At 39.5% G+C, this 72089-nt stretch overlaps 2 pseudogenes across 1 annotated transcript; one reads left to right on the top strand and one right to left on the bottom strand.

The window, feature by feature from the left end:
- Window positions 1–26493: 26493 nt before the first annotated feature.
- Window positions 26494–29118, top strand: LOC111523092 (annotated as a pseudogene). Its single transcript, XR_002725428.1, has 2 exons — window positions 26494–27125; window positions 28492–29118. The product of XR_002725428.1 is annotated as a nucleosome assembly protein 1-like 1 (transcript).
- A 10027-nt stretch (window positions 29119–39145) lies between these two features.
- Window positions 39146–42097, bottom strand: LOC111523042 (annotated as a pseudogene).
- Window positions 42098–72089: the final 29992 nt, after the last annotated feature.

Below are 72089 nucleotides of genomic sequence, written 5' to 3'. Positions count from 1 at the left end.
GAGTAGGTAAACAAAGTGGCCAAGAAGCTTGAATTGGGTGGAGCCCACTGCAGCTCAACAAGGCCTGCCTGCCTCTGTAGACTCCACATCTGGGGGCAGGGCATAGTTGAACAAAAGGCAGCAGAAACTTCTGCAGACTTAAACATCCCTGTCTGACAGCTCTGAAGAGAGCAGTAGTTCTCCCAGCATGGAGTTTGAGCTCTGACAACAGACAGACTGCCCCCCCATGTAGCCTAACTGGGAGACACCTGCCACTAGGCAGCGACTGACACCTCATACAGCCAGGTGCCCCTCTGAGACAAAGCTTCCAGAGGAAGGATCTGGTAGCAATATTTGCTGTTCTGTAGCCTCTGTTGGTGATACCCAGGCAATCAGGGTCTGAAGTGGACCTCCAGCATACACCAACAGACCTGCAGCTGAGGGTCCTGACTGTTAGAAGGAAAACTAACAAATAGAAAGGAATAGCATCAACATCCACAAGAAGGATATCCACACCAAAACCCCATCTATAGGTCACCATCATCAAAGACCAAACGTAGATAAAACTACAAAGATGGGGAGAAACCAGAGCAGAAAGGCTGAAAATTCTAAAAACCAGAGGACCTCTTCTCCTCCAAAGGATCACAGCTCCTCACCAGCAATGGAACAAAGCTGGATGGAGACTGACTTTGACGAGTAGACAGAAGTAGGCTTCAGAAGGTCGGTAATAACAAACTTCTCTGAGCTAAAGGAGGATGTTCGAACCCATCGCAAGGAAGCTGAAAACCTTGAAAAAAGATCAGATGAATGGCTAACTAGAACAAACAGTGTAAAGACCTTAAATGAACTGATAGATTTGAAAACCATGGTATGAGAGCTACGTGATGCATGCACAAGCTTCAGTAGCTGATTGGATCAAGTGGAACAGAGGGTATCAGCGATTGAAGATCAAATGAATGAAATCAAGCGAGAAGAGAAGTTTAGAGATAAAAGAGTAAAAAGAAATGAACAAAGCCTCAAAGAAATATGGGACTATGTGAAAAGACCAAATCTACATTTGATTGGTGTACCTGAAAGTGACGGGAGAATGGAACCAAGTTGGAAAACACTCTTCAGGATATTACCCAGGAGAACTTACCCAACCTAGCAAGGCAGATCAACATTCAAATTCAGGAAATACAGAGAACCCACAAAGACACTCCTTGAGAAGAGCAACCCCAAGACACATAATTATCGGATTCTCCAAGGTTGTAATGAAGGAAAAAACGTTAAGGGCAGCCAGAGAGAAAGGTCGGGTTACCCGCAAAGGGAAGCCCATTAGACTAACAGCAAATCTGTTGGAAGAAACCCTACAAGCCAGAAGAGAGTGGGGGCCAATATTCAACATTCTTAAAGAAAAAATGTTCAACACAGAATTTCGTATCCAGCCAAACTAAGCTTCATAAGTGAAGGAGAAATAAAATCCTTTACAGACAAGCAAATGCTGAGAGATTTTGTCACCACCAGGCCTGCCTTACAAGAGCTCCTGAAGGAAGCACTGAACATGGAAAGGAATAACCGATACCAGCCACTGCAAAAACATGCCAAATTGTAAACCATCAATGCTAGAAAGAAACTGCATCAACTAATGAGCAAAACAACTAGCTGACATCATAATGACAGGATCAAATTCACACATAACAATATTAACCTTAAATGTAAATGGGCTAAATGGACCAATTAAAAGACACAGACTGGCAAATTGGATAAAGAGCCAAGACCCATCAGTGTGCTGTATTCAGGAGACCCATCTCACATGCAGAGACACACATGGGTTCAAAATGAAGCAAATGGAAAGAAAAAAAGCAGGGGTGGCAATCCTAGTCTCTGATAAAACAGACTTTAAACCAAAAAAGATCAAAAGAGACAAAGAAGGCCATTACATAATGGTAAAGGGATCATTTCAACAAGAACAGCTAACTATCCAAAATATATATGCACCCAATATAGGAGCACCCAGATTCGTAAGGCAAGCCCTTAGAGACTTACAAAGAGAGTTACACTCCCACACAACAATAATAGGAGACTTCAAAACCCAACTGTCAATATTAGACAGATCAATGAGACAGAAGGTTAACAAGGATATCAAGGAATTGAACTCAGCTCTGCATCAGGCAGACCTAATAGACATCTACAGAACTCTCCACCCAAAATCAACAGAATACACACTCTTCTCAGCACCACATCACACTTATTCCAAAATTGACCACATAGTTGGAAGTAAAGCACTCTTCAGCAATTATAAAAGAACAGAAATCACAAAAAACTCTCAGACCACAGTGCAATCAAATTAGAACTCAAGATTAAGAAACTCACTCAAAACTGCATAACTACATGGAAACTAAACCTGCTCCTGAATGACTACTGAGTGCATAACGAAATGAAGGCAGAAATAAAGATGTTCTTTGAAACAAATGAGAACAAAGATGCAACATATCAGAATCTCTGGGACACATTTAAAGCAGTGTGTAGAGGGAAATTTATAGCACTAAATACCCACAAGAGAAAGCAGGAAAGATCTAAAATCAACACCCTAACATCACAATTAAAAGAGCTAGAGAAGCAAGAGTAAACACATTCAAAAGCTAGCAGAAGGCAAGAAATAACTAAGATCAGAGCAGAACTGAAGGAGATAGAGACACAAAAAATCCTCCAAAAAATCAATGAATCCAGGAGCTGGTTTTTTGAAAAGATCAACAAAATTGATAGACCACTAGCAAGACTAATAAAGAGGAAAAGAGAGAAGAATTAAATAGATGCAATAAAAAAATGATAAAGGAGATATCACCACCGATCCCACAGAAATGTAAACTACCATCAGAGAATACTATAAACACCTCTATGCAAATAAACTAGAAAATCAAGAAGAAATGGATAAATTCCAGGACACATACACCCTCCCAAGACTAAACCAGGAAGAAGTTGAATCCCTGAATAGACCAATAACAGGCTCTGAAATTGAGGCAATAATTAGTAGCCTACCAACCAAAAAAAGTCCAGGACCAGACAGATTCACAGCCGAATTCTACCGGAGGTACAAAGAGGAGCTGGTATCATTCCTTCTGAAACTATTCCAATCAATAGAAAAAGAGGGAATCCTCCCTAACTCATTTTATGAGGCCAACATTATCCTGATACCAAAGCCTGGCAGAGACACAACAAAAAAATAGAATTTTAGACCAATATCCCTGATGAATATCGATGCAAAAATCCTCAATAAAATACTGGCAAACCAAATCCAGCAGCACATCAAAAAGCTTATCCATCACAATCAAGTTGGCTTCATCCCTAGGATGCAAGGCTGGTTCAACATATGCAAATCAATAAATATAATCCAGCATATAAACAGAACCAAAGACAAAAACCACATGATTATCTCAATAGATGCAGAAAAGGCCTTCAACAAAATTCAACAGCCCTTCATTCTAAAAATGCTCAATAAATTTGGTATTAATGGAATATATCTCAAAATAATAAGAGCTATTTATGACAAGCCCATAGCCATTATCATACTGAATGGACAAAAACTGGAAGCATTCCCTTTGAAAACTGGCACAAAACAGGGACGCCCTCTCTCACCACTCCTATTCAACATAGTGTTGGAAGTTCTGGCCAGGGCAATCAGGCAAGAGAAAGAAATAAAGGGTACTCAATTATGAAAAGAGGAAGTGAAATTGTCCCTGTTTGCAGATGACATGATTGCATATTTAGAAAACCCCATTGTCTCAGCCCCAAATCTCCTTAAGCTGATAAGCAACTTCAGCAAAGTCTCAGGATACAAAATCAATGTACAAAAATCACAAGCATTCCTATACACCAACAACAGACAAACAGCAAACCAAATCATGAATAAACTCCCATTCACAATTGCTTCAAAGAGAATAAATTACCTAGGAATCCAACATACAAGGGATGTGAAGGACCTCTTCAAAGAGAACTGCAAACCACTGCTCAATGAAATAAAAGAGGACATAAACAAATGGAAGAATATTCCACCCTCATGGATAGGATGAATCAACATCGTGAAAATGGCCATACTGCCCAAGGTAATTTATATATTCAATGCCATCTCCATCAAGTTACCAATGACTTTCTTCACAGAATTGAAAACTACTTTAAAGTTCATATGGAACCAAAAAAGAGCCCTCATTGCCAAGACAATCCCAAGCAAAAAGAACAAAGCTGGAGGTTCTTTCTACCTGACCTCAAACTGTACAACAAGGCTACCGTAACTAAAACAGCATGGTACTGGTACCAAAACAGAGATATAGACCAGTGGAACAGAACGGAGGCCTCAGAAACAACATGAAACATCTACAACCATCTGATTTTTGACAAACCTGACAAAAACAAGAAATGGGAAAAGGATTCCCTATTTAATAAATGCTGCTGGGAAAACTGGCTAGCCATATATAGAAAGCTGAAACTGTATCCCTTCCTTACACCTTATACAAAAATTAATTCAAGATGGATAAAAGACTTAAATGTTAGACCTAAAACCATAAAAACCCTAGAAGAAAACCTAAGCAATACCATTCAGGACATAGGCATGGGCAAGGACTTCATAACTAGAACAATGGCAACAAAAGCCAAAATAGACAAATGGGATCTAATCAAACGAAAGAGTTTCTGTATAGCAAAAGAAACTACCATCACAGTGAACAGGCAACCTACAGAATGGGAGAAATTTTTTGCAATCTACCCATCTGACAAAGGGCTAATATCCAGAATCTGCAAAGAACTTAAACAAATTTACAGGAAAAAATCAAACAACCCCATCCAAAAGTGGGCAAAGGATATGAACAGATGCTTCTCAAAATAAGATATTTATGCAGCCAACAGACACATGAAAAAATGCTGATCACCACTCGTCATCAGAGAAATGCAAATCAAAACCACAGTGAGATACCATGCCAGTTAGAATGGTGATCACTAAAAAGTCAGGAAACAACAGGTGCTGGAGAGGATGTGGAGAAATAGGAACACCTTTACACTATTGGTGGCCGTGTAAATTAGTTCAACCATTGTGGAAGACACTGTGGCAATTCCTCAAGGATCTAGAACTAGAAATACCATTTGGCCCACGGATCCCATTACTGGGAATATACCCAAAGGATTATAAACCATGCTACTATAAAGACACATGCACACATATGTTTATTGCAGCACTACTCACAATAGCAAAGACTTGGAACCAACCCAAATATCCATCAATGATAGACTGGATTAAGAAAATGTCGTACATATACACCATGGAATACTATGCAGCCATAAAAAAGGATGAGTTCATGTCCTTTGCAGGAACATAGATGCAGCTGGAAACCATCATTCCGAGCAAACTATCACCAGGACAGAAAACCAAACACCGCATGTTCTCACTCATAGGTGGGAACTGAACAATGAGAACACTTGGACACAGGGCAGGGAACATCACACACTGGGGACTGTCATGGGGTAGGGGCAGCGGGGAGGGATAGCATTAAGAGAAATACCTAATGTAAATGATGAGTTAATGAGTGCAGCACACCAACATGGCACATGTATACATACGTAACAAACCTGCATGGTGTGCACATGTACCCTAGAACTTAAACTATAATAGAAAATAAAAAATAAAAACTGAAAGAGTTGATTTTTCACTCACACTGGATGCTAGTGCAGATTGGCAGGTCGCCTTTGCTCCATGTGAAGTTTGCTCCATTTGCACATTGTGTCTTGAGATGCCACCGTTTTTTCTGTGATTCCTCATGGGGCTCACCACTGCAAAGAAGGAGCAGAGCTGGAGGACTGCACAGCAGCAATGAATGATCTAGCCCAGACATGGCACAGCTCTTTTGTTCACAACCCAGGGGCAATAATTAATTACTCAACTGCAAGGAAGAAGGAAAGTGTAATCCTCCTATGTGCCTAGAAAGAGAGAACTAGATTTGGAAGAAATTAGAACTCTTTGTGAGAAACTAAATATTTTTCACAAGATATTAGAAACCCAAGATAAGTTCAGGAATATATACATCTGAAGCCAGGCACAGAAAGTCAAACATCACATGTTTTACTTTATTATTTAAAAAAAAAAAAACCTTATTTGTGGGATCTAAAACTCAAAACAATAAAACACATGGAGATAGAGAGTAGAAGGGTAGTTATCAGAGGCTGGGAAGGGTAGTGCAGGGTGGAGGGGAGGTGGTGATGGTTAATGGGTACAAAAACAGTTAGAAAGAATGAATAAGACCTAGCGTTTGATAGCACAACAGGGTGACTATAGTCAAAACAATTTAATTGTCTATCTTAAAATAACTAAAAGAATAGAATTGGATTGTTTGTAGCATGAAGGATAAATGATCGCAGGGATGGCTATCCTGTTTTACATGATGTGATTATTACACACTGCATGCCTATATCAAAATATCTCATGCACCCCATAAATATACATACCTACTATGTACCCAAAAAATTAAATATTTTAAAAAGCCTGAAAAAAAGAAACATATACATCTGTTTACCAGGCTTATTCTAAGTTCTTCGGTGGCTATGATAATGTGTTCCATTTTAATAAGAAATCATAAAAAGTATTCCTAAAATTATTACAGTAGTGCCTATGAAGAAATTCCAGGAGCTTATTATAATGCCTCAACCCCAATAAAAACAGAATAGAGGGCTTCTATAGGTTACCACCCACCTGGATATCTGGAACTAAGGCTCAGCAATTATAATACCCCTGCAATACTAAACACACCTCGTTAGCGAAAAGGAGAAAGAGTGACCTTAAAGTTAGAAATGCCTGAGGGAAGCAGCAAGCCAGCCAGCCGAAACAATTACCTAGCAATACCTTGCTAATTAGTACAAGCCCATGGTTCAAAAATGTTCCCAGAACTTACATAAGAGCCATCATTAAGGATTAAATATTATTGGCCTGGATAGAAGAAAAATTCTTTAAAGTATAAAGTCTTAATTTCTAAAATAATTTCGTTTTATTTTTAATTAGACAAAAACATTCAGCCATATGAAACACTCAGTTCTTACACCCCATGGTAATAAGGAATGACAAGCCCTTTTCCTTCTAACTTAGCCTTCTCCCTTTTGAAGTTGAAGCTTGTATTACTACTATCATAATTTAAATTAAGGTGCTTCTCTAGCAGCTCCTAGCAGCCTGTCTTGCACATCTCTCTTGCCTACCCAAACTCGTAGAAATTGTGCTCTCAAAAGTCCAGTGTCTTGACTGGATGTGGTGGCTCATGCCTTTAATCCCAGCACTTTGGGAGGCTGAAGTGGGCAGATTACTTGAGGTTAGGAGTTTGAGACTAGCCTGGCCAACATGGTGAAACTCCATCTCTATAAAAATACAAAAAATAGCTGGGCATCATGGTGGCATGCACCTGTAATCCCAGCTACATGGGAGGCCAAGGCAGGAGAATCGCTTGAACCCAGGACGCAGGGGTTACAGTGGACTAAGACTGCGCCACTGCACTCCAGCCTGGGTGACAAAGTGAGACTCTGACTCAAAAAAAAAAAAAAGTCCAATGTCTCTTTTGGAGCAAAGCAAAGCACAACATTACTATATCTCTGTATGTTACAACAGAGATTTAAACTATTTGACATCCCCCAATTTTTCTAACCATCTCTCGAATCTCCTTCCCATGAGGTCAGGTTTGTGAGGTCCCTTGGAACAGGCTGCTAAGGACCATCAAAATAGAGTTTGGCCCTGCTGCAGAGGGACTCCTGACCAACAATCAAAGCCTGTTTCTCTGTCTTATTTTCTTAAAGGAAAGTTGCCTTATTTTCATGCTAACCTGGACATATCATCAGGTTATTTCTCACTGGTATTCCTAAAATAGAAGACAAGGCAGAAGGCAGGAGGTGTGGTGTGGCTGTTCTGGGGCCCTCACAGGAGAAGGCTCAGGTGTGCAGAGTGGTGAGAGGAGGGCCTGCAGGACACCGCCCATGCTGTAGCTGTTCTTTTAACTCCGGATTTGCAATTCCAAATCTCTTACTTCATTCTCTCCTTGCCTTTTTTCCCTCTCCCATGAGCACTGACTCCTCTCTCTTGCGTCTGTCCTTATATTGAATTAAACCAGGAATAACTGTCCATGTGACCTTCCTCTAAAGGCCCTATAATCAAAAGGAGGAGTTACATCATGTAATGTAGCATCAAGTTTCCTTTGTAATGAAGAGCTGGGGAAAGTACTTTTTATCTCTGACACCCACATATGTAAGGGAGGCTCGTATTCCCAGCCCAAGTAGCAAATTGAGAGCCACCTAAACTGGAGGATGGAAAAAAAGAAAATGCATCTTTGCTCTACCTCAAGCTGCATGGAATGCAACTGTTGTATGAAGACCCCATGTTTGGCTTGTTCTGTAGAAATAAATCATAGGTTTCAAAATCCTGTTGCTGGCTCCCTGGGAGGAATCACTTTAAATCGTGACTACTACAGTTCTCCAGGGCATATAACCAACAAACCAGCCATTAGTCACCTTGTCTGTCCCTGGTTTAAAAGTTGGATAATGTATTGTTCTGGAAATGTCATCTGGGCTTTTTAACATTGGAGTTCTTTGCTGAACTGTACTCTGAACTGGCATGCTTAGAGGAATGAAAGGATAAAGATTTTTTATTTCCTGCATAGAAGGAAGAATGCAATTATCACAGCAGGCTTACTTCTTCCTTCTCTTTCTTCCCTTTCCTCTGTCATCCAATACGGGTAACAATAAAGAGAATCAATTTGCAAAGTGAAGCTAATGGCTGAGTTGACAGTAGCATTTTCAATGCAATGCTTACATATTCAGTGCTCTTGCCTTGACTCACAAACGTCTGTTCCCATGGAATGCTGGCTACATCACACAAATGTAAGCATCGCCACACTTATATATATCAAGGATGTTCAGACAAGAGGGAAGTAATTACTTGGAGGAAGAATAATTGACTGTACCAGGGGTCAGCTGGAGAGGGCCTAGGAGTGGTGGATCCACTGGGTCAGAATGGCTCTGTGGCCATTCCAGTTTGTGATGGTTCTGCCTCACATCAGTGACGTTTGGAAGGTTAAGGTGGACATCACGGCATGAGTGATGACTCATCAGGTTGGGTCTTCCTTCTGCATTGGAGTGCTTTAGAAAGAAGGAAACCAGTGCAAGGAAAGCCCTGAGCTGATTCCCTACTTGGGTCGAGCCCTCTTGAAGAGGATGGGCATTTCCCCGTCCTCTTGTGGAGATGGTCAGCAAAGGTGACAGAGCAGATCTTGCAGACATGAGAGCACTTAGTGACCATCAGTAGGTGAAGAAATATGTCTCACTAACATATTAAGGTCATTTCTTGCTTATAGAAGAAAAACCAAAATAGAATTCTAACTCTGAAGGTCCAGCTTTGTACAGAAGGACAAAAGCCCAAGAAACATACATACATTTCTATTCAAATTTATTTATGCTTCTTTTTATTTCCTTTAATGATAGAATGGTTTTTATCTGATTGGGAACTTATCATAATTGTCTTTCTTAGAAGACTTAATAGAAGACAGTTTTTTTCACTTCTAATATCATTTGTTTAATATGTTCTAAATATATTTTAAAAATTGATTGAATCCAAATCACTTCTAACTTCAAAAGGCATCATTTATAAGACAATATTTAAGTGGCAGTTAACCATTATAAATTATTTTGATGAATTATGATATTATCTACATTTAAGGTAAAAGATCCATTTGACTATTTAACTAGGAAAAATACGTAAATAAGGATCTGTGCAATTGCCTTTTGGGAACTTTGTTGATTTCTCTCATTCAAATGGGCACTATTATGGGTATTATCTGCAGCTAGATGTTTAATGACATGATGGTGATGATGATGATGATGATGATGATAGCAATAACATATGGCTTTATTGGGGAAATAATTCCTTTTATCTTATGCTAACTGCTAGGTGTCAGATATTCTATTTCAAAGTTGGTGTGGAATCCACAAGCTTGCTTTTAAATATCCATGGCAGTGCTGTATTCATAAACACTTCCTTGGAAAAGCTATAGTCCTGGTAGGCAGACTCCCTTAAGAAATAATAATAGTGACTACCTAAATGAGGACAATGAATCTTTTTAAAACATTGATCCCTCCTCATGGTTTCCAAAAGTCAAGATGTATTGGTCATCCATTGCAACATAACAAATGGCATGCAAAACTAATCATTTCCACAAAATGTAGTGATTTTTAAACAATAAAATGTATTATTTCCACTTCAGGAATTTAAAAGCAGTTTCAAGGGTGGTTCTGGTTTAGGGCCTTTCATGAGTTGTGGTCAAAATGAAGGCTGGAGCTGATGTCATCCACACACTTCGCTGGAACTGGAGGATCTGCTTCCAGGTTGGCTCGCTCACATGCCTGGCAACTTGCTGCTGCAAACCTCGGTTTCCCCCTACGTGAGCCTCTCCTCATGGGGCTTGGATGTCCTCAAACACAGTGATGAGTAACCCCCTGTAGAGAGCAATCCAAGAGGGCAAGGCAGAAATAGCACCTGTTGTCATCCAGCCTCAGAAGTAACATACCATGACGTCCAGCGCATGCTATGAGTTAGAAGCAAGTAACTAAGTCCACGCACATGCCAGGGGAGGGAAATTAAGAAGGGGAGACATGAGGTACGATCTTTCAAAGGAGCAATTTTGAAAGATTCGTGGACATATTTTAAAAGCACCACATAAGGTTATGTAATCCCCAGATGGAACCTCTTGTGTTCAGTAAAATATTCTCACTTAAAAAAAATATTTATTAAGCATTTTATAAGCATGACTTGAAAGTGACAAAATACCTTGATCACAGTCATTCTTTACGTGTGGCTTGCTGACTGCATTGAAACTACAGAACTTGAATAACAATCCTTTATAAATACAAGCATTTGTACAGTGATAGCTCAATGTGCCAGATAATAGGCCACTGCCTCTCAGTGCCAAACCCACCCTCTGTACTCTCCCCTGTGATTCCCCTGCCAGCTTCTCCTTGTCAGGTGCTGCCGATAGGGGAACTAAACGGAGATTGCAAGGCTAGAGGAGGTAGAAGGGATTTGCTCCTTCCTGCTTGCTTCCTGTGTCACCCTGCTTTCCTTCTCTACACCCGCAGGTGCAGCTCCGTCCCAGAGCACCAACGGAACCAGTGCGTTTTCCCAGTACTTGTGCATCTAGCCCCATTGTACACCATCAGAGATACCAGCACCAGCCAGCCAGTGTCCCTGCCTTAGAAGTCAGGACGTCTCCTCTCAGCTCAGAGAAACAAGTACCTGCTAAGCAATGGCTCCTTCTCAGAATTCTTACTTGCAGCTCCTTGAGATCTCTTCCATGTTTCTGAGGTTTTCCAATTCCCACCTTTTCTCCTTGTTCTCCCAGCCCTAACAGTGGTAGCTGCCTCCTGCATTTGCTCCCTCCACAACAGCTTCAGTCATTTTGCCTTTCATTTCTTAGCTAACCATTCTTTACATTAAATTCCCTGTTTTAAAATAAAACAAGTGGTAGTCTCTGTCTCCTGACTGGGTCCTGACTGCTACGTCCATAATGTAATTGTCCAAAAGAACAAAGAGGTATGTATAATGGAGGCTGTTGCTCAGAGTGTGGAAATTAGGTAAAGTCACAGGAAAATATTAGGATGCCCTGACCAATGCTTGGAGTCATTTAAGGTTGTGCAACAGAATTACCAGTCATGAAATGGGGAACTATTATAAGCGGAATGCTTTGGATGTGAAAAGATAAATCTATTACTGCTATGGGTCTTTAAAGATCAAATCAGATGCACAGGGAAACACTGACTACATTCAGAGCACCCCAGAGATGGATAAAGGGAGGTGAGGGGAGGGTATGCAGAAAATATTGGAGGACAGGCTATCCTTTAACCAGATACAAACACTGCTAAGGTGTCACTCTGACTTTAAATTAGGGATCTTCTATCTTGTGATGAAAAGGGAAACGTTTGTGTTCATTCACCCCGGGCATGAGAGATATATGAAAAGTAACCCTGTGTCACCTCACTGCCTATGACAGACATACTAGCTACATCCTCAATTAATAGCAAAGATTTTCATCAAGTGAAGGCAATACTGTCCCAAACTGGCAGGTATAGATTAAAGGAAAAAATAAGTCTGGAAGTCTGTTTTAGAAGGAAATTGTTAGATGATTTTTTAAATGCCATCTGAACAGAGAAAAGCGCATTAAAAGTGGGGTGCAGAGGGTCACATATAAAGCAAACTAGTTGATCCCAAACCATCTAGTGTATTTCTTATAGAAATACTAATAAAGGACTTTCTGGTTCTCTCTCTCTCTGTCTCTGTCTCTCTCTGCCTCTCTCTGTCTCTCTGTCTCTCTCCTGCCCCCCCACCTTCCCTCCCTGCCTGTCGCACCACGGCTCTGCCTAAGCACAGACACATCCATCTATCTGATTCACAGGGTAATGGAAGAGATAGTCTACCTTTTCTGTTTCAACCCCAACTACTTTGTTCTTTTTATTGTTTTTATTTCTTAGATATGACTATGATTTACATGCATATTTCTTAAATATATTCTGGGGGGTTAAAAAGACATCACTGCCAGAGCTACAAATTAGACTATTTGCCATCTCCCCTTTACCCATTATATAAAGAAAGGAACAAGAAACATGGACACAGAGTCACTGACGTGAATCCAGAAGTCAAATTTAAAAAAAAGGGGTGGGGAGGGAGTTTGATATGAGTTGGAAATAACAGAATATTAAATCAACCATAAGAGCATGGATTACAAAATTATAAGTATATACACAGTAAGTTCTAGAGAAGAACTACTATAATTTAAATTTTATTATACAAGTACTTATTTCAAAATTGCTGGGCTGAAACTAAATTAGCTCTTCAATATGGTTAAGTGGTTGTTTTTAGTTTGGGGTGAAATTTTGTTACAAGGTTAAGTATGAAATCTGTTACGATAAATTTGCTTTAATTGCCTGCATCTTCTAACCAAGAAGGAGTATAAAGAATTGGGGCTATAAATTGATAGTTTACCACCACCAAGACTTTAAGAAAATGTTACCAAACATTACAAGTTTAGTAAAAGTCTTAAATATTGGAAATGTGAGGTGTTCTCGGAAAACTCAGTTCTTCATTTGGGCTAAAACCCAGGATCAGACCACTAGCCCTCCACCACCCACAACACATAAAGGGCATAAAATCAGGAAAAAGGCAGCAAGACTCTACCCGGTGCTCATTCTCAGAGGGAGGAAACATGTATTGAAATTAAGAGCATGGTGACTCACGCCTGTAATCCCAGTACTTTGGGGGGCCAAGGCGGGTGGATCACGAGGTCAAGAGATCAAGACCATCCCAGCCAATATGATGAAACCCCATCTCTACTGAAAAGAAAAAAGAAATTCAGAGCATGGTCTTTGAGGCAGGCAGACTGAGTTGTGAGTTTGAACTCAAACTACGTAGTTCACCTGTCTCACCCCAATTTATTCGTCTGCAAATGGGACCACCAGCAAAACTACTCTCAAGGGTACCAGAGATGCCCTCGTTGTCAAACTGAATGAGCCCTTTTCCACCTGGATAGTGGAAATACCCCCTGAGATGCTTAATTCTATGTGTCAACTTGGCTAGGCTGTGATGTCAAGCTATCTGGTCAAACACCAGTCTAGAAGTAGCCGTCAAGATGTTTTTCAAATGGGATTACCATTTAAGTCAGACCTAGACCTCTTGACTTCATTTGGCATAGCAGAGACTGTCCCCCTTTTGAAACAATTTTCCCTATGCTTTCTACAAAGGAAGCCTTCTCACCCCACATCTGCTCTGGTTCACAGTGGAATGAGCCAGTCCTTCCCGACATCCTTTGGGCCATGTTTAGTGGAGTTGAGGCCACTATTGTATAAGATCACTGATGGAGAATACCATGTCCCCTGCTCATTCTGCCATGGCATTTCCCAGGTAAAACACCAGCTTCTCAACATCTGAGCTAAGCTCCCCCACCTTTCCCGCCTTCTCTGTACCTAAGGATGCTCACACTGTTTCTTTCTTTCCCTTCCTTCTTCCCTCCCTCTCTCTCCACGCTCCCTGGTAGTATCTCCCCCACTCACTCAAGTTGCCTGGATGGATGAGGTAGGGCTGTGCTCTTTGCTTACTCCAGAAATCCAGGGGATGGTCTTGATTGCTCCTGCTTTTTATCCCCTTTTGCAATCAACACCAAGTGTGCTCATTCTATTTTCAAACTAAAGCTTGACTCCAGCCACTTATTTCAATCCCCTCAGTCATCACCCTAATCCACCATCTTCTCCCGCTTTGAAGGTGGAAATACCCCCTGAGATGGTTAATTCTGTGTGGCAACTTGGCTAGGCTGTGATGTCAAGCCGTCTTGTCAAACACCAGTCTAGAAGTGGCTGTGAAGGTGTTTTTTGGATGTGATTAACATTTAAATCAGTAGATTTTCAGGAAAGCAGATTATCCTCCATAGCTGGGCTTCACGCAATTATTTGAAAGTCTGAAGAGAAAAGACCTAGGTCCCCTGAAGAGGAAGGAATTCTGCCTCCAGATTGCCACTGGACTCAAGACTGCATCATCAACCCCTGCTGGAATTTCCAGCCCACTTGCCCTGTAGACTTGCCAGCCCCCACAATTATGTGAGCCATCTCTTTAACATTCTCTCTCTCTCTCTCTCTTTCTGTGCCCCCAACCCCCAGTCATGCTCTCTGGAGAACCCTAACACAGCCCCCCACAGTGGTTTCCCTACCACGGCTCTCCTGTCTGGTCTCCACAAGGTAGCCAGAGTGTTTGTTTTTAAAGCATAAATTATATCACGTCATTTTCCGGTGTAAAACATGTCTGTCACTTTCCACCACATTTAGAATAAAATTCAAAATCCTTAAAATGCTTTTCAAATCTTGACATGATCTGATCTCTGTCCCCACTCCAGAGTCTACTCTCCATCCTATGGCTACTTGGTGCACCCCAATGGACTTCTTCTCTGTTTCTCCAGTGTGCCAAGCTGCTTCTCCTCTCAGAAGCTCTTCCCTTGGCCTGGGGCACACTTCCTAACCCTCTCACGGGGCCTTCTCCTAATCATCCCTGTCATTTCCTCAATAAGGCTCTCTCCCTGACCCCCAGTAATAATACTAGCTAAAGGTTAACACTGTGCTGGGGTCTGTTTTAACCATTTTGCATATGTTAATTCATTTAGTCCTCACAACAACTCTATAAAGTAAGTGTTATTATCACCATTTTACAGATGAGGAAAGGGAGGCACAGGAAGCTTAAGTAATGCACCTAAGATGACACAGCTAAGAAGTGGCAGAGTTGGAATTTGATCCAGGTCTCCTGGATCCAGAGTCTGTGAATTTAACCACTGACTTAATCTGCCCCTAGGAGGCAAAATTGAATGGCTGCCTCTCATTCACAGTATTTAGTAAAATTCACATTTTACATATAAATATACACACAAATACACACACATGCACATACATATACACATATAACATGCACACACACATATACATGTTCGTATGGTTATTTGCTAGCTCCCACCACTATCCTAGCAAGTACCATTAGGACAAGGACACTACCTTGTTTTACTCACCTGTGTATCTAGTTCAGTGATTGGTACATTAATAGTATTCAATACTTATTCATATTTATAGTCATATGCCCTTGTCCTTCTTTTCTCTAGTTCCTCATTTTAAAGCCTGCAAATTCTCAAAACTCAACTTCATTGTCCCAAAATCAGATAGGAATAAAAATGGCAGTCTGTAATAAAGAGGAAAAGAGAGAAGAACCAAGTAGACACAATAAAAAATGATAAAGGGATATCACTACTGATTCCACAGAAATACAAACTACCATCAGAGAATACTATAAACACCTCTACACAAACAAACTAGAAAATCTATAAGAAATGGATAAATTCCTGGACACATACACACTCCCAAGACTAAACCAAGAGGAAGTCGAATCCTTGAATAGACCAATGACAAGTTCTGAAATGGAGGCAGTAATCAATAGCCTACCAATTTAAAAAGCCCAGGACCAGATGGCTTCACAGCCTAATTCAACAGAGGTATAAGGAGGAGCTGGTTTCATTCCTTCTGAAACTATTTCAAACAATAGAAAAAGAAAGACACCTCCCTAACTCATTTTATGAGGCCAGCATCATTCTGATACCAAAACCTGGCAAAGACACAACAAAAAACAAAACTTCAGGCCAATATCCCTGATGAACATTGATGCGAAAATCCTCAATAAAATACTGGCAAACTGAATCCAGCAGCACATCAAAAAGCTTATCCACCACGATCAAGTTGGCTTCATCCCTGCGTTGCAAGGCTGGTTCAACATATACAAATCAATAAACGTAATCCATCATATAAACGGAACCAATGGCAAAAACCACATGATTATCTCAATAGATGCAGAAAAAGCCTTCGATAAAATTCAACATCCCTTCATGCTAAAAACACTCAACAAACTAGGTATGGATGGAACATATCTCAAAATAATAAGAGCTATTTATGACAAACCCACAGCCAATATCATACTGAATGGGCAAGAGCTGGAAGCCTTCCCTTTGAGAACTGGCACAAGACAGGGATGCCCTCTCTCACCACTCCTATTCAACATAGTATTGGAAGTTCTGGCCAGGACAATCAGGCAAGAGAAAGAAATAAAGCCTTTTCAAATAGGAAGAGAGGAAGTCAAATTGTCTCTGTTTGCAGGTGACATGATTGTATATTTAGAAAACCCCATCAGCTCAGCCCAGAAAATCCTTAAGCCGATAAGCAACTTCAGCAAAGTCTCAGGATGCAAAATCAATGAGCAAAACTCACAGGCATTCCTATACACCAATAATAGAGAGCCAAATCATGAGGGAACTTCCATTTACAATTGCTACAAAGAGAATAAAATACCTAGAAATACAATTTACAAGGGCTGTGTAGGACCTCTTCAAGGAGAACTACAAACCACTGCTAAAGTAAATAAGAGAGGACACAAACAAATGGGAAAACATTCCATGCTCATAGATAGGAAGAATCAATATCATGAAAATGGTCATACTGCCCAAAGTAATTTATAGATCCAATACTATTCTCATCAAGCTACCATGGACTTTCTTCACAGAATTAGAAAAAAACTACTTTAAATTTCATATGGAACCAAAAAAGAGCCTGTATAGCAAAGACAATCCTAAGCAAAAAGAACAAAGCTGAAGACATCACAATACCTGACTTCAAACTATACTACAAGGCTACAGTAACCAAAACAGCAGGGTACTGGTACCAAAACAGATACATAGACCAATGGAACAGAACAGAGGCCTCAGAAATAACATGAAACATCTACAACCTTCTGATCTTTGATAAACCTAACAAAAACAAGCAGTGGGGAAAGGATTCAGGAAAACTGGCTAGCCATATGCAGAAAACTGAAACTGGACCCCTACCTTACACCTTATACAAAAATTAACTCAAGATGGATTAAAGGCTTAAACATAAGACCTAAAACCATGAAAACCCTAGAAGGAAACCTAGGCAATACCACTCAGGACATAGGCATGGGCAAAGACTTCATGACTAAAACACCAAAAGTAATTGCAACAAAAACCAAAATTGACAAATGGGATCTAGTTAAAGAGCTTCTGAACAGCAAAAGAAACTATCATCAGAGTGAAGAGGAAACCTACAGAATGGGAGAAAATTTTCACAATCTATACATCTGACAAAGGGCTAATGTCCAGAATCTACAAGGAACTTAAACAAATGTACAAGAAGAAAACAAACAACACCATCAAAAGGTGGGCAAAAAATATGAACAGACACTTCTCAAAAGAAAACATTCATGTAGTCAACAAACATATGAAAAAAAGTTCATCATCACTGGTCATTAGAAAAATGCAAATCAAAACCACAATGAAATACCATCAGTTAGAATGGTGATCATTAAAAAGTCAGGAAACAACAGATGCTGGAGAGGATGTGGAGAAATAGGAACGTTTTTACACTGTTGGTGGGAGTGTAAATTAGTTCAACCATTGTGGATGACAATGCGACGATTCCTCAAGGATCTAGAACCAGAAACGCGATTTGACCAGCAATCCCATTACTGGGTATATACCCAAATCATTCTACTATAAAGACACATGCACACATATGTTTATTGCAGCACTTCTCAATAGCAAAGACTTGGAACCAACCCAAATGCCCATCAACGATAGACTGGATAAAGAAAATGTGGCACATACACACCATGGAATGTGTGTCACACATTATGTCCTTTGCAGGGGCATGGATGAAGCTGAAAACCACCATTCTCAGCAAACTAACACAGGAACAGAAAATCAAACACCACATGTTCTCACTCATAAGTGGGAGTTGAACAATAAGAACATGCGGGCACAAGGAGGGGAACATCACACACCAGGGCCTGTCGGGAGGTGGGGGGCAAGGGGAGGGATAGGATTAGAAGAAATACCTAATGTAGATGATGGGTGCAACAAACCACCATGGCACATGTATACCTATGTAACAAACCTGCACATCCTGCACGTGTATCCCAGAACTTAAAGTATAATTTTAAAAAATGGCAGTCTAGATGAAGAATTGGACTAATGCCCTCAATGTCTCCTCTTGTCTATGTATCGTCCAGGTTCATTACATGGACTAGCCCATAGCAGCATAGGCAAACTGCTATCTATGAGGTAAGATCTGAGAATTTCCTAACCTCCAAAACTTCATCCATTATCTACTTGAAATAAAATCACTAGAATTGCGGTTCCTTCCAATCACTCATTTGAATTCAAATATTCCCTGGAAGGTAACAGCCTGAAGTCACCATTAGTTACCTCCCAGCTAGGATTACAAGACAGATAGCTCTGTGAGATAACAACACTGAGTGGGGTGTTTCCATACCCCATGTTCTCGTACCTGGAGCTGGGTTACCAGAACTAGAGTGGGAGGGAGCTTTAAGCAGAGCAGGGAAGATCCAAAGCTAATTTTGCCTTTGCCACTATGTTCAGGAGCTCCCAACTTGGCCCTGCTAGAGCTGCTTTGACAGGTATCATAAATGCCTCCTATGGTTTACAGAAGATCTCTATTTTTTTTTTTTTTTTTTTAGCTAATGCTGTATCCACGCAACAAGAAAGTCACCAATTTAAAAAGTGAGAAATTTAGTTAATCAAGAAGTTGTTTGGGCTTCAACACCAAACTAGTTGGCTGATTTGTCACTGATTTAATGAAAAGTGCTGGGGTCATGTAGTTGCGATCCAATTAAACATTGTTTCTTTCCACCTCTCCCCTACTGGGGACAGTGCCAGACAACTTAGTAGTTAGGTTTAAATTGGGAAAATGATGATAGGCATCAAAAAATTTCAAAAATAGGTTTGTCTTCCAACTTCTCAAATGTATACCTTTTCCTTTTAATTGTGCTAGGCCAGCATTTACAGACAAACTCTTTTAAACTAACTTTGCATTCAAACTGACTATTTCAGAAAGGACTTATTGAGCTTGCATTTGCTAGGTTGATCACTTTGAAGCAAAAAACAAGAAGTTCCAGTTTGTTTTCAGAGTAGCGTTAAAGAGTCCTAACTCCAATCCACTAATTCTGAAAACAAAAGTAGTTAAAATTATTTGAGATTTCACTTACATAAAAAGTTACATACAATTATATTGTGCTTACTAATAGATAAAATAGTAAAGGATGATTAACAGGCATAATTATTTGACTGCCATTATAAATCAGAACAAACAAAGTGTTCCTATTTCTAGAGCAGTGGGAAAAATTTCCAGAATAAAGTGCAAAACATTGAGATGACACTCAGATTACCAGTAAAAGGTCTAAGAAATCATCAGAGAAAAAGAATCACAAACGCAACTGATCCTCAGAATCCTGCTGCTCACATACCCTTTCTGACTGAACTTGCTGACTAAGTCAACTCTCTTACACTAACACACCCATTGCTCTACATAGTGAAAAAGAAAATAACTTCTTGAAATAAGGTTTAAAGGAGGTATATTGTACAACATGGTGACTAGAGCCAACGATATACTGTATTCTTGAGAGTAGATTTTTAAGTGTTCTCACCAAAAAAAATAATAACTATGTGAGATAATGCATATATTAATTAGCTCGATTTAGCCATTCCACAATGTAACATATTTCAAAACATCACAATGTACCTGACATATACAATTCTATTTGCCAATGTAAAAAATAATACAGACACCCTAAACTCCTTTAAAAAATAAAAATTAAGTTTTTTCCCTCTGGCCATCAGTTGCCTAACCATTCTCCCCCATCCCATCAAACTGTTGGGAATGTGTTTACTGTTTTTATTAGCAAACATTTATTGAGTGTTTATTGTATATCTGGCAAAAATGTTAAGTATTTTGCATGTAGTATTCCAAAGGGAAAGGTCTTTTATAATCAACATATAATGCATCACATTACATTATAGTGGCTATGAGTTAAGTTTATTGGGAGTAAAAGAGAATAAACGGATAATGGCTCATAAATGTTTTTCCTAAACTCTCTTTAAACTACAATGTATCAATCCTTTTACTACTCCAGATTGAAATTTAAGGGAAAAAAATGTTTAAATATGTTAAACACATAATAATTCTGGGAACTTACATATGAAATTTTCATGTTTCAAAAACTCCCAATACAGTTGTAGGAGGTGAGATTCCACATTAAAATATATCAAGTGACAGAACAGCTTTGAATATTGGAAGCATTTATGTCACAGACTGGCAGTAAGAGTTGGCTGACTGACTGACTGATCCTTCAAGTTCTCATCTTACAGTTCCAGAAGGTTTCTACGAAGTTTCTTATACTGGGAAACTTTTAAGATTTCAAAACAGGGTTTGTTTTCTCTTCATTTTCCCTGACAAACTTTTAACGTTCTGTTTCCAAATAGATGAACAAACCATTTCACAAATGGCAAGTGGTGAAGCTGTACTTATTGGAAAGATAAAGATGAAACAAACCTGCCAATACAAAACATCAAATTTCATAAAGGTTCAGATAAAAAAAATTGCTATTGGTTGGACTTGATGCACATATATGTCAGCAGCCTTAAAGTTCTGTTCCATGAAGCATTTAAATGACTGCAACTAAAATTATTTCAAATGAGTCAGAAAACAGGTTGTTTCAAATAAGCAAAAGCCTATCTTCTTAATAACTTACTAAATTGTGTCCTTGTACCCCTGTTTTTATATTGAGGACCCTCTTGATTTTTCTCTTTTATGCAACTTCATTTTTACTATGCATTTCCATATGTTACCCCATTATAAATGTCTGTAATTCTGTAGATCATTGTGGTAGATTTTATTTTTATTCCCAACTATTTGCTGATCCTTCCAGTGGGGTGATTTTGCTTTCTGCTCCATTGATGTCAGGCCTGGCCATGTGAGTTGCTTTGGTCCAGAAAATGGGATGAAAATCGTGGCACCATTTCCAAACTTAAACTTTGAAAGTGACCACACATGACTTCTATGTCTTTCACCTCTGCCAAGAACACAGTCATGCTCCAGGTAGGCACCTCTTTGGCCTGAGGCGTGGAGGAGAAGCACAACTAACATGAATGAGAAACAAATCCACATTGTTGTAAGCCTCTGAGGTCTGGAATTCACCCAGTATTCCTTAGACTATTGTTGACTAAGGCAATCAATGGCCTTCACATTTTTTAACTGTATATATCCTAAAATAATTTTGAGAAACTACAGGTCTCCTCTAAATTGTTAAAGTTAACAGCTAAAACTTTCCATTTTATGCCTTAAAATGTTCAAAAGTTGTCATTTGCAGCACATTGTAAAAATCAACCATTTAAATAAAACTATTCCATCATTCTTTCAAACATGCCAAATTGGGTAAAATGTCTAGTCGTAAGACAAGCTATCATGTGCTTTAAAATGACATAAATAAGTTTTCTTTGATAGTTAGAAAATTTACATCATTCCTTTTTGCTCCAGAACTCATATTTTTCAATCTACTTTCCCCACAAAGTCAAATTCTGGTATTATTAGTCACCTATTCAAACTCATTCAAAATTAAATCCATTACTCTTTTTTCATTTTTATAGATGTAAGCAATTAAAAAATTCTTCACATAGGTAAGTAAATTAGAATGAAAAAATTTTGCTTCTTTCTTAAATGCCCAACATTATATTGCAATCTGTCAAAAATTATTTTAATGTTTTATTGGCTGACAACTCAATTAGATTCTCCTTTAATTTTGTCAAAACCTAAGAATTGTAAATAACTGAGTTTTAAAATTATTCATTATCTAGTCACTATACTCATTCACTTAATTTCTGAGAATTATTTTTTAAATGGCTTTACTGAGGCTTATCAACAAATATATAATTATACCTGTTACTCTGCGTGAAAACATTTTGTGTAATCTAATATGGAATGAATTTGGAAAATCAAAATATTGTTAATTATAGTACTCCTTACTCAAAATATTTTTGACAACTTTTTTTTTTTTTTTTGAGACAGAGTTTCACTTTTGTTGCCCAAGCTGGAGTCCAAAGGCACGATCTCAGCTCACTGCAACCTCCATCTCCCGGATTCAGGATTCAAGCGATTCTCCTACTTTAGCCTCCCAAGAAGCTCAGATTACAGGCACGAGCCACTACACCTGGCTCATTTTTTGCAATTTTAGTAGAAACAGGGTTTCACAATGTTAGCCAGGCTGGTCTCAAACTCCTGACCTCAGGTGATCTGCCCTCCTCAGCCTCCCAAAGTGCTAGGATTACAGGCATGAGCCACCGTGCCTGGTTGATAACATATTTTTATCTGATCGTTCAATATATGCATCCAAACTTCGTAACTGCAGACTCAGCTCTGTCAATGTATGGAGGTATCCACCACGCAAAGCCAGTTGTCATTACAAAAACCAATCAACCACATTAGATTTGCTTTCTATTAGAAAAAGTCTGTCCTGGTTTTTCAATCTAAGTAACCGTTAACACATGTTCTTGTAACAAGTATCTCCCTTCTGAATTCTAACATAGATACATAATATTGGAACAGACCTTTCCCATGAGGTTGCTACCTGGACAAAATAAGGCTTCTCTAACCTTCAATATTTTCAAGCATCTTTAGGAGCAACCATGTTTTACTGCTATGTCTCTTCCTTCAGTCGTGAGCACTGTCACACACCAGGTAGGAGCTGCTCTGTGACTGCATCCTGAAGTGAAGAGAGAATGGAGTATATTCTCTTCAGTCTCCTCTCATGTGTCTCTCCCCAGGAAGTATTGCACCCACTGACAAGTAGGGCATATAAGAAAATGCCATCGCTTCTGCTACCCTACTTTACAATATATTTGGGTTTGCAGAATTGCCACAGAAGCTGAAATACCATGTCTAATGCCACAGTTTTCACCCCACCAAAATATGAAAAGACAGAGAAAGTTACAAAATCCTTTAATCAGTGAAATCATCATCATAACTGATATTTTTCATTGGATTAGAGGTTTTTATACCTCTGAACTATTCACTGTGGGAAGATGTCAGAGGTGTGAATTTATGCCTTTCTTTTGGAAAGTGAAAACAAAGGCAGAAAAGAAGGATGCACGTGGCTTCCTGAATTGCAGGCTCCTTTCCAAGACAATAAATCACAGAAAAGCATGGATATTGAACATATGTCAACTGATGCCCTTAAAACAATTTGTCCCCATGTAGCTTTTGGAAAGATGTCCTATTCTCCAACAGTTGCCAGAACCCCAATGTTGCCATAGATGTCAAAGCAACTGGGAAGATTATATGTAATTCACAATTCTTGAAAAGCAAGACATTTTATTCTCTACTATGTGCATGAATTTTCTATTACCATATAACAAACATCAGCAGAAGAAAATACACATTTATTACTTCATAGTTTCCATGGGTCTAAGTACACACAATCCCAGCATATCTTCACTGGGTCTTCAGCTCAGGGTCTCCCATGGCTGCCTCAAGATGTCAGCTGGTGCTGCAATCTGAGGCTGAGCTCCTCTTCCAAGCTCACTGGTTACTGACAGGATCCAAGTCGTAGGATTGTAGGACTGAGGCTCTCTCTCCCAGAGGCTGCACATGTTCCCTGCTATATGACCCTCTCCACCATGTGGCAGTTTGTTTCCTCAAAGCCAGCAGGACAATGTCTCTGCTGCTTCTTTTCTCTCTACCTCTAGACCCTCCCCTAAAAGGCTCAACTGACTAGGTCAGGCCTACCAAAGTAATCTCCCTTTTGGTTAATCTAAAGTGAACTAATTAGGGAGCTTAATTACATCTGTAAAATTCCTTCACCTTTGCAATATAATGTAACATAATCCAAAAAGTAATATTCCATCATTTTTGCTATGGTCTACTGGTTAGACACAAGCTACAGGCTCCACCCATAGTCAAGAAAAAAGAGTTTTACAAGGGGTGAGTCATTGGGCATCATCTTAGAATTCTGTCTACCACACTATTTAAGCCAAAAATAAAATTAAAATTATGAGTATAACAAATATGGAGTGTTTTCTTCAAGTTTTAGAATACAAAATTTAAAGGACGGCCCCTAGAGCACTCATCATTTAGTGATTCTTAGAAGGATTACCAGGGAAATTAGCTTACAATATAGATTTTCCTAGCCCCACTCCTAGAGATTCTAATTCAGCTGGCAAAGAGTCGACCAGGAATCAGCATTTTAGATAAGTTCTCCCTGATGATTCTGATATAAGCTCCGACCACACATTGAAAATCCCTAAATAGTGCTTCCATAATTAAAGAAGGACTTACATTTTCCTCAGGCTCTGCAGTTTGGGCCAAAGAATTCCTCCAAATGGGCTTCTTAGCCCCCTTTGTTTTATATAAGCTATATTTCACAGGCTCCACCTCTCTGCTTAGCACCTAACATATTGAGAAACCTTTATATAGGTTCAGGAAGTACCCTTCTGTGTAGAGTCTTTCTTGTAAGAGTAAGCAGACAGCCTTCTCTCTGCTGTAAACCAAATATAAATTTTTAAAATAGCATGGAGTGGATAGAAGCCTGGTTTCTTCTCCAACCAGAGTTTCTACCATTCTTGAGAAAAGAATGGGAAAGGACAAAAGTCTAACTCTAAAGCAGGCCAAGAAACTCCCTTAAGCAGTGACCACCTCATTAGTATGTTCCCTACTAAGACTCTTGCTGGTTTCTGAAGATAGGACCTCCTTGGACACTCTTTGATCAAAATAGGGTGGGAAAGCAGTGGTGGCCCCAATGATGTGCCTCTGTATTTTCCAGATAGACTCTACCTAACTTATGAAACACAGCAAATGTTCAAGGTGGTACGTAACTTGGGCTAGACTGAATTGTAAGACCTTCAAGTGCCTTCTTTTCAGAGAAGAAAAACACCGGGAAAAGTTCTAGAAGTTACTGAGGGACATCAGGACATCAGTAGACATCATCAGCATCGGTTACAGATACCCAAAGAGTAATAAGGTGCCATAAAGACAAGAGGGAAGAAACCCACAGCACTTGATTCACTCAACTAATAGCTATTGAGTGCTTATAATGTATTGCTAATGCTCTAAGCATTATCATGGCCCCTCTACATTTTGCACTAGAGAGAAGAGGTTTGCTCTCTCACTGCCTGGTTTTGCCCCTTCTTGAAAAGCTTATAAAACCATACTCCTCTCAGCATAGGATCACCTGTGATCAAAAGAAAGAAGGGTGCTTTGACAATTGTTCCTTCCTCCCTCTTAACCCAAGGATACCAAACCAGGCCAATTACAGTTCCCCCTTGCAACTTGACCTTGACTTCTAAGGAAAATTCTCAAAGATAGAAAAAGAGGCAGATCAGTGTGGCTCTTAGGAAGCAGGGAATAATGCATATGGCTCAGTCCCCATATGGGTAACCCAGAGAGAATAGGTAAAATAAAGGAACCAAGATTTGCAGCCTCATAAGATGGCTGAGGTTGAAACATGCACTGTTCTACTTTCCCTGCATGTTAAACTGGCAGTTCACACTGGCTGACCCAAGTAAAATATCTGAGTAGGAAAAATGTGACTGCGTCAACCCAATCTTCCAGGTCATATCTACATTCTCTCCCCGCCATAACCTTTCCTGTGTGTCCATGTTATCCTTCCTGGATTCCACATACTATATCTTTGAGTTCTCTTCCTGTTAAAAAACAGCTCTCAGGAAAGAATCAGAAAGCCATTTATACGACCTTAAAACACAGGTTGATTTTTTTAATCTTTATTTTTATTGTAGTTTAACAAATTATAGTTGTATATATTTATGGAGTACAATGTGATGCTATGATTTATGAATATAGTGTGAAATAAATCAACATAATTAACATATTCATGACCTCAAATACTTACGTTTTGTGGCTGAGAACACTTGAAACTTTCAGTGGTTTAGAAATGTGCAATGGATTATTATTTACTATATTTGAAAATGTTAGTGATGAAAGTTACCTAATCAGTTGTCACTACCGTATCTAGAAACTAATCTTGAAAATGTGTGATGGCTTTTTTAGTGCCATCTGCTCGTGGAGCCACCGCTGCCACCCTGAGTTACCGCCTGTGCAGCTCTGGCCACCTGGCTCCCCATACTAGCTGCTGATATTTGGAGTTCTTACAACATGGCAGACATTGACAACAAAGAACCGTCTGAACTTGATCAAGATTTGGATGACGTTAAAAAAGTAGAAGAAGAAGAAACTGGTGAAGAAACAAAAATCAAAGCACGTCAGCTAACCTTTCAGATAATGCAAAATCCTCAGATTCTTCAGCTCTTCAAGAAAGACTTGATGGTATAATAGAAACACCAACAATGTATCCAACAGGATACACTGAAAGCCTGCCTAGGGTAGTTAAAAGACAAGTGAATGCTCTCAAAAACCTGTAAGTTAAATGTGCACATATAGAAGCCCAATTCTATGAGGAAGTTCACAATCTTGAAAGGAAGTATGCCCTTCTCTGTCAGCCTCTATTTGATGAGTGATTTGAGATTATTAATGCAATTTATGAACCTACAGAAGAAGTGAATGGAAACCAGATGAATAACATGAGATCTCAGAGGAGTTGAAAGAAAAGGCCAAGACTGAAGATGAGAAAAAAGATGAAGAAAAAGAAGATGCCAAAGGAATGCCTGAATTTTGGTTAATTGTTTTTAAGAATGTTGACTTGCTCAGTGATATTGAGAGGTGACAATGTGCTAGCAGCCCTCACTCTCAGCGCCTCCTCAGCCTCGTCGTCCACTCTGGTAGTGCTTGAGGAGCCCTTCAACTGGCAATGGCACTGTGGGAGCCCCTCTCTGGGGTGGCTGAGGCCGGAGTCTCCTCCCTCTGCTTGCCGGAAGGTGTGGAGGGAGAGGTGCCTGTGGGAACCCGGGCTGCCTATGGCGCTCAGGGGCCAGTGTGAGTTCCAGTGGGCAAGGGTGCAGTCTCTGAGGGCCCCGCATAGGGAGCAGCAGGCCAGCGCTGCAGGCCCAGGGCAGTGAGGGACTTAGCACCCTGGCCAACAGCTGGGAAGGTTGGGCAGGGTCTCCCAGCAGTGCCGGCCGCTGGTGCTGCACTCAAATTCTCACTGGGTGTAGCTGCCTCCCCGCGGGGCAGGGCTCTGGACCTGCAGCCTGCCATGTCTGAGCTCCCCCCACTGCGGTGGGTCCCTCAGGGCCTGAGCCTCCTGGACAGGTGCTGCCCCTGCTCCCATGGCGCCCAGTCCCATGGACAGCCCAACGGCTGAGGAGTGCAGGCTCGGCTGGGGACTGGCGGGCAGCTCCGCCTGCAGCCCCTGTGCAGGATCCACTGAGTGAATGGGTATCCGTTCAGGATCCCCTGAAGGGATGGGGACTTGGAGAACTTTTATATCTAGCCAGAGGATTGTATGTGCACCAGTCAGCACTCTGTATCTAGCTAACCTAGTGGGGACTTGGAGAACTTTTCCCTCTAGCACTCTGTGTCTAGCTCAAGGATTGTAAACGCACCGATCAGCACTCTGTGTCCAGCTCAGGGTTTGTAAATACACCAATCAGTACTCTGTGTCCAGCTCAAGGTTCGTAAATACACCAATTGGTACACTGTATCTAGCTAACTCTGTGTCTAGCTAACCTAGTGGGGACTTGGAGAACTTTTCTGTCTAGCACTGTGTCTAGCTCAAGGATTGTAAAGGCACCAATCAGCACTCTGGAATTCCACATTGTGGAAGCTTTGTTATTTCCCTCTTTGCAGTAAATCTTGCTGCTGCTTACTTTTTGAGTCCACGCTGTCTTTATGAACTGTAACACTCACTGCGAAAGTCTGCAGCTTCACTCCTGAAGCCAGCAAGACCACGAACCCAGCAGGAAGAACGAACAACTCAAGACCGCTGCCTTTAAGAGCTGTATCACTCACTGCCAAGGTCTGCAGCTTCACTCCTGAAGCCAGCCAGACCATGAACCCACCAGGAAGAAGGAACAAACTCCGGACACACCATCTTTAAGAACTGTAACACTCACCTAGAGGGTTGGCGGCTTCATTCTTGAAGTCAGCAAGACCAAGAACCCACCAATTCTGGACACAATATGCTTCAGGAACGTGATGAACCCATTCTGAAGCACTTGGAAGATATTAAAGTGAAGTTCCCAGATGCTGGCCAGCCCATGAGTTTTGTCTTAGAATTTCACTTTGAAACCAATGAATATTTTAAAAATGAAGTGCTGACAAAGACATATAGGATGAGGTCAGAACCAAGTGATTCTGATCCCTTTTATTTTGATGGACCAGAAATTATGGGTTTTACAGGGTGCCAAATAGATTGGAAAAAGGAAAGAATGTCACTTTGAAAACCATTAAGAAGAAGCAGAGAGACAAGGGACGTGGGACAGTTCGTACTCTGACTAAAACAGTTTCCAATGACTCTTTCTTTAATTTTTTTTTTGCCCCCCTGAAGTTTCTGAGAGCGGAGATCTGGATGATGCTGCTGAAGCAATCCTTGCTGCAGACTTCGAAATTGGTCACTTTTTACCTGAGTGTATAATCCGAGGATCAGGGTTATACTTTACTGGGGAAGCTACTGAAGATGATGATGATGATTATGATGAAGAAGGTGAAGAAGCGGATGAGGAAGGAGAAGTAGAAGGAGATGAGGAAAACGATCCAGACTACGACCCAAAGAAGGATTAAAATCCAGCAGAGCACAAGCAGTAATGAAGCAGGATGTATGTGGCCTTGAGGATAACCTGCACTATAGTACCCTAAACACAACTCTTATTTACTTACAGCCTTATGTTTTCGTATTTTCTTGGTAGACTAGGTTAATTTTTTTAAAGGACAGGAAACTGATGTTTTAAAGACCAATTTGTTCTACCTGGCATTTTAACTAGTTTTTCTGCCCGAGATGTTGAATGCACAAATTCTGTCACACATGTTCATTCATTGCTACATAATTTGGTTCTTCTGGAATATTTTTATGTGGCTCTTGGAGTACAGCTATGAAAATTAACAACTGTTAAAGGAAACACTTTTTTGTGATTTTTTTCTTGAAGAACCAAAGTATTTTTTCAGCTGCTTGTTGAATAGGGTTAAGTCCACTCAGATTAGCTGTGCCTTTCATTACTTTGTTATAGAAATGCAGTGACTTATACTAAGACAATTCATCATTTTAAAAAAATTGGCAACACAACTATATGGTTAAGAATTTCCAGTATAAGCACACCCAGTAACTGTATTAGATTGTTAATGGCTTATTGCGTTATAGGTGACATAGTTAATCATAAAGTAACCTGACTTAGTATAGTTACTGGTACCACAGTGAGGTGAATAGAACAGGATTTTCAGAATTTAGACTGAATTTAGCTGTACTTTTAAATTTGACCTCCATTAACTAAGCATCTTTTCTCTGTGGTAGGGGTCTACCTTCTGCTTCCCTGGAAAGGATGAATTTCCATCATTTGACAAGCCTATTTTCAAGTTATTTGTTGTTTGTTTGCTTGTTTTTGTTTTTGCAGCCTAAAATTAAAATTTCAAATACAAAAATGAAATGTGTAATGATGCTCTTTTAAATAGCTGTGAAGAAATTATTGTGTGCTTGTTCTTACTTTGTCCCTATTTTGTTGTATAATATTTAAGTAAAAGGAGATTATTTATCCTTATTGAATTTCCAAAACTTGTATTTGCATTTACCATTTTTTAATGATAGAGAGAAAAGTTTAGTTGTCTTACTTTGATAAGCTTGGCACAGGACCTATCACTTTTTGATGCTTTGGATCAAAATTCTGTCACCAGAATGCTACTAATTAGTTATATGCAAGGAACAACCTAATCACTTTAATACAATGATTTGAAGTGCTACAGGCAGTAACTACTGAACACCAAATCACAGTGTTTTAATTTGTGACATGTTAGAATAATGGGACTTTCTTTAGTATAAATATTCTATTAACTAATCCTTGTGCTGCTAAGTTATAGGGTTTTGACTCATGGGTCTGAAAAAGGCACTGACCCCTGCTAAATCTTGAACACTGATACAGTTGAAGCCCTGTCTTCAGACCCAGGAGAAGCTGACAACCAAAATGAACTTCTTTCAAGAGACACAGGAGTTGATTGTATGGACTGAACTAATAGGGGACTGAAATAATTTTTATGGCTTTTTTGTTTGAAACATTGCTGATTCTTGAGAGCCTGGAGAACTTTTTTTTCATTTTGAGTTATCTATAGCATTTAACAATTGAATACAGTATTGTGTTATAAACAGAATTTGAGGCATATTTCTTACTCTGCCTAATTTCTCCAGAATTTGTAAATTATATGTAAATATTCTTAATTTACAGCAATGTGCTTGTTTGCACAAGTTCAACAAGAACCTGTTTGTTTTTAGAACTGAACACAATTAGAGGAACTGGTCATTTTTCCAGGACTTTGACTGAAATGGCCCTGTGAAAGGTTCCAGCAAGGCCAATTTAGGAGAGCCTATCTGGACAATGATTCTTGCTGCACTTTGTCTGGATAATCAGGCCAAGTGTATGGGACTGAAGTTTATTTTGCAGTCACACTGGTCCTGCTGAGATTTGTCTTTGGTGGAAGCACTGGACTGGGGAGAGAGATCGTGTTTCAGAAGAAAATGATAGCATTAGGTTAACCTTTGAATCCATGTCCCTCCTTAGCATGAGGCAGCCAGAAAGATTAACAACCAGATTCCCCATGACTGAGGCACTGATACATAGAAAAGGGGGACTAAAGCCAACCCAATAGTCCCATAGACAGTTTTTTGTTTGTTTGTTTATTTGTTTGTTTGGGATAAACATAGAAATTGACCCCTCTGGGCTTAAAGCCTGAAACCTACATTTGTTTTATCTGAGTTCTTTCCTCAGGGGAAGACCCACCAGGCCTCTCAAAAAGTATCAAAGAACTGAAACTCTTCAGATTATCACAACCAGACAATGAGACACCAGGCTCCTCATTCATCATGATTGCTTTCTTACCCCTCTCCAGTTCCTGTTTTCCTATACATAGTTACATTTCTTCTCTGCTATATAAGCCCCTAATTTTAGCAGGTCAGGGAGATGGATTTGAGACTATCTCCCATATCCTCAGCGATAGAGCCTGATTAAAGCCTTCTTTCTTGACATTACTCATCATCTCAGTCATTGACTTTCTGTGCAGTGAGCAGCAGGACCTAGATTGAACCCCTGGTGTATCAGTAACATATTCACCCTGCTGACTAATATATTTCAAAGAAATAAAATACTTATTCCTTCTGTATAATTGAAAATTTGTACCCTTTGACCATCATCTCCTCATTTCCTCCAATTCCCAGCCTGTAGTCACCACCTGCGATGGTTTCAATGTCCTCCACAAAGCTCATGTTGAAACTTAATCCCCAACGTGGCAGTATTGAGAGGTAGGTCCTTTAACAGGTGATTGGATCATGAAGGCTCTGCCCCTATTAATGGGTTAATCTTTTCAAGGATTAATGAGTTAATGGATAAATGAGTTATCATGGGGAGGAGGGACTGGCGGCTTTGTAAGAAGAAGAAGACAGACCTGAGTTACACATTAGCACACTCAGGCCCCTCACCTGTAATTCCCTGCACTGCTTTAGTATCTTTTGGAGAGTCCACACCAGCAAACAATCTCTCACCAGAGGCAGTCCCTCAACCTAGGACTTTCCAACCTCCAGAACTAAAAGAAATAAATTTCATTTCTTATAAATTACCCAATTTTAGGCATTCTCTTATAAGCAACAGAAAATGGACTAACACATTACCATTGTACCCTGTTTCTTTGAGTTCATTTGTTCTAGATTCCACATATAAGTAAGAACATGCAGACCGGGCGCGGTGGCTCACGCCTGTAATCCCAGCACTTTGGGAGGCCAAGGTGGCGGATCACGAGGTCAGGAGATCCAGACCATCCTGGCTAACACGGTGAAACTCTGTCTCTACTAAAAATGCAAAAATTAGCCAGGCGTGGTGGCAGGCACCTGTAGTCCCAGCTACTCGGGAGACTGAGGCAGGAGAATTATGTGAACCCAGGAGACGGAGCTTGCAGTGAGTCAAGATCGTGCCACTGCACTCCAGCCTGGGTGACAGAGCAAAACTCTGTCTCAAAAAAAAAAAAAAAAACCAGAAAAAAAACAGAACATGCAGTATTTACCTTTCTGTGTCTGGCTTATTTAACTTAACATGTTTTCCAATGTCATCCATGTTGTCACAAATGACAAAACTTATTTTTTTAAGGCTTAATGGTATTCCATTGTATGTGTGAGTGTACAGTATGTGTGTGTGTGTGTATATACACACATATATACACATATATGTGTGTGTATACATGTATGTATGTGTATGTATGTGTGCATACACTGTGTGTGTGTGGTGGTGTGTGTGCATATACACATATATGTACATGTATATACACACATGTGTGTGGATATACACACACACCACACACACACTGTAGACTCACACACATGGAATACTATTAAGCCTTAAAAAATACACCTGCACATACACACATGTATGTATACACACACACACACCACACGCACACACTGTACACTCACACATACATGGAATACTATTAAGCCTTAAAAAAATAAGTTTTGTCATTTGTGACAACATGGATGAAATTGGAAAACACGCTAAGTTAAATAAGCCAGACACAGAAAGGCAAATAGACACACACACACACACACAAAACGCCCCACATTTTCTTTATCCATTCGTCTCTTGAACAACACTTACGTTGATCCATAACTTGGCTACTGTGAATAGTACTGCAATGAACATAGGAGTGCAGACATCTCTTTGACATACTAATTTCAATTTTTTGAGTAAATACCCAGATTGCTGGATCATATGGGGATTCTATTTTATGTTTTTTGAGGAACAGCCATGCAATTTTTCATAATTGCATACTAAGTTACATTCCCAACAACAGTGTAAAAGAGTTCTTAGCCATTATGACAGGTGTGAGGTAATATCTTATTGTGGTTTTATTTGCTTTTCCCTAATAATTAGTTATATGGAGCATTTTTTGAAATATCTGTTGGCACTTGTATGTCTTATTTTGAAAAATATCTGCTAAAGTCCCTTGCCCATTTTCCCCTTTTTATATGCCAAGTCACATTGTCCATTTTTTAATCAGATTGTTTTATTTCTGTAGAGTTAAGTTGCTTATGTATTTGGATATTAATGCCTTATCAGATGCATGATTCACAAATATGTATATGATTCACAAACATTTTCTCCCATTCAGTAAATTGTCTCTTCACTGCATTGACTGTTTCCTTTGCTATACAGAAGCTTTTTAATTTGTTGCAGTCCTATTGCTTATGTTTGCTTTTCTTGCCTGTGCTTTTAAAGTCATATCCAAAAAAATCATTGCCCAGACCAAAGTCATGGAGCTTTTTCCCTGTGAGATCTATTCTATAATGTTACAGTTTCAGGTCTTATATTTAAGTTTTTAAATTATTTTGAGTTGATTTTTGTATATGGAGTGAGATAAGGGTCTAATTTCATTCCTCTGCATATGGATATACAGATTTTTTTCAACACCATTTATTGAAGAGTTATTTTCCCAATATATATACTTGGCACCTTTGTCAAAAATCAATTGACTGTACATGCCTGGGTTCATTTCTGGGCTCTCTGTTCTGTTCCATGAGTCTACTTTTATGTCAGTGTTACTCTGTTTTAATTACTATTGTTTTATAATATAGTTTGAAATCAAGTAATGTGATGCCTCTGGCTTTGTTCTTTGTGCTCATGATTGCTTTGGCTATTTGAAGTTTTGGGGGATTCGATATACATTTTAGAAATTTTTTATTTTATTAAATTTTCATTTTATAAATGAATAGCCAAGTTATGGATCAACCATAAAATGAAAATTTACATTGGAATTTGGACAGGAATTATATTGAATCTGTAGATTGCTTTGGTTAGTATGGACAATTTAACAATATTCTTTTCATTCATGAACACAGGATATCTTTCCATTTATTTGTGTCTTCCCCAGTTTCTTTCATTAATGTTTCACAGGTTTTCAGTGTACAGATCGTTCACCTCCTTAAATTTATTCTTCCTTGGTTAATTTTATTCATTATAGCTACTTTAAATGCAATTGTTCTTTATCTTTTTTGAAATGTTTGTTCTTAGTGTATAGAAACACTACTAATTTTTGTGTATTGATTTTGTATCCTGCAACTTTACTTTTCTCATTTATTAGTTCTAACAGTTTTTTGATGAAATCATTAGGATTTCCTATATACAACATCATATCATCAGCAAACAGCAGCAACTTAACTTCTTCCTTTCCTATTTGGATCCCATTTATTTCTTCCTCTTGCCTAAATGCTCTGGCAAAAACTTTCAGTACCATGTTGAATACAGGTGGTAAGAGTGGGCACATTTGTCTTGTTCTGGATCTTAGAGCAAAGGGTTTCAATTTTTCACTATGTATAATGTTAGGTGTGGGCTTGTCATATATAGCTTTTATTGTGTTGATTCTATACCTGATTTGTTGAGTGTTTTCATCATGGATGGATGTTTTCTTTTGTGAAATAATTTTCTGCATCTAGTGAGATGACATGAGATAATCACATGGTTTTTGTCCTTCATTCTTGCTAATGTGATGTATAACATTTATTCATATGCATATGTTGAACCATCTTTGCTTCCCAGGGAGAAATTCCACTTGATTACGGTGAATGATTCTTTTAATGTGTTGTTGAATTTTGTTTGCTAGGATTTCATTGAGGATTTCTGCATCTACGTTCATCAAGGATATTGTCGTGGCTGAGGTCTGAGACTGGTCCTAGAGGCTCGCTATCTAGGAATTCAAGCCAGATAAAACATCCCACTGTTTCTGGTAGTGACCACAGCATGGCTTTGTGGGTGGGCTATACTGTTAGGTAGTACCTCTGATTTGATGCCACCACTGACAGGTACATAGAGCTACCACCAAGATCCACATGCTCACTGCTGTGGGCTCTGCCTCCTTGCTTTATTTCTTCCTGACCCCTGGTGGTCTAGCTGTGCTGTGCTATTTTCCACTGTGTTGTCTTTGAGGTGAGATGGGAGTGGACTTCCTGGGAAGCATCTCAGAATGTTAGGAGAGCTGGATGTCCACCTCCAGTTCTCTTTCCTTCCGTAGAAACTGCGGTCCCTGGAGATTCCTCCCTGTGTGGCATTGTGCCAACCTGGGGAGTGGGAGGGCAGCACAGTCAAAGTGAGATCCTTTCTCTTACCCTTTCCATGCAGCTCCTTTTCATTCCATGGACCACACGGTTGACTTGGGCCCTTTTGCTATCTGGAAGGTGTTCACCAAGGTGTTCTTATCTGTGGATAGCTGCTAGTTTAACTCTCTGTGGGCAGTAGTGAAGCCTGGGACCTCTTATTCTACCATCTTGTTGTCATCACCAAGCAAAGTATTATTGTCTTTGTTTTAACAAAGATGTAAGTTTATAAAGGATTCCCTTATGGTGAAATTTAAAGTATTAGTCCGTGGAAAAGACAGATTTGTTTTTGTTAAATGTTTTTAAAGAAAGACAACAAAATTTCTACAATCATTCCATATAGGCAGTCCTTTGGACTTAAAGTTTTACAAATATTTGAAAGAAAAAGTGGGGAAAAATCATGTTCATTCCAGTCTCTACAGTTCTTTGAAACATTACGTTCAGAGTTTCTGTATCGGCTTTAAAAAGAGCTTGAAAGTTGTCACTTTCATCTTTTCAATAAGAAAAACTTGAATAAACTGAAAATTAATGACTTTTCTAGGCTTTGTCAAAGGACCAAGGTTGTAGGGAAACCTATAATTCCAAAATGAAGAGAAACAGGTACATGCAGAGAGTCGCACCTGAAGCAGAAGTCACTGGAGTGACACAATGTTAGAAACATTTAAATGGTAATTTTGATAAACTGCTAGAGACTGGGTTTGAACTAGCATAAAGTGAAAAATCTCCTTAGCGTTTGCCAAATCTCTGTGTGCTTTAGAAGATCCATTCATTGCTTTAACATGGGGAAGGGAAGAGTACCAATTGTGAATACACCCAGATCCTTCTTCATAACAAAAACCTACTTTCTAGAAGAAAAGACTTTGTGAGCCTTTCTTAGCTGGGGAAAGGGATCACTCCCACCTCAGACCCCCCTAGCCTTCCTGCCTCACCTTCCTGTCACTGGGGAGAGAAGAGACAGAAGAAAGTCAATAGGGATAAGAGGCTCAAGGAATAGATTGGAAATATCATGGCCAGGGAAAGGAGGAGGGAAATAAAAAGCTGTAGCACTAGGAAAAAACAAACTTCTGAAAGTCACATATGAGAGATATAGTCCCACTGAGACTAAGAATTAATCTTAAGATTAAAGAATACTCGTCCTTCATACCTTACTGCTGTACCAACAGGACTCCTCTATAATAACAGTGGATTATGGCTGAAAGAGACGCAAGGGATACACTCTCTCCAAGGAGGAGTACTTAGCTTAACTCCTCATTCTTTAAGTGTGGGCTATGCTTAGGGGTTTTCTTTAAAAACAGTAGAGCATGGAAAGGGGGAACAAAGAGTAATTTTACAGTAATTCAACCTGAAGTCCACTACTTTAGCAAAATTAACATCAGCAGTGATAAGTCCTATTGGTAGTATGTACGCTTGATATAATGTGAAGAAAATGGCACTTCATCTCTGTGGTCTTCCTCCCAAAAATTCATACCCTGGCCTAATCACAAAGAAAACAGACAATGTCCAATTAAGGAATATTATACAAAATGTGTAATCAATACTCAAGGTTTTCAACATCATTAATGACAAGGAAAGTCAGAAACTGTCCACCAAACAAAGCATAAGAAGATGCAGCATCTAAATGTGATGTAATATCCTGGGTGGGATGCTAGAACAAAAGAAGAACATTAGGTAAAAATTAAGGATATCTGAATGAAGTATGGATTTTAGTTAATAATACAGGCATATTTCTTTTTATTGCACTTTGCTTTATTGCAGTTTGCAGACATTAAAGTTTTTATGAAATGAAGGTCTGTGGCAACCCTACATCAAGCAAATTTATTGGTACCATTTTTCCAACAGCATGTACTCACTTCATATCTCTGTGTCAGGATTTTATACTCATGAAGTATTTTTGTATTTTTTAACCAAGGTATGTACATTGTTTTTTTAGACATAATGCTATTGCACACTTAATAGACTATACAGTATAGTGAAAGCATAACTTTTATATTCACTGGGAACCAAAAAAATATGTAACTCACTTTATTGTGATATTCACTTTATTGTGGCAGTCTGAAACCAGACTTGTAATATCTCTGTGGTATGCCTATAATATATTAATGTTGGCTCATTAATTATAACAAACATACCATACTAATGTAAGATATTTATAAGAGGAGAAACTGGACGCGGGATATGAGAAACACATTTACCCATCCAAACTGGGTCTCTGGACTCAGAGACACGAAGAACAGTGGAAGCAAGACTTAATAGTGGTCTTACAAGATCAGGTGTGTGGTAGGCAGGCACATCTGAGGCAGTTACAGCAGCTAACTTATCTCCTAGCATGCAAGTCCCTCCCCCAGTTCCTCATTGGTCTAGTACTATAGGGTTACAATCTTCCTGCATGTCACCTAAGTTTCATTATCCACCTTATAAGATTATACCCTAGTCCCTTTCCCCACTTAAGTTTTGATTTCCCAATAATGAAACTTTCTTCCCTTTTATCGGCTAACCCCCCTCTACATTCTGTCCACTTATTGTGACTTTCTAGGTGCAGGAGCCGTGCAGTTTGTCACATCCGCAGGCTGGCTGCCAGTACTTAAGATTTACCATGGCTGAAAATGGACCATTTAAATGTTTTCTTACAAGGGTATGTGGAAACTCTCCATACAATTTCATAATTTTTCTGCAAATCTAAATCTATTCTAAAATTTAAAAGTTTATTAAATGCAGTATCCAGCATACCATGAAAAAGTATGAGATGTGAAAAAAGTAACATATGACTGTTAATCAGAAAGTTAAAAAATAGTCAATGAAAGGAGACCAACAGATTAAAAAGTTATTGCAATTAGAATAAAATGACTTTAAATTGACTCTTATAGACTAAATTAACCTATAAGTAGGTTAAATAAATGGGAGTAAAAGATGAACAAAATGAACAAAAATGTGGAGAACATCAAAAGATAAATGAAATTCCTAAAAACCAATTCAAGTATATTCTAAGATTGAAAAACAGAGTATCTGAAATTAAGAATAAATTGGAAAGGCTTAATAGCAGATTGAACATCAGCGGAAAAGACGCATGAATTTGAACACTGTCAATTAAATTATTCATACTAGAGAATGGAGAGAGAAGAATGTTGGGGAAAAAACACAATGTGAGAGGCACATGGGCCAATATCAAGTTTTCTAACATACATGTAAATTGGAGCACATTTATTGACTTGCATATGTTGAACCAACCTTTTTAGACATAATGGTCAAGAACTTTCCAAAACTAATTTTTAAAAACCAAACCACAAAGGGTGGAACAAGATGGAGGAATAGAAGCCACACCATTCATCTCCCCACTGCTGGAACACCAAATTTTGACAACTATCTGTACACAGGAAAGCACCATCACAAGAACCAAAAATCAGGTGAACAATCACAGTACCTGGATTTAACTTTATATATATTATATATATATATATATTTGTAGCAGTTGGTAGCATTTAACAAATCTCCCTCCATGTGGTTTCATACCACCAGGACTCAAGCCCCACCTCCAATACCCTTAATCCTCTCCTCAGCTCTTCTGCTGAAGAATTTGGCCTTCATAATGACAGGTTGCTATGGTAGATTTCCCTTTCCCAGAACTTTGTAGTAGCCTGATCACACCACATCAATGGTGGGGACAGCTCCAGTTTTATCTTTAGCAGCATTCACCTGTGTCTGTACACTGACCAAAGTCCACAATTTATTGGGGTTGGCATTTGAGCAGGAGCTCTGGTTCCTCTTTAAGTGGTAATCCTTATACCAACTTTCCCAAAGGAACCTAGGTGAGGTTTGTCGAAGTTGATCCTGTGGTGACGCTTGCCACCAGCCTTACTCCTGCCTCCTGAGTGCTTTTGGTGCTTGCTGATGAGGCTGTGGCCGTGGTTCACGTGGCCCAGAAGTTTCTGGGTCTTCCTCAGCCTGAATGATGTGTCAGAAACTCTTGGGTTATAACCCAGGTTCTTGATTTTTTCCAACAAACAGCATAGCCTGGAGGACACTGGGCTGTCATGATGAGTTGTCATGGATGGCACCTTATATTCTAGTTGGGGACAGGCTGCAATGTGAAAGAGTTGCATGGTCTTACCATTTCTCACTATTCTGATGTTTTGTCACTGCTCACACACATTCATTTCTGAAGAATTCTTGGTTTTAACAGAACTCTGTCTCATTACATCTTCACATTGATATGAAAATAAATCAAGGACAAATATAGTCTTATATGACATTAAGTCATAGTTCTTAATTGTGGATATGTGTTCATCAGACTTAGCAGACGAGTTTTAAATATGCATAACCAGACTTGAAATAAAATTCTCAGTATGGCCCAGGCACATGCATTTTAAGCAAGCTCCATAAATGATTCTTTTTTTTTTTTTTTTCTTCTTCAACTTTTATTTTAAGTTCTGGGGTATATGTGTAGGATGTGCAGGTTTTTCACATAGGTAAACATGTATCATGGCAGTTTGCTGCACAGATCAACCCATCACCTAGGTATTAAGCCCAGCATTCCTTAGCTATTCTTCCTGATGCTCTCACTCCCCCAACCCCACCCCAAACAGGCCCCAGTGTGTGTTGTCCCCAATCATGTGTCCATGTGTTCTCATCGTTCAGCTCCCACTTACAAAAGTGAGACCATGCAGTGTTTGGTTTTCTGTTCGTGTGTTAGTTTGCTAAGGATAACAGCTTCCAACTCCATCCATGTCCCTGCACATGATCTCATTCCTTGTTATGGCTGCATAGGATTCCATGGTGTATATGTATATTTTCTTTATCCAGTCTATCATTGATGGGCATTTGGGTTGATTCCATGTCTTTGCTATTGTGAATAGTGCTGCAGTGAACGCACGTGTGCATGTATCTTTATAACAGAATGATTTATATTCCTTTGGGTACATATCCAGTAATGGAATTGCTGGGACAAATTGTATTTCTGCCTCTAGATCTTTGAGGAATTACCACACTGTCTTCCACAATGGTTGAGCTACTTTACACTCCCACTAACAGCATAAAATCATTCCTTTCTCTCTGCATCCTCACCAGCATCTGTTGTTTCTGGACTTTTTAATAATCACCATTCTGACAGGCATGAGATGGTATTTCATTGTGATTTTGATTTGCATTTGTTTTAAATATGTTTATTGGCTGCATAAATGTCTTCTTTTGAGACATGTCTATTCATGTCCTTTGCTCACTTTTTAATGTTTTTTTTTTCTTGTAAATTTGTTTAAGTTCCTTATAGACTCTGGATATTAGGCCTCCGTCAGATAAATAGATCACAAAAATTGTCTCCCATTCTGTAGGTTGTATGTTCGCTCTGATTATGGTTTCTTTTGCTGTGCAGAAATTCTTTAGTTTAATTAGATCCCATTTATCAATTTTTGCTTTTGTTTGAAGTTGCTTTTGGTGTTTTTGTCATGAAATCTTTACCCATGCCTATGCCCTGAATGGTTTTGCCTAGGTTTTCTTCTAGGGATTTTATAGTTTGGGGTTTACATCTAAATCTTTAATCCTTCTTGGGTTAATTTTTGTATAAGTTGTAAGGAAGGGGTCCAGTTTCAATTTTCTGCATATGGCTAGCCAGTTCTCCCAGCACCATTTATCAAACAGGAAATCCTTTCCCCAGTGCTTGTTTTTGTCAGGTTTGTTAAAGATCAGAGAATTTTAAGTGTGTGGTCTTATCTTTGAGTTCTCTCTTCTGTTCCATTGGTCTATCTGTCTGTTTTTGTACCAGTATCTTGCTATTTTGGTTACTCTAGCCTTGTAGTATAGTTTGATGTTGAGTAGCGTGATGCCTCCAGTTTTGTTCTTTTTGCTTAGGATTGTCTTGACTATTTGGGATCTTTTTGGTTTCACATGGGTTTTAAAATAGTTTCTTCTAATTCTGTGAAGAATGTCAATGGTAGTTTAATGGGAATTGCACTGGATCTACAAATTACTTCGGGCAGTATGGCCATTTTCATGATATTGATTCTTCCTATCAATGATCATGGAATGTTTTTCCATTTGTTTGTGTCCTCTCTTATTTCCTTGAGCAGTGGTTTGTAGTCACCCTTGAAGAGGTCCTTCATTCCCCCTTGTTAGCTGTATTCCCCTTGTTAGCTGTATTCTTAGGTATTTTATTCTTTTTGTAGCAATTATGAATGGGAGTTCATTCATGATTTGGCTCTCTACTTGCCTGTTGTTGGTTTATATGAATGCTAGCAATTTTCGCACATTGATTTTGTATCCTGAGACTGCTGAAGTTGCTTATCAGCTTAAGAGGCTTTGGGGTTGCAACAATTGGACTTTCTAGACATGGGATCATGGCATCTGGAAACAAAGATAATTTAACATCCTCTCTCCCTATTTGAATACCCTTTATTTCTTTCTCTTGCCTGATTGCTTTGGCCAGAACTTCTAACACTATGTTGAATAGGAGTACTGAGAGGGCATCCTTGTCTTGTGCTGGTTTTTAAGGGAAATGCTTCCAGTTTTTACCCATTCCCTATAATATTGGCTGTGGGTTTGTCATATAATGGCTCTCATTATTTTGAGGTATGTTACTTCAGAACCTAGTTTACTGAGAATGTTTAGCATGAAGTGGTGTTGAATTTTATCAAAGGCCTTTTTGCGTCTATGGAGATCATCAAGTGGCTTTTGTCTTTAGTTCTGTTTATGTGATGAATTACATTTATTGACTTGCATATGTTGAACCAACCTTGCATCCTGGGGATGAACCCAACTTGATCATGGTGGATAAGCATTTTGATGTGCTGCTGGATTCAGTTTGCCAATATTTTATTGAGGATTTTTGATCAATGTTCATCACGGATATTGGCCTGAAGTTTTCTCTTTTTTTGTTGTATCTTTGCCAGGTTTTATTCAGGATGATCCTGGCCTCATAAAATGAGTTAGAGAGGAGTCCTTCCTTTTCAATTTTTTAGAATAGTTTCAGTAGAAATGGTACCAGCTCTTCTTTGTACCTCTGGTAGAAGTCAGCTATAAATCTTTCTGGTCCTGGGCTTTTGTTGTTGTTGTTGGTAGGCTATTTATTATTGCCTCAATTTCAGTACTCATTATTGGTCTATTCGGGGATTCAATTTCTTCCTGGTTCAGCCTTAGGAGGGCGTATGTATCCAGGAATGTTTTCATTTCTTCTAGATTTTCTACTTTATGTGCATAGACGTGTATATAGTATTATCTGATGGTTATTTGTATTTCTGTGGGGTCAGTGGTAATATCCCCCCTACCATTTCTGATTGTGTCTATTTGATTCTTCTCTATTTTCTTCTTTATTAGTCTAGCTAGCAGTCTATCTATTTCATTAATTTTTTCCAAAAAACAGCTCCTGGATTTGTTGATTTTTTGAAGGGTTTTTATGTTTCCATCTCCTTCAGTTCCACTCTGATCTGGGTTATTTGAGGGGTTTTGTGTCTCTATCTCCTTCAGTTCCACTCTGATCTTGGTTTATTTCTTGTCTTCTGCTTGCTTTGGGGTTTGTTTCCTCTTGGTTCTCTAGTACTTTTAGTTGTGTTGTTAGGTTGTCAATTTGAGATCTTTCTAGCTTTTTGATGTGAGCATTTAGCGTTATTAATTTCCCTCTTACCATGGGTTTAGTTACATCCCAGAGATTCTGGTACATTGTCTTTTTGTTCTCATTAGTTTCAAAGAACCTCTTGATTTCTGCCTTAATTTCATTATTTACTTAGGAGTCATTCAGGAACAGGTTGTTCAATTTCCATGTAGTTGTGTGGTTTTGAGTGAATTTCTTATTCTTGAGTTCTAATTTGATTGTGCTGTGGTCTGGGGGACTGTTTGTTATTATTTCAGTTCTTTTGCATTTGCTGAGGAGTGTTTTACTTCTGATTATGTGATCAATTTTAGAGGAGGTGCCATGTGGCAATGAAAATAATGTATATTCTGTCATTTTGGAGTGGAAAGTTCTGTAGATATCTATCAAGTCTGTTTGATCCAGAGCTGAGTTCAGGTCCTGAATATCTTTGTTAATTTTCTGTCTTGATGCTCCGCCTAATAATATCAGTGGCATGATAAAGTCTCCCACTATTATTATGTGTGAGTCGAAGTCTCTTTGTAGGTCTCTAAGAACTTGCTTTATGAATCTGGGTGCTCCTGTATTGGGTGCATATTATATTTAGGATAGTTTGCTGTTCTTATTGAATTGAACCCTTTACCATTATGTAATGCCCTTCTTTGTCTTCTTTTATCTTTGTTGGTTTAGTCTGTTTCATCAGAAACTGATTGCAATGCCTGCTTTTTTCTGTTTTCCATTTGCTTGGCAAATTTTCCTCCATTCCTTTAATTTGAGCCTATGTGTGTCTTTGCATGGGAGATGGGTCTCTTGACAATAGCATACTGATGGGTCTTCAGTCTTTATCCAGCTTGTCATTCTGTGTCTTTTATTTGGGGCATTTGGCCTATTTACATTTAAGGTTAATACTGTTATGTGTGAATTTGATCCTGTCATCATGATGCTAGCTGGTTATTTTGCAGACTTGTTTATGTGGTTACTTTATAGTCTCCCTGGTCTGTGTATTTCAGTGTGTTTTTGCAGTGGCTGGTAATGGTTTTTCCTTTCCATATTTAGTGCTTCCCTCAGGACCTCTTTCAAAGCAGGCCTGGTGGTGGTGGATTCCCTCAGCATTTGCTTGTCTGACAAGGATCTTATTTCTCCTTCACTTATGAAGCTTTGTTTTGGCTGGATATGAAATTCTGAGTTGGAAATTATTTTACTTAAGAATATTGAATATTAGTCCCCAATCTCTTCTGGCTTCTAGGGTTTCTGCTGAGAGGTCTGCTATTAGTCTGATGGGTTTCCCTTTAAAGGTGGCTTGGCCTTTCTCTCTGGCTTCCCTTAGTATTTTTTTCTTTCATTTCAACCTTGAAGAATCTGATGATATTATATGTCTTGGGGTTGATCTTCTCATGGGGTATCTTACTGGGGTTCTCTGGGTTTCTTAAATTTGAATGTTGACCTGTCTTGCTAGGTTGGGGAAGTTCTCCTGGATGATATCCTGAAGTATATTTTCCAATTTGGTTCCATTCTCCCAGTCTCTTTCAGGCACCCCAATCAGTTGTAGGTTCAGTCTTTTTACATAGTCCCACATTTCTCAGAGGTATTGTTCATTCCTTTTTATTCTTTTTTCTCTATTCTCGTCTGCCTATTGTATTTCCGAAAGACAGTCTTCAGGTTCTGAAATTCTTTCCTCCACTTGGTCTATTCTGATATTGATACCTGTGATTACATTGTAAATGTCTCATATTGTGTTTTTCAGCTTCATCAGGTCAGTTACATTTCTTCCTAAACTGGGTATTCTGGTTATCAGCTCCTGTATTGTTCCATCATGATTCTTAGCTTCTTTGCACTGGGTTACAACATTCTCCTGTAGCTCAGCAAAGTTTGTTATTAGCCACTCTCTGAAGCCTACTTTTGTCAATTCAGGCATCTCAGCCTTTGCCCAGCTCTATGCCCTTCCCGGAGAGTTGCTGTAGTCATTTAGAGGAGAAGAGGCACTCTGGCTTTTTGACTTTTCAGCCTTGTTGCATTGGTTCTTTCTCATCTTTGAGGACTAATCTACTTTCCATTTTCATGGCTACTGACCTTTGAATGGGGTTTCTGTGGGGTCTGTTTTGTTGATGTTGATGTTGTTGCTTTCAATTTGTTTCTCTTTTCATAGTCAGGCCACTCTTTCATAGGGCTGCTGCAGTTTCCTGGGGACTGCTCCAGACCCTAGTTGCTTCGGTTTTTCCCTTACCTGGAGTTATCACCAGTGAAAGCTGTGAAATAGCAAAGATGGCAGCCTACTCCTTCCTCTGGGAGTTCCATCCCAGGGTACTAGTGACCTGTTGTCAGCCTGGATGCTCCTGTAGGAGGTGTCTGGAGACCCCTGTTGGGAAGTCTCACCCAGTCACGGGGGACAGGATCAGAATCCTGCTTGAAGAAGCAGGCTGGCTGCTTTTGGTAGAGCAGGTGTGCTGTGTTGAGGGGAACCCTTCCTTGTCCAGACTGTCCGGACTCTTCAGAGCCAGCAGGCTGGAAAGGTTGAGTTGACTGAACCACAGAGATGTCAGCTGCACCTCCCCCAGGGGCTCCATCCCAGGGAGAGATCAGAGTTCTTTCCAAATAACCTTGGCTGCAGTTGCTGAAATTCCCTCAGGGAGGCCCCACCCAGTGAGGAGGGATGGATCAGGATCCCACTTAAAGATGTTTTCACTTTGTTGAAACACAAGGGGAAAAATAAGCTATAAAGTGTTATGCTTATCAAAGTATAAAATAATGACACGCTTATATGTTTTTCTCTTTTGTCAGATATTAACTTCTCAAAGGAAGTGATCAAGATCACTTGGAGAGTGTTCTGCTAACAACCAAAACTAGAAGGATTGGAGGAGGATGAAAAGTCATTCTCTTAGCTAGCAAGGAATGACAGGAACTCATCTTAATTAGCATGAGAGGAAAATCACCATGGAAGGGAAGCATTTTAGGGAAGGTGTTGGGGTCCCTACCTTGCTAAGGTAGGAAGTGTAGATAGTCCTAACCTTCAGGAAAGTTAATGCAATGAGACCCTTCATAGCATAAGAGGTGAAAGGGTAAAAGTCGCCCAATCCCTAATAATATAAATTGGCAAAGAGAATAATATAAATTGGCAAAGAGACATGAAGAATTGGTTTGTTTGTTTGTTTTGAGATGGAGTTTCGCTCTTGTTGCCCAGGCTGGAGTGCAATGGCGCAATCTCAGCTCACTGCAACCTCCACCTCTCAGGTTCAAACGATTCTCCTGCCTCAGCCTCCTGAATAACTGGGATTACAGGCATGCACCACCATGCCAGGCTAATTTTGTTTTTTTGGTTTTTTGTTTGTTTTTAGCAGAGACCGAGTTTCTCCATATTGGTCAGGCTGGTCTTGAACTCCCTATTCAGGTGATCCACCCGCATTGGCCTCCCAAAGTGCTGGGATTACAGGCATGAGCCACCAAGCCTGGATAGGCATTGTTTTGCAAAAAGCAGACTCCGGTGTCAGTTTGTTAACAGTGCTCCTGGGGCTTCTGGTGACTTGGAAAATGGCTTCAATGGGCCAGAAAGAACTGGGTGTCAAAAACTGTGTCCCTAAGAACTCAAGTATGTGATACTCTTGACTAAACATGACAAAGAGACAGTGAGTTATCCACCACTGAAGACTAACATTCAAAGATTCTCAGTGGCTTACACAGACCTGAGCTGGGAACAGGCTGGCAGCATCTGTCAAAATGACTGACTGTTCACAGTGACACCGTGTGGCTGCAAGAAGTAATGACAACATCTGACCCATCTCCATGTTCCCCTCACTAATCTCAACCCTCACATATGTGTAAGTCCCTAGAGTTCATAAATATCAGGAGGCACACTAAAAGAAAGATGCTGTGAACTTCCTCTGAATCTGGCATTAGCAAGTTCCACTTACCTTGTTATGGTTTTTGCTGTTGCTGTTATTGTTAAAATGAAAAACAAAGAAGTTACAGCCATAATTGTCCTGTAGTACTGTATATATAGCAATTCAAACTGGAAAAACATTTGTAACTCATATCACAGAAAGGGGAGCCTTTTTAAACATCCCTGGAATCCTTTTCATAGAGGAAATATATTGGAAACTCTGGAACTAGATACGCCAAAAACTATCAGTCTGAATCCAAGGGAGCTGCAGGCCACCAACCTCTACAGCTGTGTGGCTGCCTGTGTGGCTGCAGAGCATTGTGTGTGGCCCAAGAGCACTGCAGAACGCTGGGTCAAACCCAGTTTCTGGATGACGTAAAACTAGGGAAGAATTTAAATCAGAGGATGATATCACCACGTCATCTGTATGCTGCAGAGGATGTGTTTTAAGGGTATGAAGAGGACTAGGTAAGAGTGGGAACAAGATGGCAAGATTGTTAGAGTTTCACCAAAGGACAGACAACCTTTTGACAGGTATAAGGTCACAAATAATGTCAGACATCAATACATGCAAGACATGCTGAACTGAATTTATTCATAAATATAAAGGCTATTCATAAATTATTATCAATAACAGGCAAGAAAAATAATCACATAATACTAATAAGAAATCTCTGACTACCTGGGAAATACAATTATCATCACAATCTTCTTAAGTACTCTTCTGTTAAAAAGTTGTTTTATATTAGATTTTTTTTCCCTCAAATCCAGCTTGTAAAAATTATTTTCATCAAAATGCATTCAAATTCCACTGAAAACTAGGGAATTTAAATGTGTTGTGATGAAATCATGTTTCCAAGCTAATTTTTAGGGAGAATCTAATAAAAGAATTCTTAACAGAAAAGTACACAGTGCCTGCTGGGATAAAAATGAAATGAAGTTTCAAGCAACTTTTGAGTAAAAATCTGGTAGAAAACACTATTTTTAACAGAAAATGTGGAATTTAAGCATGTTGTCATGCGTTTCATGTTTTCAAGCTAGTTTTGAGAAAAAAATATATCAGTAAAAAAAAAAAAAAAAAAAAAAACATTTGAAATGGAAACATTAGGGATTTAATCCTGTTGTGTTTTCCAAGCTAGCTTTGAAGGACATTTCAGTATAAAAGACATTTTTAACAACAACAACAACAAAAAAAAAAAAAACAGTTCAGGAATTAAGCAATACAATTCAAACATGGACACAGACTAACCCTCAGGAGGTACCCTCAAGTTGACATGAGATTGTCCTAAATATGTCAGAAGTGGTCAGGCTTTTGTGTCATCTGCTCCTCAGCTTTCCCCAGTGACCAGGTATAGAGTGTAGGCTGTCCCCGGGGTTGGGCCAGAAGCTTGGGTGAAGCAGTTACCTTTACCTCAGGGCGATTCCCTAGAAGTGACCGAGCTGTGAGCTGTCAGCAGCCTGGGAAGTGAATGCCGGAGTCCTCTTTGGGGGATCTGGGTAGTGCTTGGCAACACTGTGGGCAAAGAGCATCTGCAGGACATTCAGGGAACTTAGGAAGAGGTACGAATCGACACCATAGAGAACTCCAGGTACATCAGAGCTTAACAGTCTCACTAGCTCAAGAACAGATGTCTGAATGAAGACTTAAGTTCTCAAATAGGCAGCAAGAAATGTGTTTTAAACTATTTAAACAAGAAAAAGGGAGGGAAGCTAAACAAGGTAACTTTTTTCACCATGTGGAAACTGACAAATTCCAAAACCGCATGCTGTTGAAATACAAGAGACAACTTAGAATAACAAAACCAAGTTCAATCACAACTTTAGAAGAGAAAGTCTGGGGTTGCCCTGATGCAGCTGTGTTGTAGTACGTACAAGAAGTGGAAGAGAATTTTTCCTAATTCCAAAGATTTGAAACCAGCTACCCCAAGCTGAGACCAAGAAAACAACACATAACACACAACTAAAGCCGGATACCCACCACGGAACACCCTCAAAGTTCACTGCCCATCCCTCTCTTAGTCTATAAATGCAAACCTGAGAATCAAAGAAATCATTGGAGGATACAAGTCAGTGAAACGCAGTATTCATAATGAGTTTTCCCCTCCCTTTCCTGGGATCCCTATCTCAAGTCAAGCAAGGCACTGGCCAAGAGAATCATTCTACTTGGCCACCAGAAGGGATATTAGCATTTTATTCTCTCACTGGGCAGTAGCCTTGCTGATCTTTCTGTGCGTCTATTTGAGAAAAATGCAAGAGTATGGGGACAGGGTTGCCAGATAAAATATACGATGTATAGAACTTACTTACACTAAAAAATATTCATTGTTTATCTGAAATTCAAGTTTAACTGGATATCAATCACTTCTTGGCCCTTTGGCTAAGATCTAGGGCAAATTCAGCTGGGTGTCCTGTGTTTTATTTGTTCAATCCAGCCTTGGAATTGGGAGGAACGGCAAAGCAGAAAGAGCTGGTGGCAGATGAACAGTGCAAAATGGACACAATTGAAGGTAGTTGGACTTGAGCCAGCTTGCAGGTGCCCACGCAAGATCCTGCTGGCAGGCAGATCCCAACACTAAGAACCTGTAGAGTGGATTGCCTGGGATAGAGACTCTGTGAAGGAATCAGAAAAGATCAGGAAACTGCAGGGAAGCTCCAAAGCATCCTACAAAGAACCCACTCACACATATGTCCTGAAAAAGGTGAATGCTTGCCCAAGAGACATTTACTCAAAGCCAGAGAAGCAAAGTAACAGCAGAAAGATGATGAAGATGCCACTCAAGTAAGAAACACTGTGTCTTTCCATGTCCCTCCACAGCTTCTACCAGGGGGGACAGAAACCCAAAGGAGCAAAGGTGGAGGAAGAAATGAAAGGGCAGGCTCTGCAAGTCTCTTGACCATAGCCAGAAAGGGGAAGGGAGGATGATAGGAAATAATCATTAAATTGGATGTCCAATTGAAATTTTAAGCTGGGTCAGTACATTCATTATTGATATAGGCGGGGTGTTCATCCCTTCCAAATATCATGTTGAAATGTGATTCCCAATGTTGGAGGTGGGGCCTGGTGGGAGGTGACTGGATCATAGAGGTAGATTCCTCATGAATGGTTTAGCTCCATCCCCGTGGGGATAAGTGAGTTCTCACTATTAGTTCTAGAAAGATCTGGTTGTCTAAAAGTCTGGGACCTCTCCTTTCTCTCTCTCCTGCTCCCTCTCTCACTATGTGACATACTGGTTCCCCTTCTCCTTCCATCATAACTGGAAGCTTCCTGAGGTTGTCACCAGGAGCAGATGCTGGCACCACACTTCCTATACAGCCTGCAGAACCATGATCCAAAACAAACTCTTCTTTCTTATAAATTACCCAGCCTCAGGTATTTCTTTATAGCAATACCAGAATGGACTACCACAGTTTGGTCTCTTATAAGAGACGTAGTGACTTAAAACCACTTGAAGCTATCGGTTTCTATGGGTCAGGAATCTGGGTACAACTTAGCTGGGTGTTCTGCTTCAGGTTGCAATCAAGATGCTGGCTGGGGTTACAGTCATCTCAGGGCCCCACTGGGAAGAATCCACTTCCAAGCTCATTCATGCTGTCGGCAGGATTCCATTACTTATGAGCTCTTAGACTGAGGGCCTCAGTATCTCCCTTCCTGTTGGCCAGAGGTTACCCTGAGTTCCCTGCCATATGGGCCTCTCCAACATGAGGGTCATTCCAGAAGCTGTCTCCCACAGACTGCATTAACCGAATAACTGAAAGTGATCCGAGGGCTATGGTGCTACCCAAAATGTCATTTATGGATGGAGAAAGAAGTCTGAACAAAGCATAGGTGGAAAAGGCACTGGAGAAAAACATCAAACTTTTACATTTATATCCATCAAGTTTAAACAGTTCTATAAATTGGATAAAAGTATTTACCTTATTAAAGGCGGCAGTTGAGTAGTAAGGAAGGAATACAGTGTGGTCATAGAGGGATCTCATGAACTCCTTTTTTTTTTTCCACTTTCTATTATATTTTAAGTTCTGGGATTCATGCGCAGAACATTCAGGTTTGTTACATAGGTATACACATGCCATGGCGGTTTGCTACACCCATCAACCCGTCATCTACATTAGATATTTATCCTAATGCTGTCTGTCCCCTAGCCACCCCCACCCAACTGGTGTGTGATGTTCCCCTCCCTGTGTCCATGTGTTCTCGGTGTTCAAGTCCTACTTGTGAGTGAAAATATGCAGTGTTTGGTTTTCTGTCTTGTGTTAGTTTGCTGAGAACGATGGTTTCCAGCTTCATCCATGTCCCTGCAAAGGACATGAACTCATCCTTTTTTATGCCTGCATAGTATTCCATGGTGTATCTGTGCCACATTTTCTTTATCCAGTCTATAATTGATGGACATTTGGGTTAGTTCCAAATCTTTGCTATTGTGAACAGTGCTGCAATAAACATATATGTGCGTGTGTCTTTATATTAGAATGATTTATAATCCTTTGGGTATATATCCAGTAATGGGATTGTTAGGCCAAATGGTATTTCTGGTTCTAGATCCTTGAGGAATTGCCACACTGTCTTCCCCAATCATTGAACTAATTTACATTGACACAACAAAAAAAGAAAAATTATAAATTACCCAGCCTCAGGTATTTCTATTATTGATGCAAAAATCCTCAGTAAAATACTGGCAAATCGAATCCAGCAGCACATCAAAAAGCTTATCCACCACAATCAAGTCGGCTTCATCCCTGGGATGTAAGGCTGGTTCAACACACACAAATCAATAAATGTAATCCATCACATAAACAGAACCAATGACAAAAACCACATGATTACCTCGATAGATGCAAAAAAGGCCTTCGATAAAATTCAACACCCTTTCATATTAAAAACTCTCAATAAACTAGGTATTGATGGAACTCATCCTCTGGAGACAATGAGAACCAGATTTAAAGCCAAGTCTCACCACTGCTAGTACCCTTGGGTTAATTAACATCTTTGAAAAGCAATCTTCTTCTCAGTGATCAGGATTGGCTGAGCATAGTAGATTATGTATATGTTTGTGTGAGGTGTTTAGCTTATACGTAGTGGCTATTAATATCATTATCCTTATGCAGTCCTCTAAAGCAGTGGTCCCCAACCTTTTTGGCACCAGGGACTGGTTTCATGGAAGATAATTTTTCCATGGATTGTGGTGATCATGAGGTTCAGGATGAAACTGTTCCACCTCAGATCATCAGACATTAGATTCTCATAAGGAGCACACAACCGAGATCCCTCGCATGCGCAGTTCACAATAGGGTTCGCACTCCTATGAGAATGTAATGCTGTGGCTGATCTGACAGGAGGCAGAGCTCAGGCAGTAATGCTCACTCACCCACCACTCACTCCTTCTGTGTGGCCCAGTTCCTAACAGGCCACAGACAGTACTGGTCCATGGCCTGGGGGCTGGGGATCCTTGCTCTACAGTTCATCTATGCAAGGTTAATGACTGACAGAACCCAAAGACAACTGTCCTTATTTCTATTTTAAAGCACAAACATGACAGAAGTTACAACAGTCATTTATGCATATGTAAGTACAGATTTTTAGATTGTACCTGAATTTTGTCTAGGTAAGTAATTTTGATAAACTAACTCTCTGCTCAGTGACCTGAACTTTCACACAGAAAGTGAAAAAGCAGTCTGCTGACATCTAGGCAGAGAGCTCTGCATGAAATGAAATATCACTTGTGGGTATCCTCCCATAAAGCATCACAGAGTCAAGGTGCCAAGAGAGAAACCAACGCAGTCAGGAACAAGTAGAGTTTCTTCAATTCACCAGCAAGAGCCTCTCCCTTGAAGCAACATTGCAACACTCTTTTCTCCATGGTTAAGGAAAAAAAATAAAAAATACAAAAGAGTTTTATAAAAAAGATTTATTTCACCTCCCAAACAGGAGACTTTGGGGCTCATACCAGCAGCTTCCTCCTCCTCTTTCATCATCATCATCACCACCATCATCACTACCACTATTAGTTACTGAGGTTTCCCCTTGTATATTTTTTATCTATTGCTTATACAGATTATGCTAAAACCTAGCAGCTTAACAGTTTAAAACAACAGATGTTTATTATCTCGCATAGTTTCTGAGAGTTAAGAATTTTAAAGTCATTTATGAGGTTCTTCTGCTTCAGGGACTATCATGAGGTTGCAGTCAATCTGTTCATAGGATAGGGGGGACAGGCTACAGTAATCCAAAAGCTCAACTGAGATTGGAGGATTCACTTCCAAGTTTAGATATGTGGCTGTTTGTTGGAGGCTTCGGTTCTTCATCATGTGAATCTCTTCATAGAGCAATATGGAAGCTGGCTTTCCTTAAAATGAATAATTCTAGAGAAAGTGACCAAGGCAGAAGCCACAGTGCCTTTCTATGACCTATTCTCCAAAGTGTTCGGCATCACTTCCACTTCTACCTGTTTCTTAAAAGCGGGTCACTAAATCCAGCTCACATTCAAGGGGAGAGTAATTAGGCTTTAACTCTTGAAAGAAGAAGTATCAGATAATTTGTGTATATATTTTCATAATTACATGTTATTTGTACTATGGTAAACATGATACATATATTTTCTTTCCTAATGCAAAAGAAGTTGTTTTGTTCATGCAACAAACATGTTGCATGCCTTTGTTCATGAAATAAACCTTTACTGTAGTCTTTACCTCCCCAAGGGTGTATTCTAAGTGCCTGTTTTGTGCAGGAGTTTTAACCCTTCGTGGTTCTTTTAACTAGCCTATTATTTTCCTTAATGTACCTGTGAAGGTCTCTTCCTACAGACTTGCAATAGCATCTTCTTGCTTTTGTCCGCAAAAACATCCCCACACTTATATTTCTTTCAAGCCAACTTAACTCATTATAAACTAGTACTTGAAATCTACACTTACATATAACATTTATAATTTAACCATTGTCTGCAGCAGAGATATAATACAACATACACAGTGACTATTATTATCATTATCTTTATGCAGGTTGGCATCTTCCCAAAAAGTTAAACACAGAGTTTCCATATGAACCTGAAATTCCACTCCTAAGCATATACCCGAGAGAAATACATACATATATTCACACAAAAATCTGTAAATGAATGTTTATAGCACATTATTTACAATAACCAGAAAAGTGAAAACGAATTAAATGTCTATCAGCTTAAGGAATAAGACAAAGATGTCCACTCTTACCACTTTTATTCAACATAGTACTGGAAGTCCTAGCTAGGAAAATTAAGCAAGAAAAAAAAATACAATGCATCCAAATAGGAAAGAAAGAAGTAAATTTCTCTGCTTGCGGATGATATGGTGTTATATATAGAAAGCTCTAAAGAGTATACCAAAAAACTGTTAGAACTAATAAATGAATTCAGTAATGTCACAGAATAGAAAATCAACATAGAAAAACTCAGTAGTGTTTTTATACACTAACAACAAACTATGCAAATGAGAAATTAAGAAAACAGTCTCATTTACAATAATATCAAGAAAAAACTTAGGAAGAAATTTAAGGAGGTAAAAGACTTGTATACTAAAAACTATAAAATGTTAAGGAAAGAAATTGAAGAAGAAATAAATAAATGGGAAGATATCATGTATTCATAGATTGGAAAAATTAAAATTGTTAAATTGTCCATACTACCCAAAGTTATCTATAGATTCAATGCAATCCCTATCAAAATGGCAATGGCATTTTTCACAGAAACAAACAATTCTAAAATTTGTATGGAACCACAAAAGATTCTGAAAAGCCAAAGCAATCTTAAGCAAAAAGAACAAATCTGGAGGCATCAAAGTATCCAATGTCAATATATACTACAAAGCTATGGTAATCAAAACATCATAGAACTGGCACAAAAGCAGACATATTAACCAATGGAACTGAATAGAGAGCTCAAGAATAAATCCATGCATTTAAGGTCAACTGATCTTTAACAAAGGTGCCAAGAGCTCATAATAGAGAAAGGACACTCTCCTCAATAAATGACACTGGGAAAACTGAAAATCTACATGAAGAAGAATGAAATGGTACCCTTACCTCAAACCATATAAAACGGCAACTCAAAAATGAATTAAAGACTTCAATGTAAGACCTGAAACTGTAACACTACCTGAAGAGGACGTAGGGGAAAAAAGCTCCATGGCATTAGTCTGGGCAATGATTTCGTGGCTATAACCCCAAAAGCACAGGCAACAAGAGCAAACATAGACAAATGGGATTATATCAAACTTAAAAGCTTCTGCACAGAAAAAGAAAACCAAGAGACAACATACAGGGTGGGAGAAAACATTTGCAAACTACATACCTGATAAGGGATTAATATCCAAAATATATAAGGAATGCAAGCAACGCAATAGAAAGAAAACAAATAACCCCATTTAAAAATGGGCAGGGGACCTGAAGAGACATTTCTCAAAAGAAGACATACAAATGACAAACAGGCATATGTAGAAATGCTCATCATGACTAGTTATCAGGGAAATGCAAATTAAAACCACAATGAGCTATCACCTCCCACCTGCAGAATGACTATTATCAAAAAGATAAGAAGTGTTGGTGGGGATGTGGAGAAAGGAAACCTTTGTATACTGTTGGTGGGAATGTAAATTAGTACAGCCATTACAGAAAACTGTATGGGCGTTCCTCAAAAAATTAAAACTAGAAATACCATATGATCCAGCAATCCCACTGCTGTGTACACAGCCAAAGGAAATGAAATCAGCATGTTGAAGAAATATCTGCACTCCCATGTTCATTACAATATTACTCACCATAGCCAAGACACAAAATCAGCCTAAGCATCCATCAACAGGTGAATATATAAAGAAAATGTGATGTATATACAACATATATATAATAGATACAGATATAGGAATATTGTTCATCCTTTAAAATGAAGGAAATATTATCATTGTAACTGCATGGATGAACCTGGAGGACATTATGCTTATGAAATAAGCAAGACAAAGAAAGACAAATACCTCATGATCTCACTTATATGTGGAATCTTAAAAAACTGAACTCCCAGAAGCAGAGAATGCAATGATGGTTGCCAGGGTCAGGGGGTGAAGGATAGTGGGAAACAGGAAAATATTGGTCAATGGGTACAAAGTTTCACTTAGGATAGTTTCATAGATCTATTATATAGCATGGTGACTATAGCTAATATTAATATATTGTATACTTGAAAATTGCTGAAAGTAGATCTTAAATATTCTCACCACAAAAAAGTGTGTGACATGATTGATATGTTAATTTGCTTTTTTAACCATATCACTATGCATACATACATCAAATTATATTGTACCTGATAAATACTGCATATACAATTTTTATTTGTCAATTACACTTAATAGAGCTGAGAAAAAAATAAACGTCTAAAAACAGATGAATAGATCAACAAAATGTAGTCAATGATCAACAAAATGTAGTATATGCATGCTATGGTTTGGCTGTGTCTCCACCCAAATCTCAACTTGAATAGAATCTCCCAAAATTCCCACATGTTGTGGGAGGGACCCAGGAGGACATAATTGAATCATGGGAGCAAGTCTTTCCCATGCTATTCTCATGATAGTGAATAAGTTTCATGAGATCTGATGGGTTTATCAGAGGTTTCCACTGTTGCTTCTTCTCTCATTCTCTCTTGCTGCCACCAGCAAGAGAAATACCTTTTGCCCTCCGCCATGATTGTGAGAACTTCTCCAGCCATGTGGAACTGTAGGTCCTATTAAACTGCTTTTTGTTCTCAATTTCGAGTATGTCTTTACCAGCAGTCTGAAAACAAATACAGTAAATTGGTACCAGTAGAGTGGGCGTTGCTAAAAAGATACATGAAAATGTGGAAGGGACTTCGGAACTGGGTAACAGACAGAAGGTGAAACAGTTTGGAGGGCTCAGAAGAAGACAGGAAAATGGGGGAAAGTTTGGAAGCTCCTAGAGATTTGTTTAATAGCTTTGATAAAAATGTTGATAGTGATACGGATGTTAAGGTCCAGGCTGAGGTCATCTCAGATGGAGATGAGGAACTTGTTGGGAACTGGAGCAAAGGTGACTCTTGTGTTTTAGCAAAGAGACTGGTGGCATTTTGCCCCTGCCCTAGAGATTTGTAGAACTTGGAACTTGAGAGAGATGATTTAGGATACCTGGTGGAAGAAATTTCTAAGCAGAAAAGCATTCAACAGGTGACTTGGGTACTGTTAAAAGTATTCCGTTTTAGAAGGGAAACAGAGCATAACAGTTCAGAACATTTGCAGCCTGATGATGCAATAAAAAAGAAAAAACAATTTTTTGAGAAATTCAACCCAGCTTCAGAAATTTGCATAGGTAGCAAGGAGCCTAATGTTAATCCCCAAGACCATGGGGAAAATGTCTCCAGGCTATGTCAGAGACCTTCACAGCAGCCCCTCCCATCATAGGCCTGGAGGTCCACAAGGGAAAAATGGTTTCATGGGCCAGGCCCAGGGTCCCATGCTATATGCAGCCTAGGGACTTGGTGCCCTGTGTCCCAGCCACTCCAGCCATGGCTGGATGGGGCCAATTTAGAACTTGGACTGTGGCTTCAGAGGGTGGAAGCCCCAAGCCTTGGCAGCTTCCATGTGGTGTTGAGCCTGTGGGTGCACAGATGTCAAGAATTAAGGTTTGGGAACCTCTGTTGAGATTTCAGAAGATATATGGAAACCCCTGGATGTCCAGACAAAAGTTTGCTGGGCAGGGCCCTCATGGAGATCTTCTGCTAGGGAAGTACAGAAGGGAAATGTGGGGTCAAAGCCCCCACACAGAGGCCCTACTGGGGTATCGTCTTTGGAGCTTTGAGAAGAGGGCCACCGTCCTCCAGACCCCAGAATGGTAGATCCACTGGCAGCTTGCACCATGCACCTGGAAAAGCCACAGACACTCAATGCCTGCCCATGAAAGCAGTCAGGAGGGAGGCTGTACCCTGCAAAGTCACATGGTCTCAAGACCATGAGAACCCACCTTTTATATCAGCATGACCTGGAGTCAAAGGAGATCATTCTGGAGCTTTAAAATTTGACTGCCCCGCTGGATTTCAGATTTGCATGGCCCCTGTAACCTCTTTGTTTTGGCCAATTTCTCCCACTTGGAATGGCTGTATTTACCCAACCCTGTACCACTCCCTGCCCCACCCCACCCCCCTTTTTTATCTAGGAATTAACTATCTTGCTTTTGATTTTACAGGTTCATAGGCCAGAAGGGACTTGACTTGTCTCAGATGAGACTTTGGACTAGGGACTTTTGGGTTAATGCTGACATTAGTTAAAATTTTGGGGGACTGTTAGGAAGGCACAATTAGTTTTGAAATGTGAGGACATGAGATTTGGAGGGGCCAGGGGTGGAATGATATGGTTTGGCTGTGTCCCCACCCAAATCTCAACTTGAATTATATCTCCCAAGATTCCTATGTGTTGTGGGAGGGACCCATGGGGGCATAATTGAATCATAGGGCCCATCTTTCTCATGCTATTCTCATGATAATGGATAAGTCTCATGAGATCTGACGGGTTTATCAGGGGCTTCCACTTTTGCCTCTTCTCTCATTCTCTCTTGCTGCTGCCATGTAAGAAGCACCTTTCATCCTCCACCGTGATTGTGAGACTCCCCAACCACGTGGAACTGTAAGTCCAATTAAACATCTTTTTGCTCCCAGTTTTAGGCACGTCTTTATCAGCAGCATGAAAATGAACTAATACAATGCATAAAATAGAACATTATTCAACAATTGAAAGTAATTAAGTGTTGACACATACTACAACATGGATGAACATTGGAAACGTTATGCTAAGTGAAAGCGGCCAGTCACTAATGACTATACATTGCATGAGTCCACTTATATGAAATGTCCAGAATAGGCAAATCTATAGAGACAGAAAGTATATCAGTGGTTGTCTAGGGTTTAGGGGCAAGGGAGGAGTTGGATGGAAATAACGAGTGACTGCTAATGAGTACAAGATGATGAAAATGGCCCCAAAATAGATAGTAATGATAGTTGCACAACTGTGAATATACTAAAAAACATTAAAATGTACACTTTAAATGGTGAATTGTATGGTATGCGAATTACATCTCACAGATGTAATAAGAGCTCAGTTGAGCTGTTAAAAATTTTAAAACAAAAGATGAGTGTAATGGTATAATCAGATCAAAAGGCAATATATATTAATATGTATTGTAGTCAGTTTATAAGACACTGAGCACCTGCTGTATGCAAACCACCATCAGTAAAATTATGAAAAATTCACAGGGCATGACAAAAATAATTAATTCCATATTATATGAGTAGTTTGACGCATGCTATAGATGCCTAATAAACAAAGAAAAGATTACTAACATTTCTGTTCTGAACAGGCATTTCTTCAATTTGTTTAAGTGAAGGAGAGAAATAACGTTGCATAAAATTAAAATCTTAATTGCTCAGCCCTTGGCTGTATTTTGTAAAGAAGGTAAATAAACACAAGACTGTGATCAGAATCTCTGGAAATCCTCAGAGAATATCAGAAGCAAATGAGTTGCCAGAGGATGTTTCCATACAGAATTAAACACTACCCTTTCAAGACTAACAGTTGGTTTATTTATAATTGCAGACTCTTAGTTGAAAAGGCTAAACATTACTTCAATTTTAAGAGTTTTCTAAAATTTTAGCTTTTATCTACTATCTCAGAGGGAAAAAAATTATGAATTGAGTGACTTCACCTTGAAAGATGAGAATCTGAGGTGATTCATTCTCATTCCAATAATGAAGTAAAAACATCCCCTATTCAATAGGCATCTGAAATAGCCAATCCCCAAAGAAACTAAAAAGTATGTTCAGTGACAACACGTTATTTAACTCACCAGGGCGCTCTGATATAACACAGTGTAACTCAGATCTGTGCAAGTAAATTTGTCAGGCAAAAGCATTTCTTCCTTAAGAAACACCTTTGGCAACCGAGATGGCAAAAATTCTTGTAAAATTGTGAGCATGTTTAGATAATGACCCTGACTGATTCTATAACTCTGTACAGATCAGTTTCCTTCCAGATCTTTAGTGGGGGCATTTCCAAAGGCTTCAAGCCAGATAGATGGTTTGATGGGAGAAGGTAACAATTTAAAATGTTTATATATTTCATATGTGTTTATACATAAAATATATAAAATATTTATAAATATTTTATACTTTTATCTATATATTTTAAGTTTAATTATAATTTTTACATATTTATATTTACAACTTATATATGTGTGGGTGGGTGGGTGTGTATGTATGTGTATATATATTTGTGTGGGGGGGGTATATAGGCATAAGTCTCCAACACATCCTAGGTAAATTTCGAATGGGGAAGAAGTCTTAACATAAAGCTGGCTGTGCTTTTAGACCCATTAAGTCGGCACTTACTTTTCCCCTGAAAGTTTCTCAAATGCCCTCACGTTAGCTTTTCATCTCACACATCCTCTACGGGAGACAGGAAGGAAAAGACTCAGCATCCCCTCTAACACCATGTGCTTTTGGGTTATCTGAGATGCAAAATAAATGGGAGGGGGCTGCCAGATTGTCTCTCTATAGTTTCATATTTGCAATTTTACCTAAGCAGTGACTTTGCTAAAAAACTTTTTAAAGTACTTCATTTCTAGGTGAGAACTGCCCTCACCCGTGTATCAACTGTTATAAACATCTATACTACTCAGTCATTTGATGTCTTTAATTAGCATCCCTCTGAGATTCACAAGACTGAGGTGCTCATACACATACAATACACATAAAAGATTTAACTGGACTGTAAAGTAGACAATAACTGGTTTCTGTCTCCCATGGGAGTGCAGCCCCCAGTGTCCTTCATGAGTAAGTGTGAACAGTGCCCTACTTTGAGGGTCTCCAAAGCCTATATTACTCTGTGCCCAGCACCTTCCCTGCACTGGCTACAATTTAGTCTACATGCTGCACAATGACTCCCTGCTGCATGTACATTTCCAGGGTTTTCCTTGCTGTGTCTGATACATGATCACAGCAGGAAAGAGTATTACATTTAAAAGTATTAGGGATTCTTTTTCCTACCACCTTGAAACTACTCAACCTAAACATTTCTTAGGATAAGCTCAGAGTAAAACTCACGATTCCCTAATTCTGCAAAGAGAGACTCTGTTCTGAACAAGTTTGGTAAGGAAGGAACAAAGAAAAGGGAAATAAATTATTGTTAAGCCTGTAAATGCCCGCGCACTTTAAAAACAGGTATAGAAAAAAGTAAGAGTGTATGCCAGAATGACAGAAGTGATTATCTCTATGCAGCAGGATAAGAGGACTTTTTATTTTCTTCTATGAATGAGCAGTCTTTTCTAAATTTTCTATGAAAAATTGTATTTTGAAGTAAAATTTTTAAGTGGAAGAGAGCAAAAGATTCCAGATAATAAAAGGAATTCTTACTTGCTCTCCCTAAAAATAATCACACTAGCTTTTTACTGTCTTTTTACCAGCTTTTCTCCTAACTGATGTGGGTGGGAAACAGACCACGTTAACTAAAACTATTACAAATTTATTTGCTGTTTTTAATCCTGGTTTTACTTTGTTGCATGATTCTTCAGACACCTAAAGCCTTCCTGCTCTTCTCTTCAATTCCTGTAGGGGGAGTCACCCAGGCTACTCCCTCCCTGGGTTCTTGGTCCTCCCCTGAACCAGGAAAGGGTTCCCCTTACAAGAAGTATCGGGAACTCAACACTACATTTGCAGTCTCTCAAGTCCCTGGAAAAGGCCCCCACTCCATCCAGTGAGGGGTTTATATCTCAAATGCCAGAAGCTCTAAAGGAGAATCTGCCTATACACACAACTTCAGCCTCCTCAAAGTTCACAGGAATGATGGTCAGTTCAAGCTACTGTCCCACTCATGTGAAAGAACTGGATATCCAGGTATCTTCTCATGTGGGCTTGCTCTTGTATTCCCAAAGAAAGAGAATTTAGCACCTGTTCCAACAAAACTTTAAACAAGCTACTGTTAATCTACAGGGAAAAGACCAGGAGGAAAGAAGAATTGAAACGAACATTATTTAGAAACTTTCTATTAAGACTGCAGAAAGCTATTTTATCTGAAGACAGGAACTTTCCTGGGTTGGAGGCCGACTCCTGGATGCCACCATACCTAATATTTCAAATGGAGTCCTCTACAGCTTAAATAGGACACAGACGAATTAAAACTCTGAAAAAAAAAAACAAACAAACAAACAGAAAAAAAAAACTACGCCATGATTAAACAATATATCTAAGGAGAAACTTGGGAGGTATTAATCTCTCTAATAGGAAAAATGAATAAATCCTTGGCAAGGCAATACTTTCAGTGAAGAAAGTAAGTTATTCAAAAAAACCTAAGGAAATTTTAGGATTCTAACTGGAGAAAAAAGAAGACCTTAGTTCTAGAGAAAGCCAGGTTGAAGCTGCTACTTACTGAAGTTCTTTGTAGCAAGCAGAGACAACATACCCTATGTCTTCATCCCAGAAGATATCAGGTGCCCTCAGAGTAGGGTCTTCTCCAGAGCAAGAAGTTTTGAAGAATTACAGGTCTAAAGACCCTAATCCCAACCCCTTGGCACCCGGTATGTTTTAGAATTCTGAATTGTGGGGATTTTAGGAAAGAAATCTCGTGCATAATCAACAATATTATGTAACTTCTGCAGTGGGATCTGGGGCAACACCCCGTTAATCTTTCTTAAGCTAAACATATGAAGATCTACACTAAGTGGGACAAATAAAGGATATACATAAATAGACTCACATCAGTTCAAGTTTTGCTGCCAGAAAAGTTGTGGAAAAAAGAATTCAATTTTATGAGGTTTATGGATTTCAGAAATGTAACTCAGGGATTATGGACCTGTACATTTTTTAAATGTCATCTTTCCCAGCGGAGACTGAGAACGATGCTTTATTTATCTTCACCAGTTTCTAGATTATGACTGGTGTTCAGTAAGCATGTTGGATTTAATTGATTAATCCTCGGGCTGTGAGCCTCTCTCCCATCTGCTAGTGGCCGTTCACTAAAGAGCCACTGGACACCCATGGAGGGCCAAATTGCAAGAACAGGGTACTCAGCTCAAATGTACTCTTCTTTGAATTGAAGTAATTAAAGACAAAGTAAATGTTATGCCTAATTTTAATCCATTATTTTCCAATTCCAAGTACTTCCATTGTTTAAGCCACCCAAAGATTATAGATATTTGCAATATTGTCTTGTTTGGTGATTTGGTGACAATGTTCTGGAAAACACTGCAAAAATGATAAGAATGTCCCATCTGGTTCCCATAATTATTCATTCTTGTCTCTTTGAATGTACTGGCCTGGAGACAAAGGTAATACTAAAGGCATAATAAGAATAGCAGTTCCGTCACACACCCACGGCAGACGCAATTCAGTCCCCATTTCTCCTCTCGGCCAGGTTTCCATGCAGGGCCCCGTGCAAGTGGCCACGTGCACGTTTCCCACTCACCGCTGCCAACCAGACGTCTTCCTTATAGACCCGCCTCCTCTTTGTCTTCCTGCCAGTCACTGCTGCTCTGTCTGGAAATAGATGTGTCAAGTTGTTCTCTAGATTTCAGGTCCTTTAGCATATGGGACAAGGTCATCCTTCTTTCTCGGTCATACAGGCAGTATAATTAGTCTTACCTTTCACTCCATGAGAATTAGAATGTAACTTTAAACTTTAAAGCAAGGAGAACAACATATGTTTACTGTTAAATGCCCAAAGCAACATGGACATCAGAAAAGACAGCCACAAATAGAGCATCAGCATTCAAACACCCAGACCAACTAGATATTTCTATCTGCTGTCACATAAGACTGGTCCCTTCAAACACACAGTTTCTCGATCTAGAAAATACAGTATGAAGACATTTAAATCTAGATAACAAATACATTTACTTTTTAATGACAATATTGCAAAATTTTTAAAAAGTCACCCCAAGGTTGCTTTACTTAGTAAAATGTCTCAAATGTATTTTTGCTTTATTTTTTTAAGTTATTTATAGAATAGGTGATACATGTACAGAGTTTTAAGATGGAAGCAATTAGGCCAGGCGAGGTAGCTCACAAGTGTTATCCCAGAGTTTTGGGAGGCTGAGATGGGAGAATTGCTTGAGGCCAGGAGTTTTAAGACCAGCCCAGGCAACATAACCAAACACCACCTCCAAAAAAAGAAAAAAAGAATGTAGGTAGAATGTAGGTGTGGTGGTGGTGGTGGTGGTGGTGGTGGTGGTGGTGGTGGTGGTGGTGGTGCCTATAGTCCCAGCTACTCTGGACGCTGAGGTGAGAGGATTGCTTGAGCCCAGGATTTGAGGCTTCAGTGAGCTATGATTGCACCACTGCACTCCAGCCTGGGTGACAAAGCAAGACCAAAATGGAAGCAATTAAATATTGCTTAAATATAGTGGAAATTAAGTCCCAGCTCCTACTCCTGTCCCAAAGGCCCCCAGTTCCTCTTTCCAGAGGCAACTACTGTGACCAGATTATAGATTCTTCCCAAAGTATTCTGTACATATACAAGTGTATATCACCTTTTCAATATAAATTCTATCACACCACACACACTGTTACATATTTTGTTCCTCTAAGTGCATTGAAATGGTTAATTAGGAAAGATTCTCTTCACCCCGGAGTTAGACAGGACTCCAGGCTTTTCCCATCCCTTCTCAACAGTTAGTCCCACTCTGGTTAACTGGATGAGGAGGGAAAACTGGCAGGGGGGGGCATCTAGAACATCACCACCTTCTGCAACAGGTCAGGCAGCAGGGAAACAAAGGTACTGCACGTTCCATCCAGAGGATTCAGCAAAAAGTACCCAAAAGACAAAAGGCTGCAGACAGTCTACATCTGGAGGACAGAGTGACAGACTTCGGTTCCAGGATCAGAAGGAGCAACCTGGCCGTCCAGGTGCACAGGCAGAAAGCTGGCATTCGGCAGCCTTCCAGCAGGCTGTGGGACTCACAAGTCGAAGCAGGTCCTGGCGAGGGGCCTGACGAGAAGACAGAGGCCCAGTGTTGAGGATGTGAACTTGGGCACAGGGAGGACATAGAAACCAATGCCCAAGCAAGCACACAAGGGATCTGGAACCTCAAACAGATTATTAGGACTGTAACATAAGGTTAGAAGGGGGCTAATGCTGAATCCCTCAGTATGTAGCTAGATCTCCTAGAATCAGACCCTGGTAGCTAAGAGTACGGCTGGTGCATGTGTCGAGTGACTTCTGGAGAGGCAAAAGGAGGCATGAACCAGGCAGCACCAGGCCACAGCAATCCAGGCTCCATCATCCATCCTCACACCATTGTCACTATCTCCTAACTAGTTCCTCATCCACAAAATGAGGTTTAACCATCTTATCTATAAGGTCTCTTCCAACTCTAATTATCTGGCCTCCCCTCCTGAAATCATTTGTCTTTCCAGTTTTCCCAACTGCCAGCTAGCAACTTAATAACTTTTTATGTTTGAGCCTGTCACCCTCATCTGCAACAGGCACATTGAAACATTCAGAACTCTTGATGGGCTCACAATGCCAACAGCTGAAGCCCTCAGTGCAGCATTTGGGGTATTCAAGTTCAATGCTTCCTAACTAACCCCAATAGGTGGTGCTATGGGTTGAATTATGACTCCCAAAAAGACACAGCAAAGTCCTAATCCCCAAAAACTATAAATGTGACCCCTTAATTGGAAATAGAGGCTTTGTGGATACAATTCAGATGTAAGTTAAGGTCCTACTAGAGTAGAGTGGGCCCTTCATCCAACATGACTGGTGGGTGTCCTTATAAGGAGAAGACACTGAGACACACATACACAGAAGGAAGACAATGTATGGAATGAACCCTCCATAAAAAGCCCTAAGTCATAGAGTTCTGAGAGCCTCTGGGTTGGTAAACACACTGAGATGCTGGAAAGTGGTGCGTCCCAACTCCACAAGAGCAGAAGCTTCTGTGCTTGGGACCCTTCTGGACCTCACTTCATATACTTCTTCATCAAGCAATTCATCTGTATCCTTTACAACTCAACCATTAAATGTAAGTGAAGTGCCTTCCTAAGTTGTGAGCCATTTAAGCAGATTATCAAACCTGAGGGTTGTAAGAATCCCCAGTTTATAGCCTGTCAGTTAGAAATACAGTTGGCCTGGGACTTGCAGGTGGCATCTGAAATGGGGCAGTCTCGTGGGATTGAACCCTGTCAAAGAGTTAGAAAAGTGGTGTTGGAAAAGACATCATGTATTTGGTTTCAGGAGGTGAAAATCCTCTCATTTGGTGTCAGAAGTGATGTGATAAAAAAACAAACAAACAAAAAAAAAAAACACCCACTCAACATTTAACAAGAAATCAATGATTCAATGGTACTAAAGGATTACTACTTTCAAGAAAAATATAAGGAAAATCATAAGAAATTTATCAAAAAAATGCTAAGAAAAATACTCTGACTCTTCATTAGGTATTCCAAGTTATACTCAATATCTCTAGTACAAGAAAGAAACCCTATTGAAAAGGTAGTTTATTCTTTACTGTATTTCAAAAAGAATATTGATATTTTAAATGTGGAATTCAAGATAAGATAATTACTGGAAAGTTTACTATGAAAAATAGTGAATTGAATGCTGATATGTAAGGTGACTCATGAAACCAACTGTAAATTACCAGAAATATGTTTCTTTGGAGCCAAAATAGTATCTCATTTTGGAATAATATGCATTTTTAAAAATCTAAAATAATGATTAAAGGACCTGTAATAGGCAATTGATTTAGAAAGTCTGATAATATCCTGCCAACTTATAGATGCTATTGGACTAGGAGAGGTGAGTGGACATTTATTAGCAGACTAGTACTAATGACCATCTGATTTACCTAGATCCTAATTTCCTTCTCACTAAATTATTTTAGGAGTAGTGCAGCTCCTAGAATCAAATATCTTAGATTAGAAAAGACCTTGAAAGTTGTATCATCCAATCTCTTGTCCAGTGTAGAATTCCCACCACTTCCTCCCTAACATGCCCATCAAATCTTTGCCTAAATATAGCCGACAACAGTCTCTGCTTTGAAAATCACCTACTCCATTGCTGAGTTAGGAAAATAGGGGCCCTAGAACCTGTTCCAAAGGGGGCATCCCAAAGGAGCAATCCCAAAAAGAGGCCTCTCAACATTATCACCTGGCCCTCAGCTTTCAAATTTCAACAGGAAGATCTCACATCAGAAAAAAGATGAGTGGTGATTCTTTAGCAGAACTGGTTTCACTAACCAGGTCAGTCAGCCCTCTCATTTCACTAACGGCCCCCTCAAGTCCTGGGAACCACCTATCTGACGGTATACCTTGGCATTTCCTGCCACATGAGGTTACCTCCAAGCATCACCAGTAAGATCAGAAGCCCCCGAAAACACCACGGGTTTGACCTTTGCTCTCATTACCAGCACATTCTTTTACGAAGGCTTTGGGAATGGAAGAGCTGGATTGGGGGTCCTGAGGTTAACCTGCACGGATTTCAAGATGACAGCTCTTAGGTCATTCCAGAGGAATACAGGTATTTGACCAGGGAAGTAGTCTGTATCTTTTCACCTTGAAAGGAGGCCTTAAGTAGGACAGGTTATAACGAAAAAAGTTAACAGGCCTTATATGCAGTTTTTGTTGTTGTTGTTGCTGTTTTTCTTTTGAGACAGGGTCTTGCTCTGTCACCCAGGTTGAGTGCAGTGGCACAGTCACAGCTCACTCCAGCCTCAACCTCCCAGGCTTAAGCAATCCTCCCACCATATCCTCCAAAGTAGCTGGAACTACAGGTGCAAGCCACCACACCTAGTTAATTTTTGTATTTTTTGTAGAGACAGAGTTTTGCCATACTGCCCAGGCTGGCCTCAAACTCTTGGCCTCAAACAGTCTACCCACTTCAGCCTCCCAAAGTGCTGGGATTACAGGTGTGAGCCACCACGCTAGGCCTGCTATTATATATTAGTTTTCTATGCTGCATTAAAAATTGCCACAAACTTAGCAGCTTAAAACAACACATATTTATTATCTCACTATTTCTGCAGCTTAGGATTCTGGGCACAGCTTATGTGGGTCCTCTACAAGCTGCTACCAAGATGTCCATTAGGGCTCAGGTCTCCTCTAAAGGCACAAGTGGCAACAAATCTTCCAAGCTCACTGAAGAATCCACTCCTTTGCCTTGGTCACCTCCTAAGCACTGCCACTTGCAGCTCCCAAAGTCCACTCATAGTTCCTTGCCACATGGCCCTCTCCACTGCCTTCTCACAGCATGGCCAATTGCTTCTTCAAAGCCATTGGGGGTAAGAGCAAGTCCACTCACAAGGATTCTTACATAACCTGACATGATCACTGTCACTGTTGCCATAGTCCACTGGTTAGAAGCAAGTCACAGGCCCCGCCCAAACTCAAGGAGGGGGTTTACAAGGGTGTGGACACCAAAAGGTAGACTTGACAGGGATCATCTTAAAGGTAGCCCACCACAACCCCAAGAATCTGTATTTTTTAAAGCACCTCAGTGATGACGTTTAACCAGGCTTTAGAATATTGTTATAAGATACAGCAGAGGAGGCAAAATAAGGGGGAGATTATTTTAATGTTGTTGTTTGCAAACCTTGACTGCACCTTAGAATCACCTAGGGAGTTTCCAGCAATCCCATGACAGGTGACACTCCAGACTGGTTGAATCAGAATATCTAGGGGCAGATCAGTTTTCTTTTTTTTAACACTTTAGGTGATTCCAAAGCACAGCCAAGGCTGAGAATCACTGTTTTACCTGCACAATGAGAAATTGGAGCCAATCTTAATGGGAAAAAGGCAATCTTTGGAGCAAGTTTTGAAAACCAAATAGATGTTTTCTAGGTGAGAGAAAGGAGTGACAAGAGATAAGGCAGGAACATTTGTCGTGATTTAGTGAAGCTGGTGGATTCAAAGAAAGAAATGAATTTGAGAAACACTTAAGAGGTAACACTGATTAAGACTTTGTGCCAAATATGAGGCTCACCAAGAAGGAGGAACCTCTGATAATTTCCAGATCTTGGGTTGAGACACCTCAAGAACATGGGAGCCACTAATTATAAAAAGAGTCAAGAGGAGAAGCTGGTTGGGGGACAGGCAAGGTGGGAAAGATGATGAGCTCAGGTCTAGGTATGTCAAGTTGCGCACATTTTTAAAGGAGATTTAAATTAACTTGCACGAATTTTTTTTTGGTTTGCTAAATTCAGTTAATATAGACTGGGCATTGCCAACATTTTCCCAATTAATTTATTATCCTCTATTTTGCATAGCACTCAACTGCCCAGTGCAGAGCCATGCAAATTCCATATCTGCCTCTGACTTCTTTCCCTCTAAGGTCATTTATTCTTTCACTAGTGGCATAACCCTTGGATGCCCCTTCCTATCACTAAATGTCAAGCGACTGCTTTGCAATGCTAAGTACTGAAATCTTCATACATGCTGATTTAGCAATTATTAGGTGTGAGGGTTTTCAGAACCGTAAAAAGTGAATTGTTTTTAAAAAGCCTCTTTAATGTGTTCAACTTGAGTTCTTCAGTTCCACTTTCTGAAGACTTCCACTGAAATGAAGAAAAACTTAGTTCCCTGAAGCCTTCAATGAGTCACCAGTCTTAAGCAAACAACCAGCTTAAAACTATTTTGCTCTAGGATGGAATATTTTCACCGTAGGGCTTAACACACAACTACCAAAGGCACGATGTTGTCACAAAGTAGGAAATCTAGAGATATTTTAGACTTCTGCAATCGTGGTTACAGTCAAATGTTGATGAATGAATATCTCTAAAATTTACAGAAGCTAGAGTGCTAAGCTATGTCATGCAGTGTAAAATTATCTAACTAGTCCATGCCAACATTCATTGGCTTATCTAAACATTAATCAGGAGTCTGACTAGTGTTAAACCTTGGGAGAATTTATGCTTTTGCACATAAGAATTTGGCCTAAAAACTCCTCACAGTCTTGAAGTGTTAGCAATTGCTGACCTTTAATGATCCAATGAAAACAGTATTATAACTATTGCTCCCTCTTACAGTGTCCATAATAAATGTTCAATAAAAATTTATTACCCAGCATTTCTATTCTAGTCATTTTCTTAAGCATTTTATCCTAAAATATAATTTTTTAGTTCTCCTCCAAGGGAAAGAAAATCTCTTTCCAAAATTAAAAACATAATATTTAGACAACAAAAGACATTTAAAATACCACTGGAAAGTTTTGAAGAGAATAAAAAAATTACATTGACATTCTTTTCTCTCTACTTATGAAAATAGAACACATTTTAAAACCCAACTCCAAGTTTTAGAAGGTCTTTAATGTGAAAGGAAATTCCCACAAAAGATGTTATTAACTGAAAGCTCTTGGAAAGAGTAATAAATTGTGATTAAATAATACATAATCATTATTAAGAATGTTATTCAGTAGCCAGAAAATATATTTTACTACCAAATAAAATGATAAGGTGTTTATCATCAGACAAACTATTGACAAGATTAGTTTGGGAAATGAAATAAATCTTCCCATTAATTAGATGAATATTATACCCTAAAATTTCCATAAACTAAGTGAATATGACTCAATAAGAAGCCAATGACTGAAACTGGACCCTTCCTTACATCTTATACAAACATTAACTCGAGATTGATTAAAGACTTAAAAGTAAGGCCTAAAACCATAAAAATCCTAGAAGAAAACCTAGGCAATACTATTCAGAACACAGGCATGGGCAAAGACTTCATGTCTAAAACACCAAAAGCAATGGCAACAAAAGCCAAAATTGACAAATGGGATCTAATTAAACTAAAGAGCTTCTGCACAGCAAAAGAAACTATCATCAAGGCCCGGTGCAGTGGTTCACGCCTGTAATCCCAGCACTTTGGGAGGCCGAGGTGCCTGGATCATGACATCAGGAGATCTAGACCATCCTGGCTAACACGGTGAAACCCCGTCTCCACTAAAAATACAAAAAAAATTAGCGGGACATGGTTGTGGGCGCCTGTAGTCCCAGCTACTCGGGAGGCTGAGGCAGGAGAATGGCATGAACCCAGGAGGCAGGGCTTGCAGTGAGCCAGGATCACACCACTGCACTCCAGCCAGGGCAGCAAAGAGAGACTCTGTCTAAAAAAAGAAAAAAGAAAAAGAAACTCATCAGAGTGAACAGGCAACCTAAAGAATAGGAGAAAATTTTTTTGCACTCTACCCATCTGACAAAGGGCTAATATCCAGAATCTACTAAGAACTTAAACAAATTTACAAGAAAAAAACAAACAACCCCATCAAAAAGCGGGCAAAGGATATGAACAGACACTTCTCAAAAGAAGACAATTATGCAGCCAACAAATATATGAAAAAAAGCTCATCATCACTGATCATTAGAGAAATGCAAATCAAAACTATGATGAAATACCATCTCATACCAGTTAGAATGGCAATCATTAAAAAGTCAGGAAACAACAGATGCTGGAGAGGATGTGGAGAAATAGGAAGCTTTTACACTGTTGGTGGGGGTGTAAATTAGTTCAACCATTGTGGAAGACAGTGTGGCAATTCCTCAAGGATCTAGAACCAGAAACATGATTTGACCAGCAATACCATTACTAGGTATATACCCAAAGGACTATAAATCATTCTATTATAAAGATACGTGCACACGGATGTTTATTGCAGCACTATTCACAATAGCAAAGACTTGGAACCAACCCAAATGTCCATCAATAATAGACTGGATTAAGAAAATGTGGCACATATACACCATGGAATACTATGCAGCCATAAAAAAGAATGAGTTCATTTCCTTTGCAAGGGACATGGATGAAGCTGGAAGCATCATTCTCAGCAAAGTATCACAAGAACAGAAAACCAAACACCACATGTTCTCACTCATAAGTAGGAACTGAACAATGAGAACACATGGACACGGGAAGGGGAATATCAGACACTGGGGCCTGTTGGGGGATGGGGGGCTAGGGGAGGGATAGCGTTAGGAGAAATACCTAATGTAGGTGACAGGTTGATGAGTGCAG

This window comes from Piliocolobus tephrosceles, chromosome X (assembly GCF_002776525.5).
Source record: "Piliocolobus tephrosceles isolate RC106 chromosome X, ASM277652v3, whole genome shotgun sequence".
Lineage (NCBI taxonomy): Eukaryota > Metazoa > Chordata > Mammalia > Primates > Cercopithecidae > Piliocolobus > Piliocolobus tephrosceles.
The sequence above is the reverse complement of the archived record's forward strand: the minus strand, read 5'-3'. Positions and strand labels throughout refer to the sequence as shown.